We start from the raw sequence: 60,948 nt of genomic DNA on the forward strand, positions 1-60,948 counted from the left end.
CAATGTTAGTTGTGATTTTATGAGACATATAGGCTCATATTTATATATGTAACAGAAGAGTGGGAGAACTTGGATTCAAACATAGAGCAACTACGCGGGAATGAAACTGCGGGGTAGTTTCGGAAAAGGAATTTGAAAAAAAAAAACCGTTCACCGAATTTCCATTTGTAGTTGGAGTACACGCAGCCGTCTGAAATACTCTAATGATGGACGATGATACGAGGAAGTTGTGAAGTCAGACGACAATTTTGACGAGCCGTGTTTTCAAACTTTAGTACCTTTTCTTTCAAGTTAATGTAAAATGACTTAAATGCCCCCATCTTTAAAATATGAAAAACAAACTCATTAAAAAAGAAAAATATATTTAACTTAGTGAGTCGTAATAAGTAAAAGTTGGGGTGCCAGTAGAAGCTCGTTCATTTTTTATTTTTTTCCTTCAATGAAATTATTTGAACAAGTGTTGTTATAAGGTTAAGATTATATAATTTGAGTCAAACTTTTATAATGTTTGAATAATGTGTTTTAATCTTTAATTGTGGTGTGATAGTCTCTTAATCTATTCAATTCACCTTAGATTTCCTGCCCACAATTCAAATGTTATATCCTCGTATGAAAATCCTATGGAAGGTGAGGATCAAAATGGTTTATCGATCCAATAAATTGGAGATGACTGGTTTTGTGGAGAAAAAATCAAGGGTTTTATCGTAAAAATCAAAGGCAATGGAATTTAGATCAGTTTACATTAGATTATTTTAGAATACCAAGTAGATGGTGGCATATGAACACTTGGCTTCAGTTGATTAGACATGTCTCGAACATGGAACATGATAATTGAGGACGTGTGGGGACGTGGAATATCAGACTTAGACTCAAACGAAAGCCCCATAAGCATAGGAAAATAAGAAATTGTATGTATAAGAGAGTTGTTATTGGACACAAATGTTTACTAATGCCACAACAATTCCTATGTAAATCACCAAAAAACTGTACACAGTTGGTGTGAAGTTGGTAAAAGTTGGTGTGGCTATAGTAACTCTCGTATATAATGTGATTTGGCATTGTCGCTGGGACGGTCTATTGCCCACCACTCTCTCTTTGGCGGTTATTGTATTAGTACGATAATAATATTCTTTCTCTGATCTATCTACGTATGAATCGCAAAAATTAGGATTTATATGAGATTACAATTTTTATAAACAATTCAAATAATAACTTTGAAAATTCTAAATAAATAATCTAATTCTATATCAATATCAGCATTTATGATTTAATAAATTATAAAGGTATTTTCATAATTTAAATATTGATTAGGGTGGTTTTGAATTTGCATCAGACCCTTACCATTATGATAATGAAGATTTAAAAAAAATCATTTTTTTGTTATTTTAATAAATTAAGTAATGTGGTTATACATAGTCATGCTTTTGCAATATTATTTGATTATTCGATTTGACCAGAAAGGTTCCAAATCAAAATCCTTATTTTTTAATTTTTTAAATAAAACCACGCTCGAAAAATCTAACATAATCAATCACATCATCAATCAATATAAATATTTTAACTCAATTCAATCACATTAGATAAGGTATTAGAAAATAAAATCTAATGACTAGTAAAATTATTAATTATTAAATTGGGATTGTAATATTTTACTACAATCCAAATCTATAATTTCCTCGAGAAAGGAATTTAAATAATTGATGGTAATATTTTACTACAACTAATATGATTATTTTATTTTTCATTTGTGCTGGTACTAAGATTTCTGTTATAATTATAATTTTGAAATTTTGAGTATTTTTTGAAATCCAAATTATGCCAATCACATTATAGAAAATTTAATGTACAATTTTTATTTATTTTTAATCTTTGCAATACTAAATCTTTTTTTTAAGATTCGTGCTAGGGTGACATAGGATTTACTATGATTCTCATAATTTTGACGTGGAGATGCATACATAATTGTAGATGGTTTTTACTCGTATCACAAAACAATGCATGCACATCCCACGTCAAACTTGTGAGAATTACAGTAAATACCACGTGTCCTTCCAGCATGTTCCTTTTTTATTGGAAGGTAATCAATGGTTAAGGTGGTTACCCTACCAACAAACTTGAAATACTTAATTATGTGAGCTCAACACTACTATTAAACAATCGCAATGAAGGGGATTGCTTCTATTGAGTTTCCTCCTAATAGTCACAATGTTCCAACCCTCCACTAAGTCCACAATCTTTTGCTCGAACAAGTATCACCATTTTTTTTTTTTAAACACTAATTGACGATTCAGAGAAATCTCCAACCAAGAATAGAGTACAAATGTTAAATTCTTACATAGTACCCTTTCACACCAAACTCTCGAGAATTAGATAAGAACCAAACATTAAAATATGGGTTAGGTTCAAATCGAATATGAGAATATCCATATTTGAATTTTTTACCCAGATCTAAATTCGATTAGGATCCTATTAGCTAAAATCATATTCAAACCATTTTGTTTTCACTAAATTTATATTCGGATCCTTCAAACCATTCAAGTTATTTGCTATATTTAAAATCCTTGAAAGTGACCAAAAGGTGGTTTAAACTCAAAACATCTCCCTTTTTTTAAGTAGACTTTGGTCATTATGTCCAACGATCGTTACATAAAGATGTCTTTGAAAAGAATAATAACAAATATAAAATTAAAAACTTATTATATATTGACAAGTAGGATTATTCCATTGAGGATTGGGGGACTAATATTCTATATTTTAAAAAATCAAAGGAAAAATGATGTTATTTTAGAGAAAATTACATTTAATAAAAAATAATTAAAATTAAGAAAAAGTTACAATTTAAAAAAAAATATATAAGGGGAATGAATCTACCAAATAACCCAATTAAATTTAATCATAATATCCAAATTATTTAACTTTAACTTTGGTCTCCATTCTTTGATTATTTAATTTCATATGTTTTATCTATTAAAAACGGACATATAATTAGACCCTCAAAATCCGTGAAAATACATGTACTTTAGTCAATAAAATGTAATTTATGATAAATAAACTATTATACATGATTTTATACATAGAAAACTAGCTCTAGGTTAGAAAATTCGATTAAGTACTTTATAAAACAATGAAAAAATAGACATTTTTATGCACTTAACATCTAATACTTACTAGTTGAAGAAAGATGTCTTCAAAAATAGAAAAATATAATTTTCAAAGTAATATATCATTCGCATATAGGGATGGATCTATATTTGATCTGAACCCGACTCAAGTCAAAGGACATCAACCCATACCCAACCCAATTTTTATTCGAATATACTCGAAAAAATCAAACCCGCTAGATTTAGATTCAGATTTTGGTTATGGTCACACAAGATAAATATTAACCAACAGATTTTCAAGATAATAATGATTGGATATTGGGGTTTTTGGATGAGAATAGATTAAATAGAAAAAATATATATAAAATACTGGAGTGAGATTTAGGGGTGTCAATGGGTCGGTTCCGGTTCAGTTCTTAAGGAACTTAGAACCATAACCATTATATTTAGCTCGATTTTGATTCTTGTTGGTTCCGGGTCTGGTTCCAAAATAAATGGAGCCGGACCCAAAATTGTCAAAAATCATGGATACCCATCAGTTCCGATTTTTAAGAATCAGATGAGAAAAAAGTATTTAAAATCATTATAAATCTTTTTTCCTTTAAAAAAGTAATATATTATCAAGAAAATTATTAACTTAGTTATAATTTTTTATACTAAAAATACAAATTAATGATTATTTTTCAAAAATAAAATTTTATTTTAATTAAAAGTAATAAATATTTAGAAGAGAACTCATTTTAAGTTCCAATCGATAATTTATATGAAAAATTGAAGAATTCTATATAACTTGCATTTATTTTAAAATAGTAAAAAATATCTTAAATCATTTGTAGTATGAAAACAAATGACAAAATAAATCGATTTCGGATACCTGCGGGTACCATTGGATAGAACCTAACGATTTTGGTTCCAATCAGTTTGATTCCTTTTTAGACCCAACTCTAATCGATTCCAATAAAAAGGGAACTAGAACCATGGTTTTCGATTAAAAAGGTACCCATTGACATCTCTAGTGAAATTAAAAGAGAAATAAAAATTGAGGAGAGAATATGAGACTTATGGAATAGATAGAAAGAAATATGGAAGAATAGATAAGAGAGAAAGAAATATGGAAGGATAGATAAGAGAGAAAACCTATAGAAAAAGGAAAGGGAGATCGAATAGGGAATAGAGAGAGAAATTGGTTGGGTTTTGAATTGATATGTACAAATTGAGGAGATAATATTATATATATATATATATATAGTATTGTCTTTGTCCTTCTCAAAAATTATTCTTTTATCCTTTTGACCTTTTAATGCATCCAAAAGCCTATCTTTAATTTGTTTTTTTTTCAATTTAAATCTCTCAAACTTATAACCATAAAATTAATTAATTAATCCATAAATAATTAAATTAATATAAAATTATGACCTTAAACTAAGGGAATTATTACAGACAATTATCAGATAACCATGCCAAAGTTGGTAGTACCATAGCTATCTTTCCAAATTCGAGATATCCAAATAATGGAATAATTATTTGCTAAAGTTGCTATCTTCAACCGAGCTTGAACAAATCTTTAATTGTATTTTTTTTCACAATCATAGCAAACAAGCTAACATACTTTCATTAAAATGGAAAAATAAAATAAGAGAATCTTATAAATACATCACTATTTTTTATGGGTTTTATAACTAAAATCTTGGCTATAACAAAATTTTCAAATTTAAGATAGAAAATCAAATAAACCTAGTCAAATCATCTCTTCAATCATTGAAAAAAAAAAAAAAAAACTAATAAAGATCAACACAATCTCATTAGATAAGATATTCAAATTAGAATCTCGTAAGCAATAAATTATTAATCATTAATTTGGGCTTCTACCACAAGTTGTTCGCACTCTTAAAGGACATGATTCAAAGAGAATCCTAAAATTAGTAGAATTTAAGGTTACATAGATAGATTGATGCGATGTCATACTATTATTTGTATAGTAATTATGAGAATCATCTACTTAAATATTTATTTTTTCATGTATTAAAAAAAAAATTATTATTATCCTTTGTTCTTGTTACAATCAATTAAAAATAGTGTGACTAGTGTCAGTTTGTGTACGAGAAGATCCAAAATCGACTTTTACTTGACCAAAAATCAGTTTTTGAGTTTTTCTTTCTTTCATTTTTATTTTATATACATGATTTTTTTTTACTAATCTAACTTATAACAACAACAACAAAAATAATTGTTTTTTTCAAATTTAAAAAGGTCATATTACAAAAACCAATCAGTACTTTACAAAATGTTTTATTTTTAATATTTATAAAAATGATTATAGAACCAATTTTGTCATTCTTATTTTTTTACCAAAATTGTTACATGATATATGATCACATATGCTATTTACTTATTTAACCTTTTAAGTAACCTACATTCAACTCAAAGTAAAATATTCGATGAAAGGTTACATCAAATAACCTCATATAGCCGTTTTCATAAATAAATAAAAAGATAATTACAAAATCAGATATATGATTATTGTAATCTTTATTATTATAATGAGATAAAGTGGGGTAGAACTGGTTCGACAACAAAATTTGAGTGGCCATAAACACCCCACTTTTATACTAAAATTTAATATAATCATAGTTATTTGGATAAAAAAAAATCAAGAAAATTGCAACCCACGCCTTTTAACCATGTAATATTCAAAAATCATTTAATCAACATTTTAAATTATAAATAAATGCTTTTGATACTTGTGTGTTTTCACATACAATTTCTAGAAAGGGTTAGTCTAGCCTGACTAAAATTTTATTAAGGGTCGTGAACTCATATTTGGCATCCGAAAATATGATTTGAGAAGCCACATGCTCGTAGAGAATAAAATTCTAAGAACTTTGAAAAAATATTATTTTTCATCATTGAATTTTAATTTGAAGTTGGGAGGTCCATAGTCATTCATTTTTTATAATTACATATAATGATGAATGATTCCCTTAGTTTATGATCATAATTTTATATTAATTTGATTATTTAAGAATTAATTGACTAATCTTATGATTTGTAAGTTTGAGAGGTTCAAAAGGAAATAAACAAACTAAAGATGAAAGGTCAAATAAGTAAAATAATAATTTTGGAAAAAGATAAAGACAAAAGAAAGAAGAAAAAATATAAAAAAGATTATCTCTCCAATTTGTACATATCATAAAAAACTCTTACCAATTTATCTCTCATCCTTTCTTTTTCTACAAGTTTTCTCTTTTTGTATCTCCTCTATATATTTCAAACATCTCGTATTTTCTCCCCAATTTTTATCTCTCTTTTAATCTCTTAATCTCACCTAATTTCCTATTCTTTATATATTTTTTTATATTTAATCTCTTCTCAATCAAAAATCCTAATCTCCAACAATTATTATTTTCAAAATCTCTTGGTCAATATTTGTCTTCTGTGGCCATAATGTGCAAAAATTCTTTTTTCACCTATTTCTCTCAAAGCTCTTAAATTTTCTCGGATTTGATAAGACTTTAATAATCAAGAATGAAAAAATGAATGATTGAAAATGAACTCAAAATGAAAAAGAGATCTAGTTGTATTCTCATCCTTCTAACTTTCTTTTTACATTTTTTTTATTTATTTTAGTCGATACAAAATATTATATTTTAAAATGATTAGTTAAAAATTTTGTTAAGGCGAGAAGGAAAGTCACAAATTGTATTTAATTTTTTTTATTGATAAAATAACATTATAATTTTCTTAAATTTATTATTTTATTGTTTGATTGAATTTTTTATCCAAATAATTTACTTATAAATTCTTTGATTTGATATGTATTCTGATTACATTAGATGCTTGGATTCCATGTACTAAATTAAGGTGTAAAAATTTATTAACAATAATAATTGATAAATTCTTTATTTTTATAGAATATCTAATTGGTGTGAATTTCAATTATAGATTTTTCGATTAAATCAAATCTTTTTTTGAATTTAATTGAGTGATAAAAATCAATAAAAATGTCTTTTATAATTTGTGATGGATGTTTAATCCTTAATAGTTTTTCCCAAATTTAATATAAGTTTTTTTAATTTGATTAAATTCACTTTCCAATATTGAAATTTTATATTTACAAATTTAGGATTCGTAGTTCTCCTTTAGATTTTATATCCATAATTTGGGTTACACTTCAATCCATGTGGATTGACTTTGGATTCCCAAATATTTTATTACTTCGCTACAAGCCCTATGCTTGAATTTTGAATTTGTAATATTTATGTTGTTGAAAGTTTTTGAATCTACAATATTTAAGGGAACCATTCATCATTATATGCAATTATCAATTCTCAACACCTTGGATCAAACTCAAAAAATATATTTTTTATTTTGAATTGTTCCATGAAATCTAGAAAGTTGTTGTGTTTGATTGCTAAGATAACCCATGTGGCCCAATGACCCTTGAAATCTTACTAATGGGTGGCATGTGCAAACACAAGCGTATTGAAAGGCTTATTTATAATTTAAAATATTAATTAAATGGTGATTTTGAATAATACATAGTAAAAATGATATTTTTGTAATTTTGAAAATTAACCAATGTGATTTTAGGTTACGATTGAAATTTTCTTGGTTTTTCCAAAATAACATTGATTATATTTAGTTTAAATGTTAAGGTAGGAGGTATTTTAATCCAAATTTTGGTGTCGAACCACTTCTACTCCACTTTCCCATTAATAGTTAAGATAATAAAAAGTATTATTCTAATAAATATTATTAATGAACTAGCCGATTTAGTAAAATACAAAACTCTTTTGGAAATTTTGACATTTTTAATATTTTATTTTATTTTTGTAAAATTGAGGCTGATTGATTTGAACCAATTGTAAGGTTTTAAATAAAGGCTAGTCGATTTGAACTAATGTTTTAAAACCCGAATTGGACTAGACCCAAAGATTTTTGTGGGTCGAGTCAAAAGTAAAATCCCATATTTGAAAAAACCATTTGACCTGATTGGTTTGACCAATAACCCATTTTACCCGGCCAGGTCATTAAAAAGTGCGATCCCAGGAAAAATCCTCAATGGATACACACCTCGCACTTTGGTTAATTTTTTAGATACCCTTGTTTATTGAAACTGGTGACATGCCCTTTTGACTTATGGTAATACTTTTTGTGGACATGGGATTTGCATCATTTTTGAAACATCCCTCCACTTTGGGGTGTTTTGGAGTCGCTACCATTCATTTTCGGAAATGGGTGTGAATGGTCACCCGAAGTTGTATTTTTGAAAAACATGTCATTTTAACATTTTTTGATGACTCTCGTAGGATAAGGTGCATGGTCCAACCTTTGATTCAAGGTAAGGGGGTTCATTTATGGAGTAGGGAAGGTGTTAGGCACCCTACTCCATCCACGTAATGTGATAACCTCGGATTCGATCTTTTTGAATAAAAAAAATGAAATAAAAAAAAACAATTAGATATGTGCCCTCAAGTGTGAGGGACTTTCGATATTGGTTCAAATCATTGAGGGCACCCTTATGAAGAAGGGGCCCTTTGATGATTTAAATCATCGTGGTGTGTGTGCAAATGTGTAGAGAAGGGGAGAATAGGAGATGAGAGTTGGGGGGTGTTCTCTTTCAAACCCACCTTGATATTCTTTTATCTTCAAAGATGTCTCCTTTGATGAGCCTCCTTTTTTTTCTTGACTTGTTTGAGAGAATGTTGAGAGTTGAGAGTTGGGTGTTGAGAGGAGAGTAGAGTAAGAGTAGAGAGTTGTAGTTTTGGAGGATTTTTTATCAAATTTTCATTAGTTATTGTAAGGGGAGAATGGAGGGGTTTTTATAGAAGTTGGGGAGTTATTTTAGGGGTAAAGTTGGGTGAAATGAAGAAAAAAGATGAAATGGTTATGAGTTTAAAAAAGAAGTGGGTGTAATTTAGAGGAGATTGGAGGGTATTTAGGGAAGGGGGGTTAAATGGGTGAGTTTTGACCTAAATGGTTTGGATCCTACCCAACCCATTTGGGTGGAGTGTTTAGTGAAGTGAGTTTAAGATGGTGGTTGTGATTAAATGGTATTTGATTTAAAAGAATGGAGGATTTAATGAGGTGGTTGATGATATTTTAGGAGGGTGAAGGAGATGATGTTATGTGTCAAAGTGGGTGGCAATGAAGGGTTGAGATGAGTTGATGGGAAAGGATGAGTGTTTGATTTGAGAGAAGGGGTGTAGGTTTAGGTTGTAGGGATGAATTTTGTAGGGAATGATGGAGGTAGATTAGGGGAAGGGTGATGGTTGGTTAGTAGGGAGTGATGGTAGTAGGTTAGGGGGAGGTGTAGGTTGTAAGTGTTTGATTTGAGAGAATGGATATGATAGGTTAGGGGAGAGGTGTAGGTTGGGAGTATGGGTAGATGATATTTATAGAGAAGTTAATGGGAAATTTAATTGTTTAGAGAAAGGTGATGGGAGTTGGTGGTTGGATGAGGGAGGTGAGATGGGGTGATGACATGTGTCACACCTTGATGATTGTGGTGATTGGTTGTGATGTTGGATTGGGTTGAGTTGAGTTGGGTTTGGGTAATAAGTTTGGCTTTGGGCTTTGGTAATAGATTGGATTAAAGAATGGTTGGATTTTAGGTTGTAGGTTGGACTTTGGTGTTTTGATGGGTATGGTTAATTTAAATGGACTTAGGTGATGGGTTTAGTTTGGGTTGGGAAGTGTAGAATAAAAATGAATTTGGGTTTGTATTGGGTTGAGAGGGTAGTGAGGAATTTTTGGTCCGTGGGCCACGTGAGAAGCCTTAGGCCGTTTATTGAAATTAAGATGATAAAATGTAATACCCCGAATTTTTAATTCGTATCTCGAGGAAAAAATAAATAGTAGAATTTTAAGAAAATCTTGAAAGTGGGATTTAGGGGTAAAATTTTAGGATATTTCTGATCATTTTTAATGGAATCTGACCTCACCATTAGATTCAAAATGATCGAAAAACATAATTTAGCCTGTAAGCACGCTCAAATGCGAGTCCGAATATAAAAGTTACAAAATCCTCGATTACCGGGTCGGACTAGGCTAAAACAGTGACTTTTTGTTAGAGGAATAATTTTTAAAATTTGATCATACCATTGGGTTCATAACGAAAAATTATTCAACATGGACTATTTATTTGTCATTTTTGGAGATCAGGAAGTCGAATTATCGCTAAAAACGAAAACGACATCAAGTTTAAGGATCACCTCAGGCCAAAAATATAAATTTTTTATGGAGACATAATTTGTAGAAATTGACTATACCATTAGATCCAGAACGAAAAATTAGGCGAAATAGAGTATTCATTTGTTAGTTTTGGAATCCGGATGATCAGGTTATCATCGATCAAAATAATTAACAAAATACCGGATTCGTCCCAAATTTTATATAAATAAAATTTAAAATTTTTTTTTTCTTATTACTTCGTCTCCTCCAACCGTCCGACAGTCGACGTTAAAAAAAAATTATTTTTTTCTTAAAACTTCAACCTCAGATCTCTCGCAAACGGTTCGCCGTTGACGACCGACGCAGAAGGGAGAAATGTCCGCAGCTGCATTCTCTACAAAACCCATCCAACCTCTTTCCATTTCACTTTCTTTTTCATCCAATATCATAAAAAATCAGTCGTATTTGGATACGGAAATTTCGAAATTTTAACCTTGGATTTCGTCCGTTTCCGGGTCAAACCGTCTTCCGACGCAGAATGGAGAAATGTCTGCAGCCTCATTCTCTACATAACCCACCCAAATTCCTTCCGTTTTCTCGTCTTTTTCACCCCGTATAGTCAAAAATCAGCCGTATTTTTATACGGAGATTTCGTAACTTCGACCTCGATTTTCATCGATTTCGGTGTCAAACCGTCTTTCGTCGTAGAAGGGAGAAGAGACGAGCACATCGAGATCTTCAAAACCACCAGGTCGATTTCAAAAATCAGCTGCTTCGAAGTTCTATCCGTCTTGATTTCCGCGTCGATCGCCTCGATTTTCTCACACACGCTTTGATCCTTTTGCTTAGACATTGTAAGGAACTCTCAATTTCTATTAGTAATCGTAGATTGTGAAAATTGCATTTAGGACTTTATTAAAAAAATTTGGATGTATTTCCAAAATATAGAATTCTTTTATTATTTCAAAAATTCACGCCAGAAATTGCATGTTTGATATGTTTAATTGTATTTTTAACAAATTATATGTGGGTAGGGTATTTTAACGGGTTATTTCCATAAATTGGGTCTTGTGCACTCCTCGGATCCCGTTTTGATATAAAATTTATTTTCTTTTTCAATATTATTGATAAAAATAAATTCTTTAGTTGGAAAATGTGATTTAATATTCAATGAACTCATATTGAGTTAATGAATATCAGAAAATTGATGTTTTATTGAAAAGATTGAAAATTGTAAAAATCGAAAAAAAAAAAAAAGGATATGAAACGGTAAAATGTCAGAGTCACACCCGAGGGGTGATGTCTGCATTTTACGTTGTTGTGTTGTGTGTAGGTTGGTGAACAGATATCCAGGGATAATATTATTGGTTGCATGTTTATTTCCTTTCTGTTAGCGCGAGGCGCTATTTATGTTTCCGTTTTGTTATTTATTTTAGGCCGGGTGGCCACACTTACATGGTAGGAAACTGCATATCTATTCTCAACCTTGTATTGTTAATTTCTCTTTGTTTTAAAATGAAAATAATATATATATGTAGCTATTTTGTGAGCTGTTAAAGAGTTTGTGAATGCCTGAAGGGATAGTGCGTCATATCATCCGGAGTGGTGTACTATCCTGGGATGTATGGTAGGGACCACCAAGCTCATACGTGGTATGGGACGCGTATGAGAGTGGAGTCACAACTGGAATCCGGGTTTATTCCTCTTTATCTTTACCAGTGAACTTGTAATGTAAAGGTAGTCGTATACGAATGGTTTGTATATTTGGGAATCACATGCATGCCTGATAGGCATAGACGAAGATGATTAGTCAGTGATCACTAACAATCTATAGTAGTCGAACGTTCTGACACATCAAAAAGAGACCCATTGCTTACGGTCATGTCAAACGGCCAGCCTGAACCGGATAAATGGTCAACCAAGCGTGGTAAACAGCGACCAACCACAAAATCAAGAACTAAAAGTCAGAGAAGAATTGTAACATCATGTCCCGACTGGGAGCGATCCAGTCGTGAATCCCAACTCTCTAATTCCAATACTCCACCATTGTGTATTATGTATCTGTTGCTTATTTTGATATATAAAATGAAATCCATGTTTATTGTTTCCATTTGATCAATTAGATTTGTATAAAAAGAGAATGTTATAGTGAGTACTGCTGATTAATGTAATGTGAGTTTTAAAATGTTTAGTTGTTCATCCTTGACTATATGTACCAGTTAATCGTAGTTTCTTCTGTAAAATTTTGTATATTTTAAAATGATGTAGTATGCTTATTCGTTCATGTTAAAAGAGGTTATTGGCAGAAATTGTGTTATTCCTTACTGGGTAACCATTGTTACTCACCATTTCCTTCTCCATTTTTTAGTTTCAGATCCGAAGCTTAGCGATGCAGGTGTAAAACATGAGTGAAAATCATCTGGTGGGTCAGATAGACAGCCAGAGTCCGTCACTTGGTGAGTATTGGGGTTATACCCCTACTGGTATCGAATTGTCCAAAAGTATTATAGATATTATTCTGAGTGTTAGGACTTTTGTTAGAGTGAGAAATAATTGTATAATCCTGTATTCTGGTTATTCTTCCGCACTCTGATCTTTCGTACGTTAGTAGACGTATATAGGCTTCCGCTGGTATTATGTTTTATTTGTTATATACAGGATTGTATGTCGTTTATCAGGTGTAGGTTGAACGCTTTGGAATGCTAATATAAACAAAGGAGATCATGCCGAAATTTCGAGGTGCCACTTAGTACCTCGAGATCTGACATGGGGGTTTGTGTTAGCGTTCGGCGGGGCGCCACATAAAATTTATTAGATTTTTGTAGGTTTAGGCTTCGTAGCCCATTCCTATTTTTTTATTTTTAGAGTATTTTACATCGAGGGCTCGATCAAATTTGGGTGTCTACACTTTTAGTGGAGACCATTTTTGTCACACAAACACGATAAGGACTGTGCTACGTAAAAATGATAGGGGGACACACTTAAAGTTATGAATTGGTTTTAAATCAAGTCAATTTACATGAAGGTACTTAGCTCTATCCCCTAAGTCAACTACGTTACATCAAGAAGAGATTAACATTTATATCACTGCCATAAAAGGTACGATGCACGATTTTAGCCGAGCACTGGAAGCACAAACATCCTGTCAAAAGTATCAAAAGGCCAAAACTCTTATATCAAGGTGTCAATAATGGAGTCTATTTTAGCCCCTAAACATGGCCATGGAATAATAAGAAAAAAGTTAAATATAAAAATTATGTAAGCAAAGTGTAAGTTTGATACCAATCAAGATCACCCAAAATAGAGTATGACTGGACCTTAGGTTGACAAGTGTATGGCAACAAGTTGCAATCGGCTTGAAAGAAACCAATCAGATCGGTCAAACCTCGGCTTAGACTCAAAGTCCATAGTCAGGTAAGACATACTTAAAAGAGATAAGAGCTTTTCTATCCATCAAGTCCCCTCATTCTTGATAAAAGACAAATAACTTATCAAAACAAGAAAGTGTGATATACTTTGACACATCCGCCCCCAAAGTGCAAAACTAACTTCACAAAAGTATAGAGCCCGATCTTATGGACTCATTAAAAATATGCATTGAAGCAATCCACGTCCGAGCAATATCACATATCAAATTTGAACCAAAGCTCGCACTCAATCCCTAACCCGTTCTTGATCTAAGCTCGATATCGTATTTATCGTAGTTCGCTTTTAATCTAAACCCCTAACTTATACCCGGCCATACCCATAACATTTAAACAATCCTAAGCAAATAGTTGAGATCGAGTACATCCTCTCATATGGATAAATACAAAACAAAATCTTGTTATATTGATAAGACACATCATATCAGAAATCCTACATTTCTTTACTTCGCATTAATGACCTGTAACACGTACACATTAGATTCAAATCTTACTAATAAGTGATGGATCCGTCTTCCAAAGCATTCAAATACGTTCCAACTGAACAACTCATCTAACACTTGGATTAATCGTGTGGTGACACCAACCTACCAAATTGAGAAAATGGCTAGTTAAAACCCTACTAGTCTACTGTTTGTCTTCTCACCCATTCATTTTTCTTTTATCTGAGTACTAACAAAATCTTTGAATGATCGTTGGCAGGCACCACATCGAAGACCCATCCTTCCCACCTTCTACTATCCAATAAGTCATAAAAGAGCAAAAAAAGTCAATCCAACGTTGAATGAAATTTAAGATCGCAGATCAAGATCAAACCAACCATCAGAAGATGTCAATCAAGTCCACACCAACAAATGATGAAACTCTTCATATCAAGCCTACAACCAAAAGTCAATTCTCGTCTTAAGGAATGGGAGGCCTAAAAAACCCTCCACACTTTTAAACTTAAATCCTTATCTTCGATACATTGTTTCTATCCTTTTTTTAATCATTAATAGAAAATACTTGATTTTTGTTGCAAGTTTTTTTATAACTTATAACAAGAAAGAAAAAAAACCTTGATTTTTTCTCCCCCAAGTCAAGGCATTTTCTTGTTTTTTAACCTCTATTGCAAGTTAGTTTTAAACTATTAAACCTTAACTTCATCATTTGCAACCTAACATTAATCCATTATAGAAACCCTAGATTTTTTCATTAAAAAATCCATCATCTTTTATTTCAAAAATCCGATCTTGTTCGTGATATTTGAATGTTGAAGAAGTACATAGAATCTTAAGGTTGGAGAGAATTTTTAAACTTTAGTGAAGAAGTTGAAGATCATGGTTTCAATTCTTGTCCGAGATAGAGATCACTCATCCATGGACAAGACGGATAGACATGACATCTCAAATGTGCATAATCTCACGAGATAATTGAGATATCTCTGACGAGATAACTAAGATATCTTGGCCAAGATTTCAAAAATCTCGAACAATATAAAATAAGATAAGCATGTATGCATTGAAAAAAAAAACATATAAAACATTGGTTCACCCCTTTATTTTTAGTAAATAATAGAAATACCCTTTTGTTTTGAATTTGAAATTGATGCCAAGCCACCCTTGACGCCAATCCAATGAAGAAGACTAAACTGCTATTGTCTTCAATAACCAAAATCCCTTATTTTTTTCTTTCCAAAAACTAGTAAGTTTCAAACTCTAGAAACCTATCCTCGATGATAAACTAACCCCTTATATTCAACCTTATCTTCAGTCCTATGGTTTCTACATTTCCTTAACCCTTTGTAGAAAACCAGATTTCTACCCAAAGTTTCACCATTTAATACCTCTTAAAAAATCATAGGTTTGAAGGTGAAAAACTTTAAGTAGATAAAATCTTGAAGTTGAAGTTAAGGTTTAATTTTTTATTATTCAAAGAGATTGAAGATGACTGGTCTGAAAAGAAAAACAAGGGTTTTTATTTTGAAGTTGAAGATGAGTAACTCATTCTTGATTGAGATGACTCGTCTAAGACAACTCGGTATTGTTCATGAATGAGACTAGACAAAATAACGATATTTGAAATCACGTTGAAGATGCAAGATTTTGGATGCTTAGTTTAGGGAAGAAACCAAGAAATTTACTCAGTATTTCAATTTTGTGTCAAAACTGTTTTACTATCTGATGGGACTGGTTGGAACCATCTCGACCAGTCAACTGATTCATTAACCGGTCTAGACTCAAGGTTTTAAAACATTGGTTTGGCAATGGATTGGGTCAGTATCGGATCAGACCAATCTGCTTCTGATTGAAAATAATTGATATATAATCCAGATACGACTTGATCAAATAATTAAACAAAAAAAAAAACAAAATTTGATCCGACTACACATTCATCCAATCCATAATTGGTCTGATTCGATAAGATTAAATAGGGTTAAAAATAGATATGGTAATGCCTCATGCTCTCAGTATAGTCTACAATGGAACGACAAATTTGAAGATATAGATAACCCTTCAAATCCATGAGAGAGAGAGAGAGAGAGACTAACTTGATCTACCTTCAACCAAAACCAATCTGTCATCGTCACAAGCAACACAGACAAATCTGAGCTCCACCATTATCATAAACTATAGATGTTGTTGCGGCCATTAGAAGTATACGATAGAGAGAGCCATGGAAGAGATTGAGGATGAGGTATTTTGTAGACATGGAGAAGTCATGGACGGTGGGTTCAAAATAAAAACCAAGGTTTTTTTTTTTTTTTTGGGTCAAGGGTCTTCTGGTTTTAATAAGAAAAGAGTAAGACAACTAAGGGTATGTTTGGTAACACTTCTGAAGTCTAAAGTCTGAAGTTTAGTTTTTGTTTTTTGAAATCTAAAATTTGGTTCTGGAAAAGTTGTTTGTTTGTCATTTTTAAAACTTTCTGGTTATGAACATAATTTTAAAACATAATGGTCATTTTGACAATATTACCCTTTTGTAATCCTAATAAATTATTAGCCGAAAAACATAACATGTTATGCATAATGAAACCATCCACACATTTAATTTCAATTTCTAATAAATCAAATACCCTAAAAGTATTGTTTTCAAATTGAATTTATATTTGAGAAATTATATTCCAGCAAGGTAATACTCAAACAATAAACAATTATGCATTTGCTAGTTAACTTGCAATCTGATCACGTAAAGTGATCATATCAACTGGTGCTTGCGGTGAGAATATTTCATTATATCATAGTGGATCTTCTACAGATTCAAAGTCTATTAGATTTTTTTATGAGAAAATTTCATTAAGGCAATAAAGAAAGGAGGTTGAAATGAACAAACAATGGTTCAAACGCCCAAAAATACCCTAATAACTACGCACTTGAAATGTTATGCATCCAACCACCTCCCTCAAAAGTATCAAAAAATAACTTCTAAACTCCTTGAAAAATTTCATTAAAAAAGAGAATCTCTCAGATCCTAATTATCTTACTGCACCATTTGCTTGCCTATGGTAAAAAATATAGACGACATTTAAAAATAATTTTTGATGTGTAAGCATTATCCAATTGGATTGAGATGTGAACTACCCAATCACCTCATCATCATCTATATAATATATAATTCTGAACTATTCTTAGAATAGACACTAGTATCCTATGATTTTAAAAATCGTCTAAGACCAAGATAACTACCCTAATAATCTCAATCGTTTTTTCTTGAAACACTCAAATCAACAAAACCTAAATTCCATACATTCAAAAAACTCTAGAGATTTTTAAATTACATGTATATGATCAAAATTACATATATGAAACATATGATGTTAGAAGAAAAAGAGATGTCCATTAATGGGTGAAAATGGTAGATAAAAGATAGAGAGAGATCTTACTATATTAATTTCGGAGTGAAAAATATAAGGATTTCGAACAGGTAACGAGATAAAGGGGAGAGACCTTGACAACACTATTATAGAAGATGTAGATGTAGAAGAGAAATGAGAGGTAGAAAAAATTAAAAATAAGGGTTTGTACAAAGAAGGGATACGTGATAGAAATTAGTGTTTTGAGAATTGTATTTTAGGAATAAAAAACAAATTTAGAATTCAGAAGTTTCATCTAGCATTCCCACATCACTTCACCAAAACTTCTGAATTTTGATTTTTAATTCTGAAATCTGAATCAAAACAAATGGCAATAGAACTTCTGAAGTTTGAATTTTAAAGGTGGACCACCTCCATTCAGACTTCAGAAGTGTTACCAAACACACACTAAGGCTATGTTTAGATTAAGAGAAGGCGAGAGAAGAGAAACTCATTAACAGAGGAGAGGCGAAGGGAAAATAAGATAAGATAAGAGAAACTCAATTTCTCTCCACCATGTTTGGATTGACGAAGACAACCTGGGACAACTTTAGAATTTTAAAATATCTTAAAAGAGATCTAGAAGCAAAGTTGGAAAGGGTTTCTCTTCATTTCTCTCCACTTTAAGAGATCAAGAAAATCATATTTTTCTCTCTCCTCTTCTCTCCAATTCTTTTCTCTTCTTTCTGCACTTAACAATCCAAACAAAAGAAATGGAGAGAAACTCATTTATATTCTCTTCTCTTCACTTCTCCCAATCAAACAAAACGTAAGGTTTTTTTCCCCCCCCTTCACATCTTGAATTGTTGGATTAAATGGAATATGATTGATTCTATTTGACATCGGATTGGGTTTTACTTGTGGATTGGATTGAGATTGATCTGAATCCAATCTATAATTTTTTCGGATCTACAATATTTAATTCAAACCTGATTTTTTTTTGTTTGAATCGGACTAGATGTAGGTTAAAAGCTGGATCATTGTCAGCCCTAATTCAAACTAGGGTTGGGAATGATCTGCCTTTTATCTGATATCCAATCCAATTTGAAAAATTAGGGTTCGGATCAAGATTTTAATTTTCGAGTTGGTTCAAATTAAAACTTGAAGATCCGATAAAAGTTTGGATCAAATTCGGATTGACCTCGAACCAATCTGTTGAAAATCCTATTAGATTTTACTAATATAAATCAATACGATCGGATATTCTCTTTGTTAACAATATATTTTAGAAAAAAAATTCTCCCTGAAAGTCCGTCGTCTTCAACCTCTCCATGGTGGAGCCTCCACCTTGCCTTCGCTTTCTCTTATTCTAGTCTCTAGGTATGCTCCTCTCTTTCTACTTTTGAAACGAGTCTTCGTTTTAAGAAAAATCGACTTAAAATGGGTGGAGATTTCAATTTATGATAAAGGGACTAGAAATTTGTTAGTGGTGAAAGATGATGTTAAATGCCTTCATCTTTGACCTACGAAAACCCTCGAGCTTTCATCCAAAAACTAGTCATCTTCAAATCTTAGAACCTATTGTAAGGTTTTATTCGGTTCAAAATTTTATGGATCTGATCGGATAAGATTTGGATCAAGGGATAAAAAATTCGGATCGGTAGTGGTTTAGTACTGATCCGATACCGAACCGATCCATTACCAACCCTAGTTTGAACCAATTAGTGAGGACTCAGGACTGACTCAGCCAACTGATTCCCCACGTCAGCCCTAACTTACATTTCTCCAAAGCAGCACAATGTGGAGTATCTGATGCTGCTCTGTAGCAGGAAAGCCCACAGGATCCTTTTCAGCTTACCCATCACTCAACAAGGTACCTGATCTTTCTCTCCTCCTAAAACCCTAAAAAACCATATCCCTGATTTCTTCAATCTCTTAGAATTCCACCATGGATGAGGTATGTGAAGGGAAGGATTTCTCTTTCCCTAAGCAAGAAGAGAAGATTCTTGAATTATGGGATGAGATTAAAGCTTTCGAAAATCAACTCAAACGAACAGAAAATATGCCCGAATTCATCTTCTACGATGGTCCTCCCTTCGCTACTGGATTGCCTCATTATGGTCACATTCTAGCTGGAACGATCAAAGACATCGTTACGCGGTATCAGACGATGATCGGGCATCATGTGACGAGGAGATTCGGGTGGGATTGCCATGGACTTCCAGTCGAACACGAGATCGATAAAAAATTGGGAATTAGAACCAGAAATGATGTGTTGACGATGGGGATTGGTAATTATAATGAGGAGTGTCGAAGTATTGTAACGAGGTACGTCGGGGAATGGGAGAAGACCGTGACGAGGATGGGCAGGTGGATTGATTTCAAGAATGATTATAAGACGATGGATCCGAGCTTCATGGAGAGTGTGTGGTGGGTGTTCTCTCAATTGTGGGAGAAGGGTTTGGTGTATCAAGGATTTAAGGTATATTGTTGCTTAACTTCTTATTAATTTAGGGGGTCTGCCTAAACCCCCGATTACTCTCCAAAAAAAAAAAAAAAAAATTCTTATTAATTTTGTTTGCTTGTTTGTTTTATTTATTTATTTAAATTTTCATGTCGATTGATGATTCTGTGATACAAGCTGAAAACCCTTTATATCTGATGAAATTGTTTTAAAGCTAATACTTGTGTTGCTGAATTATGGTTGCTATGTATTATGCATGAATGCTAGCCATGGATAGTGTTTTAAAGTGTCACTTGATCTCCCTATAAAGGGTTCAATTTATCTCTACCATGGAGCATTTTTGTATGGTTAATTTATTTAAACAAGGCACAATTCATTGATGCTATTGACTTGGTACTCATCAATACGTTGTAATTTTTTTTTTAATTTTCAAATCACTATGGTCCCATCCCATCCTATGTTTCTTGGTTTGTCGGTTTGAATTCGGGTTCGTGGTTCGCCACTCTAGAATGAACCTAGTTTGTAGGGGTTGGTAGAGATAATTCGTTTCTTTGGTTCCCTGGATCAGTTTGCTAGCTCGGTTTACTTGTGCATATATATAATTCAAGTTTACAAGTTACTAAGTACAATTATAATGTTAAAAAATTCTAAGTTAAAGAAACAAATTGATATAATAATCCAAATACTAAATACAAACACTGAAAAAAAATATATATATAACAAATTGGTTTGTTTCACTAAACCAATTAAAAAATTGTTGCGAACCGGTATGCTTTGTGGTTTGCAGAACCCAATCGAAATTCAGTGGGTTCGTGGTTCGCTGGATTTTATGAACCCTGTCTGAACTGTACCGCAAACTAGTTTGGTTCTTGGTTTGGACTTGTACCAACGAATTGGGTAACATACGTCCTGTCTTTGGATTCTTTCACTGAAATCTGAATCATCATGTATCTCTCTTTTATTCATTTATGATCTTTTAGTATCATTTCTTACAGTATCAACTATAATTACCATATCAATGGATCTCAATGCACCCCTCGATATGGATTTTTAGGACCCTGTTACCCATTTTAGATTATGTTTACTACATGCCTTTTGGATGTTATTTTGCAGGTTATGCCATACAGCACCGGTTGTAAAACCCCACTTTCAAATTTTGAAGCCAATTCAAATTATAAGGTATTCTCCTGAGGCTTTTGATGGTTTGGTCTTTTGAGATAGCACAGAAGCTTCTCATATGGTTTACAATCCTATTTTCCTTCTAACCTTTCTCGAGTTATGTAGGATGTATCAGACCCTGAAATCATGGTTTCTTTTCCGATACTTGGTGATCCACATAATGCAGCTCTTGTGGCATGGACAACGACACCATGGACTCTTCCTAGTAATCTTTGTCTTTGTGTCAATGCAAACTTCGTTTATGTAAAGGTCAGTTGACTTCACAATTCAGTTTTAGATGTGGTTTGCATAAGTTTAATATGTCTGCATATAGTACCTTATATTGATTATGAACCAATTAGTATGCTTAATATAAAAAGATCAATGTATTAGTTTCCTCATCCTTTACAATGATTTCTCTTCTTAATTTCGTGTAGTCTGAAACGTAACTTTTTGACTTAATTATTGATCAGAACTTTCAGAAGCAGTTTTGGTTTAGTAGACTAGAGAAAGTCTAGTAAAAATCTTGAATGTAATCATTGTGTTTAAAGTTTAGAGTGATATAGCCACGACAAGATGATTACTCTACCTATAGAGCAATCATGCTAACTTACCACATAAGTACCAACAAAGCATTTTGATCAAGTAATCTATGAATTTAGCTTTCCCGTAATCGCATCTGATGCAGGACGGGAGGGAAGAAGATGAAATAAAATGTAGGGAATCTGGCTAGGTAGGGTTTGGTTAGGTTCTAGGCTTTTTTTTTTGATAAGTGAAAGATCTTTATTAAAGAAGCACGGTCGAGATGATCATGCAAAAAGCTACAAAGAAATAGGAAAAACAAAGCAAAACAGATTACATCTCGATACTACACACCCAACCCCACTTTGTTACAAAATCTTCAAAGAAAGATGGATCTCAAAATTGAGAACAAAATTCCTTGAAACATGGACTCCTTTCCTTCAAAAGTCCTAAGATTTCTTTCCTTCCAAAATTTCGGGCAAATCGCGAAGGGTGCAATAGTCTAAAGTTCCCTTTTGAAGGCAAAAAACCCACACCAAAAGCTAGCCACCCTTTTACTAATTCTTGGAATGTCCTCGGCGCACACCAAGCCACACCAAAAATACCCAAAAAGTGAGACCAAATCTTTGAAGCCAATTTGCAATGAAGAAAGATATCATCCACTGATTCGCCATGTTCTTTACATAAACCCCAAAAATTAACGAGATGATCCCTCTCTTCATTACATTATCCAAGATCAAGATTTTCCCCAACGAAGCTACCCAAGTGAAAAAAGGCAACTTTAGACGGTACCTTAGGACCCCACACCTCCACCAGTAAGAACGACTGATCATGAACTACCGCAAACCTTCCAATGAAAGATTTAATTGTGAACAACCTTGTAGGCATCACAAATTTAAAGTGACCTTGCAACTTTCTAAATTATCAAAAAGTCCCTAAAATCAAAGTTAGGTCTACTCATCTAAATTAGAACCCATTGATTGAGACGAACCTCATATGGTTTGGATTTTCGCAGATAAAGCCCATGATCTAAAAAAAGTCAAGTGATCCACATATTAAGTGTTGTGCCCTATGCCCAAATGAATGAGTTTGGCCCACTAACAATCCAGAGAATCCTTAAAATTGGATTTGGACGAATTTAGCCTTTAGATTAACCAATCAAAGCTCTTTAAGTTGAAGCATAGTTGAAAAACTAAATTATCCTAAGTCTATAAATACCAAGGGCTCCCTCATTTGGAGGGGACCAAGATCACTTTCTCTCAGAAGATAGAAGTTCTTTACCTAGAGAAGAAGAAGCTCTCTCAAGTCCTTTTCTAGAGATAAAGCAAAGTTCTTCAAGAGAGACTCGGACTTCGATTAAAGAGAAGATCAAGTCTAAAGCCCTTCTTCGGAAGTCAAGAAAATCCTCTTAGTCGATCAAGCATGAAGCACGAAGAGAAAAAATCTACAGATGGTCAAGCATAACAAAGCCACCATCAAAGCAACCTTCTTAGTCGATCATGCGCGAAGTCTGAAGAGAAGAAAGATACGCATTCGCCTCCATCTTTATTTTTGTACTTAATTGTTAATCAGAAGATAATATTAAGACTTGTATCTCCATTTTATCGAAATCAATAAATATCATTTGTGATCTTGTTTCACGTATCTTGAGGTAGATCATGGAATTTGTTGTTGACAAACCCATTTTTACTTGGGTCCCAAATGCGAGTCCTATGCTAGGGAAGAAATCACCATTGAGTCTAAAGCTGAGATGAAACTAGCCAACGTTTGTACCTCCCAATCGTTGAAGCCTCTTCTAAACCCGGAGTCCCACGTCACCCATGCGGTTGAAGTAGTCAAGAATGAGGAAATAAGTGCCCCTTTTTTTACAAACAACTCAAAAAGGTCCAAAAATTGCTCCTTAAGAACATTCTACCCGCACCACCTGTCTTCCCAAAATCTCACTCTTGATCCATTACCAAGCTTAAAGCTGATGCAATCTTGAAACAAAGGACAGATCTTTTCGATGCCTTTCCACACTCCGTAGCCATAAGGAATACGAGTGACGTCGCTTACCCACCCAGAAGTGTCCTCGTCGAACTTTGCATCAATGACTGATCTCCAAAGGTTATTCCTATCAGTAGCAAACCTCCACAGCTACTTGCCTAAGAGAGCTTGATTCATCTTCTTCAAATTCCTTACCCCAAGGCCACCAACCTTCTTTGGAAGACAAACATACTTCTAGTTAACCAAATGAAACTTTCTACTTCCATCTTTATCATGTCAAAGGAAATCTCTAAATAACTTACTCAACTTTTGCTCCACAAAACATAGCATAGAGAAAAGAGAACGGAAATACATCAGAATACTAGTCAAAGTGCTTTTCAAGAGAGTTAACTTGCCTCCCATTGACAAGTACTGTCACTTCAACAAGGATAGCCTTCTACCCACTCTTTCCAACACAGAGTCCCAAATGACCTTATTGGAATAAGCTGCACCCAATGGAAGACCTAGATAAAATGGAGGTAAGCATCCCATTTGACACCCCCAAAGAAGCACCAAGAAACTCATTATCCACCCTTCCAACTGCAAAAACTTTACTTTTCCTTAAGTTCAAGGGAATCTCAAAAAAAGCCTCAAAACAAATAAGTAAACCACTCAAAAAAGCGCATTTGCTGGATTGAGGCATCCAAAAATAACAGTGTCATTTGCAAATTGAAGATGGGGAAACCATCGGCCCTTGATGACCCACACCAAAGCTTGTCAGCTCCTTGTTTGCCACTACCTTGAGTACCATCCTTCCAAGGGTCTCTGCTACGATAATAAAGAGAAATGTGGACAAGGGATCCCCTTGCTTTAGACCTCTCGAGCTTCTAAACCACCTCGTCGGAGCCCCATTGACTAGAATAAAAAATGACGCGGAGGAGACACATTTCATGACCCAATGGATCCATTTTTGCCCAAAACCGATACACACCAACAAATATCACAAACTGTTCTAACTTACATGGTCGTAAACCAAGCTGGACAACCCTGCTTTCAATCTTGAATCTAAACACTCGTTGGCAACAATGACTCCATCCAATATTTGCCTCCCTTTAACAAGAACCCAATGATCCCTCCCAAGACCAATTTCAATCTACCTACCAAGAATTTAGAGGGGCGGCAACAACAAAGAAGTTGTTTGGGTGATGGTAGGTTTAGCTGGGCAATGTGATTATGTTTTGGGCGGTAAACAAATTTTGTCTAGGATGTTGAACGGTAATATTAGGTCTGATTGGTAATAGACAGAAAATATAAGGTTCAATTGAGGTATTGGGCATCAAAACAAGGTAAGAGTTTGCTTGCTTGTATCATTATCCATTTTTTTTTTCTCTTTTCATTATGCCCAAAAGTGTGAAAGAGAGGCTGGAGAAGTTATTTCACAATTTCTTGTGGCATGATAGGTTGGGGAAGAGGAAGTTCCACTTGATGAGCTGGAAAAAAGTTTGTCGGGCTAAAGTGCAAGGGGGTTTGGGTATTAGAAGTTGAAGGTAACGAACCAAGCCTTGCTAGGGAAGTGGTTGTGGCGTGTGGAAAGGGAAACTTAACATTCTTCCGGAATTCCGTAAGAGAATAAAATTTTTTGTTGGTTCGGGGGGAAGACTGCGTTTTTGGGAAGACATTTGGTGTGGTGAGCCTTCTCTTATGTTGGGGTTTCCTCAATTGGCCTTATTATCAACGAGGGGATTGCCGGTAAGCTCATTTCTAAGTCAAGACGGTGGTGTTGGAGCTTGGGATCTTGGTTTTAGAAGAAACATCAACGATTGGGAGCTAGAAGGGGTGTCTTTATTGTTACATTGTCTTGATGGTGCGAGGCTTGTTTCGGACATGGGCGATGGTTGATGTTGGGACTGTAGTCAATCGGGGGCTTTCTCAGTTACTTCTTTTTATGAGTCTTTGTTGGCTTTGGATTTGTATTTCCCGACTAAGGAGGGTGGGGGTCAAAAAGTTTCAACTAAGGTGGCCTTTTTTATTTGTTGGGTTGTGCTAAGGAAGAATTTGACTATGGACTAGCTTATGATAAAAGGAGTCTTTCGGCCAAATGTTTGCTTGCTATGCCTAGGTGCTGAGGAGTCTATCGATTACATGCTCCTTCGCTGTGCTTTCCCAAGACAGGTTTGGAGTTCCTTTCTTATTAGATTTGGCATGGTTGGTTGTCTTCCTTCTTCTATGTTGGCCTTATTCCAATCCTGACAAGAGTGGGGGAGCTCTGTGTTTTTTTTTTTGTGTTGAGGAGGGGGGGAGAGTGTGTGTGTGTGTTGTGGAGGTTGTTTCCATTTGCCCTTTCTTGGGTAATTTGAAAGGAGCGGAACAGTAGGTGCTTTGAAGATATAGGTGTGCAAGCTTCAGAGGTGGTCTTTTTGGTTCTCTCTTGTCTCTTCTTTTGGTGCAAGGCTTTGATGGAGTTCAGGGGCGTATTCTTTGCGGATTTTGTTGCTAGATGGGACTGGGTTTATTGTATTGCTTGTTCTTAATTTCTCTCTGTGCTCTTTCTTGTTGGTCTTCTCGACCACTTTATTAGTGAATTTTGTTATCTATCAAAATAAAACAAGATCCTATAGAATTTCTGACCAGCAATACTGATATGTGCTAGGATATTTGGGCTGCACATGCGTATTAAAATAGAAAACAAAGAGAAGAAGCATATTAAAAGAGAAAGAGGAGGGATAGAATGATAGAATCTTGGAATCACACCAAGAACAATGAAGAGCTCACACCAAACAACTGAATATAGATAATTCAACTAGAAAACTCTTAAAGAAAATCATCCTTATTCATAAAAATCTCTTTAAATAAATACTAATACAGTCTATTTATAAAAAAATTAAGAGTTCCTATAAAACCCTAACTCTTAAAATAGAAACCAATTAAAAAGAAACTTCCTAAACCAAACTAGAACTCTTTACAAGTTCCGTAATTTAAAACACTCCCTAGCTCGAAAGGGACTTAATAATTTTTTTTCTTCTAATTCTACCCTTTATGTTGTCAGTCTACTCACTTACGTGATCTAAAATTCTAATTGAATAGGAAATGTCTAATCTACTGTGCATTAATAAAACAATTAAAAAAGAAATAAAAAAGAAAAAAAAAACTCCTAACCACTAAGCTAGATGGGTCTTGATGTCCTCATCAACATCCATATATGCTTGCCATAAAAAAACATCCATATATGCTTATGCTCATTTTCTTTATATGTTGTTTTATATTACATGAATATCTCATTGGAAGTGAAAGAACAAACAGGTTCGCGACAAGTTGTCTGGGTCAATCTATATCGTTGCAGAATGTCGGTTGTCCCAGCTACCTAGCAACAGCAAGAAATTAAAGCCCAATGCTTCAAATGGACCTGCTCAAGATTCAAAACAACCTAAAAGTAAGACTAAAGGCTCCTCCAATGGAAAAGTTGAAAGTGAAGCAGACACTAGATATGAGTTGTTGGAAAAATTCACTGGTGCTTCCTTGGTGGGAATGAAGTGAGCACTCTCCTTAATTCTATGAACTTCATAGATTATTTATCATATATGTGTCATTGATAAAGAAGTTAGTTTCAAGTGAAATTCTCATATACCATTTCATTATGAATTTTATAAATTTGTAGTGCTTTGTCTATCCTCTTCATGTAAAGGTCACCATCTTTAAAAAAAAAAATAATTCATTGTCCGTTTTTTATTTTTCTTTTATCATAATAGATGTAATGAACCTACTTATCCAAAAAAAAAAAAAATTGTAATGAAACTTCTTTCTTTATTTTTCTTTTCTTTTTGGATAAGGTGCTTATTAAATGAAAATCAGCAGAAGAGTACAAGAAAAAAAGGTGAGAGAAAGTGAGATAGGCTTTAATTCCATATCCAACTATGATATGTTCAAACCAAGTGCCTTTACATTATGTGTTGGCAATGGCCTAGTTAAGCAGAAGATCTGTTGTAGCTATAAGCACCCCCTCTCAACTTCTTTTTCCTTATCTTCAAATATGCTCCTATTTCATTCCTTCCTATAACCAGAGGTGCGTCCTTCCCGGTCCTCTCGTACTAGGGAAAGGTCCTCTCAATGCTCTAACGCCCACACCGGATATGGACCGAACTGTCTCACGACGTTCTGAACCCAGCTCACGTACCGCTTTAATGGGCGAACAGCCCAACCCTTGGAACATACTACAGCCCCAGGTGGCGAAGAGCCGACATCGAGGTGCCAAACCTTCCCGTCGATGTGAACTCTTGGGGAAGATCAGCCTGTTATCCCTAGAGTAACTTTTATCCGTTGAGCGACGGCCCTTCCACTCAGCATAGTGCAAATGAATTCCATATCCAAAGGGGTTGTTATGAAACTTCTAATATTGCAAACTTTTTACAGTAACACATTGTTATGGTACCCTAGTACGTTTTGTATGCCAATATAAACTAGAAGATTGTTATGAGTTAAGAATAGTAAAATTGAAAATGAGAAACATGTAATGTAGAAGTATTCATGCAGTATCTGTTATTGGTATCAGTATCTTGTCGTGTCCATACAGGTTTGCTGGGCCTATTGAAGTATCTGGGTATCATAGGGTGATACTATTCTTAGTCATCCCTTTACTATTTTTTTTCTTCACTTTTTATAACTAGGAGAGTGTTGATGTTATGAGGGAAATTGTATTCTGCAGGTACGTACCAGTGTTTGATTACTTCACAGAATTCTCAGATGCAGCATTCAGAGTTGTTGCGGATAATTTTGTTACCGATGATAGTGGGACTGGTGTTGTTCATTGCGCTCCTGCATTTGGTGAAGAGGATTATCGTGTCTGCATTGAAAATCACATAATCAATAAGGTTTTGCTCATAGATACTACTAGCTAGTTTGCTTTCTTTGTGATCATGTGAAATTTAAATGAACCAACGTTCAATTGATCTGATTTTCTCTTCCTTGGAAATTTATAGCTTGGCCTTGTTGCATGAGTTACTGAATCAGGATTTAAGCTGTTTCTATGTGTGAATCCTTAATCCATTGTTTTTTTTCTGTTTATCAATTTCTTTGTGTTTGAGTATCTTTAATGATTGCTTGCATTTTGTTTATTACACTGCTCCTTTGTGTGGCTTTCATTATTCTATTTTTATGTGCCATTGGTTATATGCACATGTCCTTCACTTTATATTGATCAGTTATGTTTCTTCTCAATAATTTGTTGTTTAGTCTTGTTAATGTAGCATGCTTTTATCGTCTTTTTCCCCCCATTCTCTATATTGTAGTCCATTTTTCATTTATCATCATCTGTAGTCATTAAATCACTACTTGATTGAATTTTTATTCAAGGGAAGGAAACCATGGAGCAGCTGAAATGTTGTGGAATAATCAGAATCAATATGAATTGGCCGATTCAATATCATTCAATTTATAAGATGCATTATTCCCATTACCTATCATTTTGAACTAATCAATATGAGAATGAGAGGGAATCAGCTCTCTAAAAGACATCCTAAGCTTGTCAAAAACAAACAGAGGAAGTTCTTCAAGAGAAGAAGGGAAGAAAAGCCTTCCACTTCAAGAAAGAATAACAACGCTTGCAAATGCTGGCTTTGTGAAGAAGTTGGACATTATGCCAACGAATGCCCCAAGAAGAAAAATTCCAAAGCATTAGAAGAATTATGGGAAGAATGCCACGAGACCATTGAAATAGCCAATTCAAAAGGATTGGAAATAGCTTATGAAGATGATTCAGAAAACAAAGCCATTTCCTCTGTTGAAACCTCAACAGAATCTTCAGAAGCAGAAACATCAGACACAGAGTCTGAATATGAAGAATTCAAAGTATTACGATGTGTAGAATGGAGAGAACATGACGAAATATACGAAAAAGCTAACTTCATAGTAGTAGACGAGGTACCAAGCAGTAAATGCGAACTTTGTGAAGTTCATACTACTGGTCCTACTTATGCTAGTTCTTATGCTAGTTATGAAGAAAATTTAGCCTATCATCCTTGCTGTATGAAGGCTCTAATACTGATGAATTCAGGAGAAGAAAGACACCTCGCAGCAGTAGACACTGAGAGGGACCTCTACCTAAGTCAGAAGAAAATGGTAGAAAAAGGGAAAGCCCCTTTAATTGAACCAGTAAAGGAAAAAGAGAAAATAGACACAATTGGTTCAAAATTAAAAGGAATTTCTATCAAAGAACCAGAAGAGTTCGAAGTCATTAGGGAAGATAGCAAAGCTATCTACACTAGCCCTAATGGTACTTACATTTCCACAGAATGGAAATTTAAAGGATATAAGAAATATCATCTACATGCATATATTGATTGCGGAGCTGGAATGTCATTAGCAGTACCAGGAGCAATTCCAAAAGAATTGTGGAAAAAAGGAGGAAAAGTGATTTATGACACTACTGCCAATGGACAAACCCTAAGGTTTGACACTTGTGCCGAAAACATTACTATAAAAATAGGTGGTGGAGAATACACCCTTCATATGTTATGGCAAGGTGAAAACCACGGTTGTGATGTCGTACTAGGAAATAAGTTCCTTAAGGATCAAGCCCCCTTCACACAACATCAGAACATGATTAGCTTCATGGCTAAAGATGGAAACCTATATTATACTGCCATTGTAGCACAGGATATAGTATAGTAAACGATGGGTTTTTAGCAACAAAGCTAAAAAAGAATCAGAGTTCGCTCGCCCAGAGTGGTGAGATTATACAGGGAAAAATACCATTAAGAAAAATCAGTCCATTAGAACAATGTGCTGAATTTCTAGAAATCTCTGAACTCGAAGAAGAGTTGTCCCAACAGATCAATGACAACGAAAATCTCAAAAGAAAAGTGAATAGAGTAAAAAATGACTCCACCAAACTTGAAGAAATCAAGAAGAAGTTAGTTCAGAATATTTCTACAGAACCACTCAAACTATGGGAAATAGAAAAGGCAAGATGCCACATTCAGCCCAAAGATCCATATTTGACTATAAGGGTAAAACCTATTATAACCAACAAAGAGGATAAAAAGGAAATTGCCAAACAGATGGACGAGCAATTATCCATGTGCTTCATAAGAAAATCCAATAGCCACATTCAAGCCCAGCCTTCTGTGTAAGAAACCGTGCAGAAATAACAAGAGGAAAGGCTAGAATTGTCATCAATTATAAAAAATTAAATGACAATAGAGTAGCAGATGGCAACATCCTACCACGAGAAGAACACTTGATCAATAAGATCAAAGGTTCAAAATGGTTCTCCAAATTTGATTGCAATTCAGGATATTGGCAAATCAAGTTGGACAACGAGTCAATCCCTTGGACAATGTTCAGTACACCAAGCGGACATTACGAATGGCTAGTTATGCCATTTGGATTGAAGAATGCACAATTTATGAATGGACGAGATCTTCAAAGATTATGATTCATTTTGCTCAGTTTACATAGATGACATTCTCATCTTCAGTAAATCAAAAGAAGAGCATATAGAGCATCTGAGCATAATAACTGACAAGATAGTTCAACATGGAATTATCGTAGGAGAGAAAAAAATAGTTATGGCTCAAAAGGAAATAGAATTTTTAGGAGTCAAAATACAGAATGGGGAAATCGAGTTGCAACCACACGTTCTTGAAAAAATAAACAAATTCCCAAAAAAATTGAAGACGTTAAACAACTGCAACGTTTTCTTGGTTGTGTAAATTATATATGGGAAAATATAGCAGAAATCTCGTGTTGTATACTCTAAAGTTAAAAAAGGGAAAATGGTCTTTAATCCAAGAGGACGAAAAGAAAATTCAAGATGTAAAAGATCTCTGTCAAAACCTACCAAAATTAACTATTCCTAAAGATGAAGACTAGATCATCATCCAAACCAATGCTTCAAATGAACATTGGGTAGGAATATTACTATAATACCTCGAGGAAAATCAAATTGTGGAATTTTGAGAAAATTCTGAAAGTGAGACTTAAGGTAAAACCTTTGGATTTTGTTATGTTCACTTTTAATGAAATCTGACCTCACCGTTGGATTCACAATGGCTGAAAAACATACTTTAGTTTGTAAGCACGCTCAAATTCGAACGAAAAAGTTGCAAATCCTTGATTTTCGGGTCGGACGGGGTTAAAAAGTGAATTTTTGTTAGAGCGAGAAGTGTAAAACTTTAAGATTTTATTATGTTTACTTCTAATGAAATTTAACCTCACCGTTGGATTCAAAATAGCCGAAAAATATATTTTGGCATGGAAGCACGCTCAAATTCAAGTTCGAACGAAAAAGTTGCAAATCCTTGATTTTCGGGTCGGACGGGACTAAATGCGGCCCATTCTTTGTTGTTCCACTAATATATTGGTTATTTTCCTATATGCGGGTATGTGCGGGGGAAATTTTACCATGTTATGCAACAAGATGAATGGTAGGGCAAATGAGATATACAAATCTGATCACACCATTTGCTCATTGATTTCTTAAAAGAATTTTGGGACAAACCTCTTCGAAGGGGCTAGTCCAAGCAGCCTAAAAGCTCTTAATTGAACTAAAACTCTGAAGGAAAATCTTTATTCCATAAACCAATTCCTTTTAAAATTATTATTATTATTATTTTGATAGATAAAACTAAATTCTCTTCACAATCATCTCTAATAATTATGTATAAAGAATAAATGATAAAAGTTAACTTAAAACTTAAGACACCTCCTTGTAAATCATGTTACTACGTTCACATGCAAACAACTGACAGTTTTGAAAACATTTGATCTTGAGATGCAACTATTTTTGTCTTGAAAAAAGCTTTCTAGTGCATTTGACGGCTTCTTAGATAGGTACTGGAGAAAAAGTTCTCTCAAAAAATATTATTTAGAAGTGTGAACTAGAGTCCATGGACTGTTGGAATCTGAGTTGTCTCCTTCAAGGTTTACCACCCTATTGGAAGAGTCCATGCAACATAAATCAACTCTTTGAGTAATTCCTTACTCAATTCATCTCTATCTAAAATTGGTAACTCAACATCCGAGTTTTCAACCACAATCAAGTTTTCATTCTTTTGGTATTGCTCATCGGTTTTTTTCTTCTTCTTTGTTGCTTTAAGTAAAATAAAAGGATTTTGAGTTAATGTTACCTCCCATTTTAGGTATTTCTAGACTGATGCCTTGAATTGAATATAAATATTTTATAGCTATTGCGAAGCTACACACCTGGATCTTATTGAAAAAAAAAAAATCCCAATAGCTTTAGAAACTAATTTGAGCCATTTATTGGAAGTAAGATATGCATCATCTTCATCATCGAAAGCTTTAAACATGTAACCCTAAACCTGCTGGTTCCAGCTAGCTTGGTTGGTTAAGTCTTTGTGTGATGATATCAGAGACCTGGGTTCAAATCCCACCAGCACCAAGTTACCAAATTCATTAAAAACACGTTTACCAATAAAAAACATGTATACCCTAAATCATGCAACTATTATAGCAATACTTCTTAGTTTAAGGCCCAAAACATTAGAATCTTGGGATAGCTATAATAGATCTCGAAATTAGAATCTTAGTACATTTGATGGTTTCTTAGTTGGATACTTGAGTGAAAACTATGCCATTGAGAGGGCATCTCTCTGGATTCAGTGGGATTTAAGAGTCCTAGGGCTCTTTTCTCGTTATATATTCATTGCAAATTCGATAAACTCCTGATCTCAGATGACTTGATTTAGAAGGCTTTCTACTTTTGGTTGCATTAGGGTTCTGCAATTGTACCTTTTACTAGATGTACGGACAAAAATAATTTTTTTAATCTTAATTATTTTTCATTTTCTTCATTTGTTTAAGAATATCCTTTCTATATTTTAATGTGCCATGCTTGACGTGGGGGAATTGTTCACTTGCTGTAAAGTTTGAAGCAGTTGCAGAAAACACTGATATGTGTTGGTTATTGTTTTTTTCTTTGATTATAATTTTTTTATGGGTAAGCTGGACTTTTGAACCCACGACCTCAAAGTTGCTTTGCAATGTGTCAAACCAACTGAGCTATGGGTCTAAAAGCCCATATGTTTTGGTTATTATCATTTTCTGATCTTTTGTTGTCTTGTATTGACCAGTACTTTGTTTGGTTTGACTTATATAGGGAGAGAGCCTAATAGTAGCAGTTGATGATGATGGATGCTTCACGGAGAAAATTTTGGATTTTAGCGGGCGTTATGTCAAGGATGCAGATAGGGATATCATCAATTTTGTGCAGGTAAGAATGACAATTGCCAATATATGGCCATTGAAATTTTGAGTTATTTTTTGAGAAGTGACAATAATATGTTGTATTGATATGGAATAGAATATGCAAACGGAAAAACATTCCCTGAAGTATATATTTTGTGCAGTGATTTACTCACAAGACAATTGGATGGCTACAATCTTCAAAAATTCTTGAGAGCTGCTATTGGCACCCCAACTTTTACTTATTACACCCCAATTAGAAATAAAGAAAATGAGTGAATGGTTGAGAATAAGTAAAAGTTGGGGTGCCAGTAGAAACTTTTACTTTTGCTAGATTTTTATTTTTTGGGTTTAAGATTTTATGTGAGCCTGATCATAATTGTGAACTACTATTGAAATTGTTTGAACGATTGTTATAATGTTTTGTAATGTTGAGTTATAATTTGTGCCAGATCTTTGTAGTGTTTTATGTTTAGTGTTGCGTTATCCACCTCTACTCTTGTCACGTGCTTACGTATCGTGCCCTAGTTCGACCTACGACCCTCTTATAGTCATAGTTGCATCGGTCTTTTGGGGTAAATGGTTGTCTGTTTTAAATCTTTAAGTGGGTTGTGATAAATAATTTAAGAAATGGGGGTGTGACAAGTAAAAACTGGGGTGCCTATAGCCGCTCTCAAATTCTTCTATTATGTTCTTTCCATGCTCCAACAAGAGCAGAGAGAGCATCCTCTAAAAAATGCCTCTAAACCAAAAGAATCCTTTTTGTAATAGTGGATATTCTAGAGAGTGGACTGTTAAGTTTTCCCATTTGTTAGTGAACGGAAATTATGTGTTAAAGTCTTCTAGCAAAAATGTTTTAAAAAATCTCTGTATTTATTGAAAGCTCTGCACAAACCGGTCTATTCTGCTTGATAGTAATACCCAATTAATAATAAATAAAAATATACATACAGTTACTTTTTTTTTTTGTTAAGTATAAAATGAAAAAAAAAAAAAAAAATGGAGGGGAGGGGAGGGGAAGGCATTTTGTACATTTTCTATTTAATTTGGACAACCATATCGGCATTTTGTACATTTTCTATTTAATTTGGACAACCATATCATGCTGTAAATCTTGAGTTATTTTCATTCTTAGAAATCTCTTACATATTGAAGGACCTTAAATTTCTGAACAGGCAAAAGGCAGGCTTGTGAAATTTCAAACCTCTGTGCATTCTTATCCTTTTTGTTGGAGGTCCGAAACTCCTCTCATTTATAGAGCAGTTCCAAGCTGGTAAGTATCAAGTGGCTCTTTTATTCTGCCTTGCACATGTATTCTAGTTGGCTATGACTTGTTGATATCATTTTCTTTTCTAGTTATAATTTGGATTGAACTAATTTCAAAATTTGATGGATTTGTATCGTTATATCTTTTTTCAAAGTGTAACTCCACTCTCAGTTTTGTTCTTACTTATTCTGTAACCCTTCAAGTATGTTATTTGATATATGCTTGTGTGAATTCATGTTCCAATTGAATTTTTGTTTCATAATGATAGCGTGAACTTTTAAGGTTGTTTAATTTACAAAGTTGACATTGCTTAATATCATTTTAATTGAGTGCAATATTTTAGCCCAATTCTTTTTCATTCTTTGTCTTTTAAAAAAAAAAAAAAAAAACACGTCTGCCTCCTTTAACGCATTAATTCTTTTTCTTTTCCCTTCTAATGATAGCCTTTGCTAGTGAACTTTAGAAGTTCAGTTTTCACTTCGTCGACTAGGGGTTCTAAGGAAGTGGTTGTGGAGGTTTGGGGAGGATTTTGAAGCATTATGGAGATCTGTCATTGTTGCTATTATTGGTGTATTAGTTCCAGATGGGAAAGTCGCGAGTCCTAGGATGTCTTTAGGGAGGAGTCATTGGAGCGGTATTATGAATGTGTGTCACGATTTTGAGGGGGAGGCAAGGTTGACGATGTTAACTTTTGTCAGGATATTTAGTGCAGGGAATGATCTCTTAAGGATGTTATCACTCGATTGTTGTCTTATTTAGGAGTGCTTAGTTTTGAAAGGGGAGGGCTTGAGTTGGGATATGCAATTTATGACTATTAGGTCGTTTGCCATTGCATAGCTTCCCAATGGTCAAAATTGTGACCATTGGGCTAAAACTTAATTTTTTTTTTTAAAACCCACTTTCTCTGTAAATGTCCCATCCCTCCCCCACCCCCCAAAAATCCACATTCCTTCAACGCTCTAACCTACTTCAACTCTCATTTAAGCTCATTTAAGCTCTAATTTTTGTTTTCCCCCCATTATTTTTTATTTTATTTTTTATCATCATCATGTTAATGGAAGAAAAAGAAAATACTCCACATCCTTGGATCCCACAGTGGAGGTTTGGAAATTAAATTGATTGGCCTTGCAAAGAAACCTAGCTTATCCTAGGTGGGTGGGTGACTTAATTTATTGTAATCTATCCATCCTCCTTACCTGTGCCATGCCAATTGGCATAATTGACCACTCTAGGCTGAAATTAGTGCTCACATAATTTTACTTGTTGTGATTCAGCTAAGGATAAATTAAGATTTGGATGGAGCAAGAAAACAAAGATCATATGAGGGTAGGTTTTATGGATAGTTGAGCATTATTTATCTTATATCACAAAAAACTCGACAAAAAATAGTGGAAAACCACTTGTGGAGCTTTCAATTAGTGTTTTTTCCTGGACATAGAAGTCATCTATACTTATCCTCTTTTACCTTTTTTTTTTGCCCTTTTCTTCTCTTTTTTACTGATTGCTTATTTTTTCTTTATGCATTTGATGATGATCTATTTCTAGTGTATGCTTTTATAAGGATGCTTAATGTGTGATTCATGCTTAACATTGGTGGTTTTCTCTATACATGGATTTATATTATTTGGTCTTACTCATTAGGCTGTACTTTTAACTATTTTTGTAGGTTTGTTGCAGTGGAAAAGTTGAAAGAACAATTGCTAGAAAATAACAAGCAGACATATTGGGTTCCTGATTTTGTTAAGGTTTGGTATCCTTTTTTCATTAACCATCTTTACTTGGCTTTTTAAACATTTTTTTAATGGTCATAAAATTTATCCAAGTTCTCAACTGATTTGATTAACTTCTAATTGTGTTTATGATTATATTTATGTCATGGACTTATGATGAGTGATACATTCTTCTGTCTGGAGATCAGCCTAGCACTTATTTAAGTAAACTGAAATTTTTATGTTCGTGTTAATTCATATATAAAGGTAATTATGAAGATTACATAATATGTACCTACTCCAAATCTTTGGAGTTAGGCATCAAAGCTGATGACGTAATATGTACCTATAAAACAAAAATCGTCATTGACATGTGGAAAGATTAACCTAGCACAAGTGAACTTTCATAATTATCTGTTAAGATTATAATCAAAAGCTGTTTGTAAGAATATAAAATCTGAATGTTGAACATTTAGACTTATAGTATATTCTCTCCCTAGAAATCTCATCTTATTAACCTTCAGAATAACAGGTTCAAACACTAGTGAATATCAATCACAAACTTGTGACATAAAAAAAGAAGTAAAGATGATAATGTCAGACATTGTTAAATTCCAACAGGGCTATGTCTACACTTGGAATATTGACTGGGGAAGTGAGGGTATGTATTTGACCAAACCGGTGCTCGTACCAATTTTTTTTTACGACCTTTATCAATTCTAGCAATATTTTCTAGGCCAATCCCTTATTGCCATTATCATCCCCATAATTCTTTCTAAGCTGGTTCATTTCTGTGTGTCTCATCTCAAAGTCCCTTCCTACATTGTTTCTTGTTTTCATTATCAATGGTGGGAATACTTAAAATGTGAAGGAAACCGGTAATATATTTATATTTGATACTGAGATGGTTCCTATCAAGGGATTGCCATCTTATAACTGTGACATTATTCATTTGGAGTCTTTATATGTTCATGTATGGTAAATTCGTCTTCATATTTGTGTAGATGCATGTGAAATTGTTTGTGTGTGTGTGCACATGTCTACGTCCATGTGATTCTAGTTGTGTTTATGCATCACAACGTATCTCCCCTTTTAAGTTCTTTACATTGGCCTCACTTTGTTTTTCTCAAATTACAGGAAAAACGTTTTCACAATTGGCTGGAAAATGCTAGAGACTGGGCTGTTAGTCGAAGTAGATTTTGGGGTACTCCTCTTCCTGTATGGATTAGTGAGGATGGTGAGGAAAAAATTGTCATGGATTCCATTGCAAAACTTGAAAAACTTTCTGGTGTTAAGGTATGTTGTTAGCTCTGTTTACCATTCATGCCTAACTATCCTTGTTTTTTTAATTTATTTATAATAATGGAAAGGATTATTTTCATCTAAAGAGCTAGTATGCTTAGATGGTATTATGCAACCTATTTAATTTTTTCCCCTCATTGATTGGACTTAAAATAGTGAATGTAGGCTAGTAGTTTTGTACTTGAGCATGGTGTGATTTGGTATTGCTGGGGAGTTTAGCATGCTACAATTAACCATGAGAAGTTCATAGTCCTAGTAATTTCAAAAAAAAAATAAAAAATTGTTGTGTTTAGAAAAGAATGACTTTACTTATATTAAAATTGGAATGGAATTTATAAAAGGTCCCTCCTGTCCCTCCCGCAATACCGGCTCACCTGGGATTAGATGGACCTTAGGAAATGAGTGTGCCACAACTCTTTTTCTGCTCTGCAGTTGTTCTGTCTCAAAGGACTTCCTTGAAATGGAAGATTGGGCACTCTTGAGATCTACTCTTCTTATTTTAATGCCCTATGATTGTGGAGGTGCGGGAGGGTGAATCCAAAGCTCCTAACGATTGTAGAGACATGCAAATGTTGTTGGTTGGATTAGCAATGTTGTACTACAACAATGATGTTTAAAGCAATGAAATGACGTCTACAGCCATATGTATAAAAAAAAAATCACTTTTTCTCTAATATGTGGTGAATTTTCTCATGACACACTAACATAAGTTGCACTAGACTTAATTGCTTAAATATGATAAATATAAGGCAAGTACACCCATTATAAAGCATTGGGCACATATTGCCCAAATTTGCAAAAATAATTTGTAATTGTTTCCGTCTGTTTCCTCTCCCATATCTCAGCACTTGAATGACCTTTTTCTTATTTTATGTCCTTGACATTCTCTCTCATAGCCAAGGCAATCTTTGGAGGACACTTCAGGCATTTATGCATGTCACCATACGCTCTTGTTTCCATGCTGTCACTGATATTGGATGTTGGCAGCATGCCTTGCTAATTGGAAAGCCCAGGATGCAAAAAATGATTGAGAAGCCCCATCTATTAATAAAATGGCATATATTGTGCTAATTGGAAACTATTCTTAGTGCTCCTTCTCTTGTTTTGATAGAATTCCTTACAGTTAGCTATAAAAGAAACACCTCTGTTGCAACCATATACAATCAAACTTTTGTGGGCTAATAATCTGAGGGTGGTAATTTGTAAGAAAACAGTTCACATCTGTGATCTTTTTTTTCTTTTCAGCACATCACGCCTCATAGACCTCCTGCAGGTTAGGTCCTATCAAATAAAAAGATTTATTTGATCAAAACAAGGTTAGGGAATATGTTCAACGTAATATGAAGTGTGCATCATTTTATTGCTAAGTCAAAATTGCTTAATAGATCATCTGTTAGGATCCAACTAAAACTTAATGTTGGTTCATACAATAAGTAAGCAAATCATGAACCAATATCTGTATTTAGCACGACTAAACTTGGTACCTGTTCTTTGAAAATTGAAAGTCATTTTTATGGAATCTCCTTGTTTTTTTTTTTTTTTTTTTTTTTCTTTCTTTCTACAAGAAATGATTTGTCAAATTGCTTCTGCACTATTGAAGCATAGTTTAAGGCTTTCATTCATGTGTTTGTACTTAGCATTAGCGACTGTTCTTTTTGTATAGGTGACCGATTTGCATCGTCACAAGATTGATCATATAACCATTCCATCCAGCCGCGGTCCTGAGTTTGGAGTTCTTCGAAGAGTTGATGATGTAAGTTCAACAAAAATCTGGATTAGTTGGTGCTGTATTGAAAGTCAAAACTCAAAACATCATTTGTTTGTTAGATTTTTTTTATTATTGGCATTTCTTTTAGATTGAAATTTGAATGTGCTGAAAGCCTGAAACATAGTTTTTGTGGAAAAATTAAGTCCTTTTTCATTCTGTAGAAGTGAGCTGCCAGGGAGAAGTGTGGCATTGTTAAACATGGGGCTGGTGCTCCAAATCTGTTTCCATGATTGCTAACTTTCAGTCTGGCGTCCTCAGTTGACCATGAAATTGTAGTACCAGCCTTGTAACTACAAGTTTGAACATAGGACATAAAACAATTAGCTCGTTTATGGATGTTTAGTAGTTGTCCCATGTGGTTATGTTTATTTGATTTAAGGTAGGGCCTCTGTTTGGATGAATCACAAAGTGGCTATAGGCTTAAAGATATTGGCTACTAGAAACATGCCTGTAAACTCCAATGGCAACAAGCATGATAGCATTCTTCTGTGAAATATCTTTTATTTATATTTAAAAAAAAATGCATAGATGACATAGCTGGCCTGACTTATTATTTCTCAGAGTGGCCTTGCTGCCATGATCCACTGAGATTCACCCCAATGTCACACAGATTCATCATTAAATAATATAGTGGATGCTTGTCAAACTTTGAAATTACTTTCTTGAGCAATTATTTATAAAAGAGATACTTATCAAAAATAAAAATAAAAATCTATAAAAGAGATTTTGTATGCTTGTTTCTTATATCTTAAGCTTGGAAGAGTGGCACTTGGCATCTTCATAATGAACGCCTGTGTCAGTGTCCATCCCGGGTTTCAACAAGCATGGACAATTATTTTGAGAAGCTATGGAGATATACATCTTTATTTGCTGAAATCTGCATGGAAAAAGCTCATACAGTATTTCATCATGGTGAGAGGAATAAACAAATTTCATTTTTTTTTTTTTTTTGAGTTTTCCTTTTGTTTGGAATCATTAACATTCTAAATCATACACCAATCCAGAAATGAAATATCATTCCTAGCATAATGTGTCCGAGATTTGAAATAACGTTCTAGTGTAATGTAAATCAAGGGCTGAAAATCATGACAATGATGCGGCATTACGTAACATGATAACGGTGGGTTCCTCCATAGTCACTATTAGAAAATGTTATGTGAAAACATGTTTTTAAAAAAAAAAAAAAAAAAAGAACGTTTTCAAAAATTTGAATTTTGAACTTAAATAATGATCATTATTTTTCAAAAATAACGTATTTTAGTTTGAAACTGTTGTTGTTTTTTTTTTTTTTTTTTTGGACAAAAATTAAAATGCTAAAAGAACTGCATTTTGTAATGTCACAGCAATCGTTATTTGCGAAAATAATCGATTATGAACTGTAACATGGCCCAACAAAGCATCACTGTTATATTCCGAGACAACGGAATGGATCTTGGGTGTTGCTGTTAGTTACTGTTCAGAATGTTATTTAAACCATGTTTGTATTTGCAAAAGTAGCAAGAGCTTACTTTGTTGGAATAAAAAAAACTTTTAGGGGTAACGTTCCTGATATCTTGGTTATCAATGTTCTCATCATCATAACCATCATAGCGTACTGCCAACATTGTTGGGTTACATGGATCTTTTCCACGTTTCCATCCCATCTAGGCAATTTTTCAGTTAAAGAATGGTCCTATAGTTCTTTCCTCTTTATTCTTTTAATGAGTGTTTAAATCCTTTCTTGTCCTATATGCCAGATAGCTCCTTGTGCCATCAATGACCATTATGCATGATGAAAAAAATCACCTTAAGCAATTATTCATTCTTTCGTCACCTAATGGGGTCATTCCTAGGTTCCCTTAGATGATCTTATTTCTGATTTTGAGCTATACACTAATTTTGTGTACATATTGATCCCTTGATTTTCCAACATTTTGCACCATAAAGAAAAGTTAATCACATTTCCATCGAATGAAAGTTTCACAATTCATTGCTTTCTTAGTGGAAGAAAAGGAGCTTGATTGACCATCAAATTTGGGTTTTGTATCCAGCCTATTCTCTCTCTTGGCATGCTTTTTATAATAATGGAGGGGATGTTCTGTGGCTCTGTAAACCGGCTTACTGCCTATGGTTAAATAGGTTTTAAGTTACTGGGAATAGTTTACTCGGTAATAGATATGTAATATGATAAAGTGCTTTGTTTTGCTGAGCCAAATTGCGGTATTAGATTCAGCTATTTATATGATGCCATATATTTTGACTTTCTGTGGAAAGTCTCTTTGTTCCTTTATGAAAATTCTATTTTTCCTCATTTGTATTTATCTCATTTCTTTTTCTGCATGGTTTAAAATGATTGATGCTTGGTTTCCTCCTTTCAGGTATTTGATTGTTGGTTTGAGAGTGGATCTATGCCTTATGCATATATTCATTATCCTTTTGAGAATGCTGAACTCTTTGAGAATAATTTTCCCGGGCACTTTGTGGCTGAAGGTCTAGATCAAACACGTGGATGGTGGGTTTCTCATGTGCTGAAAGATTCTATCATATCAATATTTGCCATAATGGAAACCTGATTTTTATATAGCTTCCCGAAATACTTTGTTTTCTTCTTCTTTGTATACTATAGATTTCTCTAAGTGACGTTTATTTTTTATTTTTTTGTATTGGTTTCTCACTTGTAAATATATCTTTGGTGTTATTTTGAAAACCATTTTCCTTACTAACTTAGAAAGATTTGAAGCCTCACTAAGGGCCGTTTTGCTAAAATGGATTACCACATTAGCAATCCAACACCACAGCTCTCTTGATTTCATGGAAAAACTCTGATCCAAAAAAGCCAAAAATTCATAAGGTTTTTTCTTTTGGGCTTCATCCAAGGTTTTGAAAATGGATGGCTACCAAACTTCCACGAAAGTCCCAAATTTAAAATTAAAATTCAACGGTGTAAAATAACATTTTTTTTTCAAAGTTGATAGAATTTTTTCCTCTAAAACCCTGTGGCATCGGATCATGTTTTTGGATGCCACAAAGTGAGGTCAACGACCCTTAGTAAGAGTTGAAATTTTACTAAGTTAGAAGGCTAGCTGGACTCGTAATTTTTTTATATTGAGAAAAACTGGATGGTGATGATTAGTTTCTCTAGGGTGGCCAAGAAGTTTTCAGTTTGCAGATGCTTTGAGGACCAGGATTCTATGTGACTGATATGTTTGTTTTTTCATTTTATCTAAGTTACATTTAATGCTTGAATTTATGTTATAATCTGTTCCTACTCGCATATTAAGGACCACCAATCCTCCTGAAATCCCTAGCAAGCATGGTTGTGGATGTTTATGCATTTGAATGTTGCTGCAGGTTCTATACTCTTATGGTTTTGTCTACTGCATTATTTGGAAAGCCTGCATTTAGGAATCTCATTTGCAATGGTCTTATCCTTGCTGAGAATGGGAAAAAGATGAGTAAAAGCTTGAGGAATTATCCTCCACCTTCAGAAATCATAGATGACTATGGAGCTGTAAGTTCTCAGTTTTAATGCATATGCATTTGGACTATTCTCCTCATTTCATCACTCAGGAAACCTGCTTTTTCTTGTTTTTGGCTTCAAGGATTTTAAGTTCGCTTTTTTTTTCCATATTGTACTTGAATACTTTTTCCGCTTGTACAGGATGCACTGAGGTTATATGTTATTAACTCCCCAGTTGTACGTGCGGAGCCTTTAAGATTCAAAGGGGATGGAGTCTATGGTGTTGTGAGTAGTATTTGTATTTGCTATGGGTTTTTGCATGATTTTGACACGATCGCATTCTTTTCACTGGTTTGCTAATCTCAATTTTAATATACTAGAGTCCTCTTTGGGGTTAAAGGGGTAAAAGAGGAAAGATAGTAAAGTTAAAGGGGTATTAAGGGAAAAGGGGTGCAAGAGAGGAAAGACAATAAAGTTGAAGGGGGGAGAAGAGGAAATACAATAAAGTGGGTTGTGTGGACCCCATTCTGCTTCAATCTTTATACCCTACAAAATTGTAGCTGAGTGAGGTCCACCGTTGTGTTTTATTATATAGATTTATCTTTTTCAAGCAAGTCATCTTCGATATCCTGGTTCAAAGTTTCATGTCATTTCAAAATGTTTGGGCCAAGACCAGAAAGAAGTGGTGACCCTGAAACATTGAATGTTTTGGAATGTCTCAGTCAAGACCATTTTTGTTTTTCTCCTGACCAAAACATTGGATCGAAATGAGATCGTAAGCCTTTTTTAAGTTTCCATTGTTGCAATTCATTCTTATCCATATTCTCCAATGTCTATGCAGGTGAAAGATGTCTTTCTTCCATGGTATAATGCATATAGGTTCCTCGTTCAGAATGCCAAGCGACTTGAGGTTGAGGGGTTTGCACCATTTTTTCCTTTAGATCAGATAACTCTTCAGAAGTCATCGAATGTGCTCGACCAATGGATCAACTCAGCGACTGAGAGTCTGGTTCATTTTGTCCGCCAAGAAATGGATGCATATCGGCTGTACACGGTTGTCTCTTACCTTAGATTCATTTGAAAGTTTTGAGCAGTAACATTTCTAGTTTACCGGGCTACTTCCAATTCCCCAGGGTTCCTGTGTCCATGCAACAATTGGTACAAGTATTCCAATGTGTTATATATGGCTCACCCTTACCCAAGAATTTCATAGTAAGAAATTTCACAACATTTTAACAAATTGCAAAGAACGAAAAATGTTTTAATATCAGAAGGATACTACACCATTATCTATATAAACCTTGTATGGGGCTTCCAATGGGCTGGTCTAGCTTAGCAGGTTTCTAAAGCTTAGCCCTTTGGTCCTAGTCATTAAAGTTTGTTTTAATAAACCCACCTGGCTTAGTATGTGGGACACTGTCCTTTTGCATGTAGCGTACAGGCATGCCTGAGGTCCCAATAAGCTGGCTGACTCTCATTAAGTTTCATGAGAAAACACGTTAAGTCGCATTAAGGAGGGGGGACTGGGAGTGGGGATCCCTACTAAGGGGGAATCCTACTAAAAAACTTCACATGAACCCACTCGAGACACGTAGTCTTAGACTAAACATAAATCAGTGTCTAGCTTAAAATGGGATTTAGATGGACAGTTTTAGGGCTTCAGTCATGGGCCAGGCTTGGGCTGACCTCAGCTTACCCACAAGCCTGGACAATGGACAAGCATTGCTGTTATCCTGTACTCTAGGAGTTTGAGGTCCTACCAAGTCTAATATCTAAATACATACTCATATCCAGTTGCCATGTCTGTATTCAGGTAACATAGTTTAGTGTTATTGCGTCATAATGGTGTTAATATATATATTTTTTATTTTTCATTTTAGGTGGTACCATATCTCTTGAAGTTCATCGACAATCTAACAAATATATATGTACGGTTCAACCGTAAGAGGCTAAAAGGCCGTACAGGAGAAGAAGACTGCAGGAGGGCACTGTCAACTCTTTACCATGTATGTAGGTTTTTTCTTCTGTTTTATTCCTAATTTCTGGATTCTTGTTTGTATGACATTCCACATGACTTCATAACAAGTTCTATTCAGGCGTAATATAATTTCATTTTCCATCCAGTTCTAGTGTTTGGTCAGGCCAATTAGCTTGCAAACTCTTAATTGAAGTACCATATGTGTGGAATTATAGATATAATACTTAGAAGTTTAAACAATGTACAAGTATTAAAAAGATAGAATTATAGAAATATATTGAATTCTAGAAAATGTGAAGGAAGATAATGGAAGGGATTTAGATGGTGTTGGGGCCAAAAGAGCATCTTGCCAAATCTATATAATGAGGCAGGACGGTCCCCTCCCCCTCTCCTTCCCTCTCTTTTGTCTAGATCTTTATCTTTCTACGAAGAGTGGTTGGGATTTAATCTCATAACACCGATCAAGGATAGCTTTCAACTTTATCGCCTTGCTCTTCTACCCATTTTCAAGAATACCCCTTCAACTTTATATGTTGCCTTTCCTCTTCTCCCCCTTTTCCAATAATACTCCTCTAACTTTATTGCCTTTCTTCCCCCTTAACTCCCCGGCACAGGAAAACTCTAGGTCAATACAAGCGAGTATAAGAGCTCTTTTTAGTGAGAGAAAATCAAGAAAATGACAAAAACATGAAAGCAAGATAGGAGAAAACTTATTTAAGTTTTGAAAACATAAAATTACCTGCATGGCTAGACTAAAGTCCATATCATACTCTCCAAAATAAAAAGTACATATCATGATCAATTAACGTCGCTGAGCCCTTCTGATGTGAGTCACCTGATCTCTTCTTTTAGTAGATACTTTGGTTCTGTAAGCCTTTAACTACTGTGAGATTGTTTATAGGTAATTAGACTTACTAGTTGAACTTATAGTTATTCTGGGATTGAGATACAATAACATAAGTTACTGTAGGAAGATTCAAATTTGTTGCTTGGAGTCTTCAGACACATTAAACATTAAAAGAATGAACATTCCACATGCAATATGAAAAATTTGCAGTTTACCCATACACATCTTCAACATGGGGCAAGTGCAGGTGCTGTTGGAGGGTTTCGATCCGTGAATGGATCTCTTGAGAAATTCCTTTTAGGGGTTGTTCATGAGGAACGATCTTTCTATTAAAAGTCAGCAAGAGAAGTACTTGGTAAATGTACCAGGTAAGATATACTTCATAAATGAGTATCTCCAAGGGAATTAAGGTACAGTCCAATATGAGATAAAAATAAAGAAAGTCGTTGAGATGGTCAGGCTTGTAACAGCACAACTGTTTGATGTAATTCAAAGGATCGAAAAGGCGAGAGGAAGGCCGAAATGACATTGATAGAAATAGCAAGAAAGGATGTGAAGACATTCCTTGACTGAAGATATATGACTCTAGACAGAGTAAAATGGAAATAGAAGATTCGTGATGTTGACCCCAGCATTTGGCATAGGACATTAGATGGGGATGATGATAATGTTGAGAAAATTGGTTGTCCTTTCTCACTGAATTTAATCTTTAGTCCATGAGAACCCATGACCTTGACTTCCTGGACACTAGAACATTAGCCTGGTAGCTGTTATTCTTAGCCTGGTAGCTGTTACTCTCTTTGAAATACTTCTTGTATATATATGATATATGCTAATAGAAACATAAACAGTTCTTCATATTTCTTTATAGTTTCTACTACACTGGTCAAGTAGCATTATTTGGGTTTTGAGCCCGGTTCATATTGCTTTATAAGTGCAGTTATCTAGTAAATTATTACTTTGTAGTTCCTTCATTATACATTTTCAATATATCAGTTATTCCAAAATCTGTTTATGTTTCGGATGAAAACTTCTCATCTTTTAGCTCTCATTTGGGTTATGGACCATAGGTGCTGCTAACTACTTGCAAGGTGATGTCTCCGTTCACACCATTCTTCACTGAAGGTCTTTTTCAAAACATGCGCAAGGTTGCCAATGGATCAGAGGAAAGTATTCACTATTGCAGTTTCCCTCAAGCAGGAGGAAAGGTATTTTTGTTTTGGTTTATCCAATAATGCTAGTAATTATCTCAAAATGAGATGTGATCTTTGAATTTTTTTTTTTTTTTTTTTGCTATTTTCTCACATACCGTGCACTGAATTCATATCTAAACTATATACTTAGAGAGATGAACGCATTGAAGAAAGTGTCACAAGGATGATGACAGTCATTGATCTTGCAAGAAACATTCGAGAGCGTCACAACAAGCCTCTGAAAACACCTCTTAGGTGTGCTTGTAACTTGTTTCTTACAGCTCCATTGTCTTCGAGTTTCTTATTTCATTAATTTACTCTCCTTTCCTTTTTTTCTCAACTGCAGGGAGATGGTGGTAGTTCATCCAGACACAGAATTTCTTGAAGATATCGCTGGAAAACTAAGAGAGGTTTGTGATTAGTATTCTAAAGATTTGTAGCTATTGCCAAGTCTGTCCTTTTTGGGTATATGAACCTTACGGATGCAACAATTAGTTGTATTGGAGTTATGATGTTTTTATTAGAACTTTTCTATGGTTTGTTTAATCTGGTGAGAACAACTATTAGTTACTAGTCTAATGGCTACACTCTTCTCCTTGATTACCTTTAATGGACTCTATTTGTATCGTTCACGTTATTTGAGTAGGGCATGGTTGGTATTTAATCTGGACCAGCACCTTTTTACTAGTTTTTCTATAAACCTTGCTTTCTCATAATTTTTCCACGGATGAAACTTTATTGTGGTTTTCATTTGAAAAAAAGAAATGTAATTATGTCCACTTCTAAAGCCTGGTTTTTGTGCAACTTGGTCTTTCTTCCGCATCCAATATAGTAGTGGATGGACAATTTTTTATTGTATCCGTCTGTTATTATTATTATTTGAATCTTTATCCTTTCTCACAAGTCTTATCTCTTTTAGGGTTTTTTTTAGAGTCTTTTGTGGTTTCGTTAACCTATAGCCCCAAAAGGCCTGACCATCCATTCTGTTTTTGTATCCAAGGTTTTATATGGTGTATGTTTTGGTCAGATTTGAGATGGAAATACTTGTTGGGAATATCCCCCTCATTGTGGAAGCATTGAATTTTTTTGAAAATGATGGAAAATTTTAGGAAACACTATTTTATATTTTAGGAAATAATACTGTATGCAACTTTGAGGTCATGGGTTCAATTCCAGCTTACCCACCAGGAAAAAAAATATAGTTCAGGAACTGATGATGAATATGTACTCTTTAACTGATTTTAATAGCCAAAAAAAAATAAAAAATTAAAGGTTTAAAAAAAGAGGCAAGATCTGCTGTGACATACGCCTTTTCCCCCTAATTATTTTTTAATGAAAAATATTTATATTGTTTTTTTTATTGCACAAATTGAATTGGACACATGATTAACCTGTTGATTTCATATATTATATTGATTGAAAACTGCAAGTAATAGTTTCCCAAAATTACATGTATTATTTACTGGAAATCTAGCCATGATAGTTATCAATTATTTTTGTAAAATTTAGAAAAGAAAAGCTATTCTATGGAATTGAAAATACTCTGGTAATGTTCCCTTCCATAACTCTCTTGTGATTTTTGGGGTTCAATCTAAAATTCCTTTGATGTCATTTGTACATTTTCCATCTCTCACTGCCTCTAAACTGACCCTTTATTGTAATAATTATTATTGCAAAGTTTCAAGAGTACCATGTTTTCTTGAGTTCTAATTGGACTATACAATATGCTTATTGTTAACATTTGTTGCTTTCTGTTCGATGGTTTCAATATCATTCAAATTTGTTTTGGTCATGTTTGCATGTTAGATTTGGTCGTCATCTCAAGAATTCACCCATTACTCATTATTACTGAGTTTTTTCACAAATTTTCTTCCTGTTGGCATCTAATGTTTTAATCTTCTCCCCTTGTCTAACAAATCTCCATTTATGATGTAGTATGTGTTAGAAGAGCTCAATATACGATCACTTGTACCGTGCAACAATCCTTTGAAGTATTCTTCTTTACGTGCAGAACCTGATTTCAGGTATATGTTTGACATTTTATTTTCTTGAAGGTGTTTTGCATGAATTCCTACTTAAACTTATTTTTCTTGGATTATCTTCTAGTGTGTTAGGCAAAAGGCTTGGAAAAGCTATGGGAATTGTTGCTAAGGAGGTCAAGGCAATGTCTCAGGCAGACATCTTAACATTTGAGAGAGTTGGAGAGGTTACTGTTGCTGGACACTGTTTGAAGTTGACTGATATTAAGGTTCTTCATCATTTCCCACTGTTTAATGATTCATGATTGCATTACGTTATATCTGAATGTGCTTTGTAAACATGTATGTTTATGATAAAGAGGCATCTGCAGCAGCAGAACATTGGAATTCTTTTTTAAATATAAAGATTTAATGGTGATGATGATGATTGTGGTGGACACAAATTTCAATGGTAGCAGAAAGGAATTTATAATTCTTTTCAGGCAAACCGTAAGGACTGCGGCCTTTCAGCAAGTACTGCATATCAGGGCTGGGGTCTACTTTAGATGGCTAATTAATGGCATATCTCTTGACAAAATTGAATTACGTTGGATTATAATAGCTGATCTAGCTCATTTTTTGGCTTTTGGAGGAAATATGGTAAAGCGTTCAGAGAAAACGGTTGAGAGCTTATAATACACCAATCTATATGAAACAGTCGTGCAATTTCAGAAGCATTGGTGTGTTGTAAGTAAAAATTGATGTGCAAATAGAATCTATAAAAAATGTTAATTAATCAGATGGCTGGAATGAGCCTCACCCTGAGGTGCACCTTGAGTGATAAGCTTCACATGCCTTGAAAAAACTCTGGTAATGCTTTTGGTTGTTATGGCCTCTATCCTTCCTAGTGCTTTTACATGCAATCTTCTGAAATTGCACTGCAACATGTTACTTGTAAATTTTAATAGAGAAAACTATTACAAGTAGTTAATGGAACAAATTCTTTGGATTTCCAGGTTGTTCGGGAGTTCAGGCGTCCTGATGATATTGCAGAAAAACAAATAGATGCAGCCGGGGACGGTAGAGGATTATCAAGGATCTCTTCCTTTATAGCATATATGATAACTAATATTTTAACTTATTGTTTGTTTATCAATCCATTATAGGTGATGTTTTGGTGATTTTGGATTTGCGTACGGATGAGTCATTGTTTGAGGCAGGAGTTGCTCGGGAGGTAATTATGGCGTTCTTTCCATAAATAGTTCTTTATTCTACTTATTACATGAATATTCTTTACATCAAGTTCGAATGGTTCATAGTCCCCCCCTCCAAGAGAAAAAAAAAAACTCTCTTCTTTCACCTTATATTTTTATTGCTCATTTAGTTTTCAATGTTCAGTTAATAATTAAAGTTTAATGTATTGTGTAGACTCTGGTAACAACATAATATAAATGTATTTGATAGAGATGATTTTCATTGTTTAAAATTTTCCTTTTTAATGAATTTGAAGTTCATCCAGAAAATGAAGTTACTTATTCCTGATGCAAGGACTGCTCTTAAACTTTACCGTATAGGTTGTTAATAGGATTCAGAAATTAAGGAAGAAAGCTGGTCTAGAGCCTACAGATATGGTGGAGGTGTACTTTGAATCGTTAGATGATGATAAATCTGTCTTGCAGCATGTTGTGGATTCACAGGTAAGAGTGTGATCGTAGCTTTTGCCATTGTAACAATTATCGGCAATAATTTTAATTAATTTAAGGAAATAGAATGGTCCCTGATGTTATCCACTAAATATCATTATTACTGAGCATAGCACAGAAACTTTGGCTTCTCCTGTTATTTCCATCTTCTAGTCTCTAAATCTTGAGTTGGTAAAATGGAGTTGTACAGAAAGGAGCACAAATCATATTTAATTGTGTTAAATTATCTTTTGCGAAAAAAAAAAAAAGAACCTGCCATCCAATAAAGAAGCTTATATTTCAAGTGGCAGCTGATATGGTTCACATATTTTTCCAACCCATTAATCCTCTCCTACTTGGCAAAAAGTGGCTGGTTTTGTTGACTTCTTTTCTATTTAAACAGTAAAAAAATTGAACGGCTATCATTCATGTATGGTGAAGTGCAATGGGTGTGATGTGGACAAGGAATTAGTCAGCACTTGATTTGCAAGAGAATGGAAGCCTGTTCAAAGAAGAAATCTAGATGGACAATCAAGGACACGTTCTGTATTTCTTTTCTTATTCTCTTATCTTGCAATCAAAAGAAAGATCTAGGGAATGATTATAAATCTATAATAGTTTGTAAGTTTTATTATGGTTTTCTTAAGAAACAATTTCCCAATACAGATGATCTTATGATAATTTGTCACTAAGATAGTGAATCAGGTTGAGCTTTTCTGTTCTTACTAAGTTGGTTATATGTGCAGGAGCATTATATCAGGGAGGCATTGGGATCTCCGTTGCTTCCTTCTGCTATGGCTCCACCGCATACGGTAAGTATTAAGCGCAGTATGTTTTAGTTACTAGAACCTCAATTTCTCTCTTAATTGCCACATATTCTGTCACTGATAAATTTACTAGGACCTCAATTTCTCTCTTAATTGCCACATATTCTGTCGCTGATAAATTTACTAGAACCTCAATTTCTCTCTTAATTGGCACATATTCTGCCATTGATACATCACTTTTATGGCCTTCTTGTGCCTCATTAAAGAAATTTTTTCTATTTTTTTTTGGGTTGGCTCATGATTGGAAGGCATAATTGTCCACAAAATCCAAGTAGAAATGTGGTAAATGTACCCATTATTTATTCTTCCTAGGTTGTTATACATTCATATGTTTGATCCTCAAACGTAGGTATTTACTTAATCTTATATCCATAGGCTTTCATGTGTAGCCCTTCATTGATAATCGATGTGCACTATTTTTCTTAACTGCAGGTCATACTTTGTGAAGAGAGTTTCCATGGTATTTCTGGATTGGCATTTGTTATTAGTTTGGCAAAGCCAACACTAAAATTCAACTTGGATGCTACTTTAACATTATATACAGGTTGAATCTCAAAGCTTTTTATTTCACTGGTTAATAAGGTTGCCTTGGTACAAAGCAATCAGCTTTGCTATTTTATTTCCTCTCATCTGATAGGATAATTTTTTTTTTTTTTTAATAATGTCAGGAAATTCAAAATATGCAGAAGGCTTACAAACCTATTTGCTGTCAAGGGATCATTCGAATTTGAAGTCAGAGTTTCAGCTTGGAAATGGCAAGGTTTGTTTGGCCTTGACTTGACGAAGTTTCTTTCAGAAACTAGGAAAATATTGCTCACTTTTCTCTTTTTATGGTTTTTAATAATGGGGTTTTATGAAATTCACATGCTATTTGTGCAGATCAAGGTAGACTGTATTGTAGATCAGCCTGCAGTGGATTTGATCTTGGGTCAACACGTTTTCTTAACCGTTGGAGATTTCTATTTGAGCACAAGAACAAAGTGATTTCCCTTGAACTAAGATTTATAATTTTTATCGAAAAAACAAAGTAAAGAGATATACCATGCTGTCAAAATTACAGTTATCTTGGCCTTTTTTTTATTTTTTATATATAAATTCAAACTTACGAATTTGAATATTTATTCATAACTAGGAAATTACATCCAGCTTTTATTTGTGTCTTGCAATAGATTACCAGTTGATAGGATACTTATTTTAGTTTGATGCTTGCAATCAAACTAGTCTATGAATTATCCATAAAGCCAATTTGGAAGAATCTTTTTATACTTCTTCATGTGGCTTCACTTTCGATTGGAAATAGATCAAGTTCGAAATTTTGTTAATAGTTTCCATGCTCGACGCAGAGCCACTCCTTGGCACTTCCAATAGCTAAGGTCACGATTCCTGCAATAAAAAAAAAAAAAAAAGACATTCGATGATATATTGGGATTCAGTGTATTGTGAACTCAACTATCATCCATCGGTCAGAAGTATGATATAGATGGTCCACTGGCTTCTTGCAGTCTAACCAGAGCCGATCTCTTAAAATTGGAGAAAGATGGTACATATTTTATTCTAAGGATCACTACCCCCTAAAGTAAAAGTAGTCTTTGGCTTGGATTCCAGAATCTCATTCTTCTTCTTTAAACAAAATAAAAAATAAAAAGTAAAATAAAATTTCTGGTATCGATATCCGTAGACTTTACCAACTAGCTGGCACCTACAAATCTCATTCTTATAATCCAAGTCCTGATTTGGATGTCCCGTTTGGTTCAGGTTATAAAAGTGGTTATTCCATAATTAAAATAAAAAAAAAAACAGAAATGGACTCCTCATTTGTTGCAATTCTAGAAACCTAGTTCTTACATTTTGAAATTCTGCTCTTATGCATCAAATATTCTGTATCACAACTGTTCAAAATTGGAATGTTCAGAACACTCTGGGTCTGGTATAGTTAATGCCATTGGGGTAAAAATACTAAAGGTACTGCTGATACTTAAAATCATCAATCATAAAAATTCACCCCAAAAATGGAGAAACCACATCAAAATCATGAAGCACCAACAATGCCCCTCTTCGACAACCCGTCGATGGAAACAATGTAATTTTTTACATCCCAACCCTATCAAGATTTTCGGAAACAGTCTTCATTCTCGGCCTCACCTCAGGATCTGCATCAGTGCATGCCAAGGCCACATGAAATACTGCCAAAACCTCCTTCTTCGCATGTACTTCCTGAAGTAACACTGGGTCTACCATTCCTGACAATGGGTTCTCCTCTTCAAATCCCTTCCTCACCCACCTCACTAGATCTGGCACTTCAACCGATGTTGATGTAGTTGGAGACAAGAACTCGGGTGCTTTCCCTGTTAGCAATTCAAGTAATACAACCCCAAATGAGAATACATCCCAAGTTTGTGTGGGCCGGCCACCAGATGCCCGAGCTTCAGGTGCTCGGTAATTGTTGGCACGCTCGGCTTGCATGGGCTTGACATAAGGGAGTGCCGCACCGAGGTAACCACCAGAGGAAGAAGGGTCACTGTCAGTGATATTAATCAGTTTGTTGAGGCCGAAGTCTGAAATGTATGGATTGAAATCACTGTCAAGGAGGATGTTAGATGGTTTGACATCTCCATGGACAAACTTCCGTGGGCTGCATTCGTGGAGGTATGCCAGACCACGAGCTGTTCCCTTGGCAATTCTTAGGCGAATCGACCAGGGCAGAGTCTCTGTTGGTTGGCCAATACGTCCTGCAAAAGTGATTTTATATAGAAAATTATACACACTAATAGGAAGTAAATATTAGAAAGAACCAAACCAAAAAAAAAAAAAAGTAGAATTCTTCTTCCATTTGTATGTTGTTTGGTGATTCATTTTTCAGCAATTTCCATGTTTACCAGTTTTAGGTGGGAATGTGGGACCAACACAATGCTGGCCAAAACTGTCTGCGTCCAAATAACAGGAATAGAGAAAAGTCTAATGAAGGGTAAAACAGGAATTCGGCCTCTTGTGCTAGAAAAAGAAAGAACATCTACTTTACTGCAAAATGACCTTTTTCAGAAAAGAATTGAAATAAATAAATAAAAAGATACCTTGGCAAAGTGACTTTAATCAATGTTTCAAATTTCAAAAGCAAATTCCAAAACAAGGGGAACATTCGTTAGTAAATCTTGTTGCAACTTATCGTTCAATCTTGACTTTAAAGTTAAAATAAAAAAATAAAAAAAATAGTTGGGACCTTTTTTTCTCTAAGCAAAGTTGATTTGATTAAAACATCCCAGCTTTGGTGAATATTGGAGTTAAACCTGATGTTTTCAAACTGATGGTATGCCAACTCGGTCTTCTCTAATAGATAAATTGAAAATGACGTAAATACCTTGCCTTCAACCCAAAACTAAAAATCCTAGATTTTTCTTTACAAAAACAAGTCATCTCAGTATGCAAAAAATTTTCCCCTACCCTTCAACCATAGGACTCTCTCTACTTCAACATTGACATTTACTTCAACCATAAGATTCTATTTACCTCAACCTTCAAACCTCAAGAATAAAATAGGCTTTTTTGAAGTAGAAAACGATGAAATTTTATATGCAAAATCAATAAATAGAATATGAGATTCAATAAATTAAAATAACTTACCATAGAAGATTGACTGGTTTTGATAAGAAAAATCAAGGCTTTTTTTGTTATACATTGAAAATGAGGTATTTATTTTATTCAAAATTAGTCTATTAGTAAAGACTAAAGTCCAAGAGACATGTCATCAGTATGAAAACATAAGAGTATCTCAAATATTCACCAAAACGATGAGGGGTATTTCTAAATTTCCTCCCCACGCCAGCACAACATTGGAAATGGTCCCGCAGGTTTCATGGTTGAAATTCAACTCAAATTATATTATCAAAAGCAGGGTTCACTCACCATAAGAAAACATATACATGTAAGACTAAAAAACAAAAAAAATTCATGCATGTGGACCTCGAGGTCCACATTTCAAAATCAGAAATCTTAGGTCCCGGATTCCCCTATTTAGTAGTGATCACCAACTCCCTATTTTACCCATTTACATGGGTCCCACCAGTGAGATCCAACATGATTTTGATGGCCAAAAGTAAACCAAGTAACAAAAAGTTCAGGTTTTTGAGTTTTTCCCAGAAACGTAACATTGACTGATAAGTCTAACAACAACAACAAACAGACAAAAAAAAAAAAAAAATAGAAAAAATTATATAGATCTAATGGTTACAGTTATCCTATCAGGTCCATCTAAGGGTAGATGTAATTACGTAGATTAATTAAATAAACATAGTAATCCAAAATTAAAAGAGAGAAAAAAAAAAACAGCAATTGTAATTGGAAGACTAGAGGAGGAGAAGTTGTTGGACTCACCACGAAGAGCAGATCCCAAGTTTCCATTAGAGATGAAATCAGTGATGAGAAGCTTTTCATCAGGAGCCCAATAATAAGCCCTCAATCTCACAACATTTGGATGCTTAACTCTTCCAATCGCTTGTATCTCTGCCACAAATTCCTTATACCTCTGCCCTCCCCCTTCTCCCAATCTCCTCACCGCTACTGGAATTCCATTACCCAACACAACCTTATACACAATTCCCAATCCACTCTTCCCCAAAACATAAGCCGAAGCTCTCAATAACTCGTCGAGTTCGAACGTAAACCCCTTATCGATCGCAACCAAATCCCCCTCTCCCCCTCTTCTCTCTCCATTTTCCGAATCAATTTCTGACTCATTGCTTGGAAAACCACTCAAATACGTACAAGAACATAAAGAACAGATTTTTAGGCCTCCGTGGCCGCCCAATTTACTTTTTCCGGTACAACTACAAGTATTCGAATCCTTCTTCTTCCAGTAGATATAAACGATTATTAAACCAATAAGTGCGACTCCAACAGCATCAGCTACTGAAATTAAGATGATTAAACCTGGTTTCAAACCTTTTTTCGAGTTTGAATTGGATTCTCGAGCCGAATTTTGATTTCTTGGAGTGTTCTGAGGACTTTGACAAAGTTTCTGAAGAGGAAAACCACAAAGTGACGGATTGTTAAGGAATGCGGTTGGACCTTGGTTTGCAAACGATCCGGATTGAGGGATTTCTCCGGTGAGATTGTTGTTTCGGAGATCAAAACTCACCGTCACCGGCACTTTGCCGAGAGATTTTGGTATTTCACCGGAGAACTGATTGAAGGAGAGGTTTAGAGTTCCGGATAGAGATTTCAGCTCTCCAAGTTCCGCCGGAACCGATCCGTTGAATTGATTTGATGATAGATCGAGTTGAACCAAATTCTCCAGATTCGGCCAAATTTCGGCCGGAAGCTCTCCGGAAAACTTGTTTTCAGCTATAACCAACCGCTGCAACTGATGACAGTTACCCAATTCTCTCGGAATCGAACCGGAAAGCGAATTCTTTGATAGATCAAGGTTTTGAAGTCTAGGGATATTGCAGATCGAAGGCGGGAGTGAACCAGAAAGATTATTACCGTTCAGAAATATACTGTGAAGAGCCGAAGCATTGAAGAGCTGAACAGGGATCGATCCGTAGAAATTGTTTCCATGGAGATTCAATCGCCGAAGGTAAATCAAAGTTCCTAGCTCGGACGGTATGTAGCCGTGGAGATTCCTGCCGGAAATGGCGAGTCCGACCACGCGTGGATCGGAGAATCCGGTGATGTTCATGCACGAAATTCCAGACCAGTGGCATGGATTGGCATCGTTTTCGTTCCAATCGGAGAATGCAGAGCTGTTGGATGGCTGATCGACTGCAGATTTGAGAGCAAGGAGGGAGAGACCATCGGGGGAGAGAGAGAAACTAGGGTTAGGGTTTTGGATTTGCAGAAAGAGAAAAAAGAGGAGAAAGAGGTTCATATTTAGAAGAAAGTTTCGATTTTTATTTTTTATTTTTGTTCTGAGAGGAGTTAACTAAATGAGTTGTTTTGGAGTCTGGAGAAGACGAACGAAGGTTTTAGAAGTATTTATGAGAGAGTGAGAGAGAGAGATTTGATTGTGGGGCCACCTCCCGCCAAAAGACTTCAACGGAAAGGGAGTAGAAGAAAAGCAAAGTTTAGTTATAAGTTTGAAATGATGGTGATGATGTTGGTTGAATTTTATTTTTAATTTTTAAGTGATTTTTCTTTTGATATGGACAACATGAAATTATGGTTTAAAGTCTGGGGTCACCCATTAATACAAGGTTGGAGGAAAATTATATTTTACATATAAAATCATATGATAGATTAGGGTCCAAACCATGGTCTTAAAACTTGGTTTTGCGCATCTCGTCTCGTCTCGTCCAGTTCAGGCTCGATATTGAGTAATCTCGAACGAGTTTTTCAACATGTTTGAGATCTCTTGTTCAAAAAATGTAAAAATTAAACGTGAGATATTAAATCTCGATCAAAAAAGTGACTTGTTTGAAGAATGATAGTTCTTGGTGTAATACCTGCCAAAAGTCCTATGAAGATTAACTCAGAAATCAGGAAGAAAGATAAACATGCATATGTTTGAATGAGATTGAGGAAGATGATGAATGGTAAATTACATAGTGAATTCAAATTTATGTCTATGCTCTTGGGGATTTTTCTCAACCCTTCCTCTCGTTTTGAGTGGGAGGGTTTTACAGCTCTGAGTCCGGGACATGTGTCATCTCATGGTCGGTCCAGGTGTATTGTCGAGTAGGGTAAAGTTGACTATAATAATCGATTGCATTTTTGGATCTTGCACCCATGTCTCATCAATGTTAGCACTCGAGTTTGACTCAAAGTATTTCAATGTATTAATTGTTGAATTGATTTGATTTTACTATTTGAAGATTGGTGAATCAAAAAGCATATTCAATTTTGATGAGTACTGTGAATTCTGTATTAATATGAGGATTTGATGTATAATCAGGCTCTGACTGATTTGAGGCTTTTATATCATTATACTAAGTTAAACAACCCTTATCTTGAAATACTTCTTCTCGTCCAACTAGATTTATCAATTATCAAGGCTCATCTTATTGTTCCGACTCGAGTGATCTAACTTCTTCACCAACTATGTGATCTCTTGCACTGAAGTGTCTGAAGTTAGGATCGGATCCTTGGGGATGTGAAGGGCGTGAATGGGCTCCACAATATGTATATTATCATTGCTCACTATAGTTATGATGATCGAGAGTCGAGATATTTGCATCATTCAATAGTGTACGATTAATATAAAGATCCACGTGGCAAAAGATAACAGATTTATTAACGGCAGTTGGGGTGAGAGAGAGAGAAGATAAAGAAATTAATGGAGATTTCCCTTTCACACACCCAACTCCACGACTCAACCGTCTTACACTAATTATGCCTCCACTCAAACTTCTCAATCAACATTATTCTATATCTCTGCAATTTATCACTTAACGAGAAATTGATTTTTATTTATAGAAAAAGTGGGATTTTATTGTGAGTAGAGATGATGATGTAAGCATGATGGGTCTATCTGTCTCTCCAATCATGAAAAATTATGCTTAGAAGCTACAACTAATGTATCATATTGTAAGGTTGGTAATGTTTTCTTCCAACTTTCACTAGAGTAGTTGAGTTGAAGGTATTTATTATTTATTATAGTTAATAACTATAGTATATAAATATATATCATACAAATATGTGGTTTAAGACATATTTTTATTATATATTAAGCTGATATTATCATAGAATAAGATTATTATTTAATAATTATTGAAGGGGCATGCATGTTTCTTCAATATTCAAAATTTTAAATATTATGTAATTGGTCGGATTTTGTGAGGGAAGAACTATAGTTTCCCTCTTGAGGTTCTAAAAATTGAATTTTTCTATCACTTTAAATTTCATGTAAATTAGAATGTTTGTTAAAGATACTAGGATGTTCAAGTTACTGCACATTTTTCATGATATTTGATATTCAAGTTGGCTTTGGGTTTTTATGATTTTTATTTTTTATTTTTTATGATGGATTACTCAAAATAATATATGTTCGTTGGAGAAAAAAATCATTTATTTGTTCCCATATACAATTAAGATAAAACTAATTAAATTGATTTTGCAGAACTTTTCAGCAGAGGTTTATTGGATGATAGGTCATTCAAACTTGAAGTTCCCCACTTCGGTATTTAGAGCAAGCCATGGCTTTAAATTTGTTAGGAACCTTAGCACTTGAGAAAAGGCATAACCATAGTTAGTAATTCTCTGAATAATTCGTAGATTGTACTTGAATTTTTCGAATGATATAAGAAACAATTAGAACTTCCATCCAATTCAATTCCTTGTAATAAATTCATAACTTTTTAACCTTTTTCATATGAATAATTATAAAAACACCCCATGAATTAATAAGGGCAATCCACATCATAGCCGAATTATTTTGTCTTATATGGGTCAAAAGTTTCGGAATTAATTGATTTTTGGTGAGGATGATCTCTATGATCATCCTCACCAAAAATCAACCTATTCCAAAGCTTCTAATCCCATCAAAACAAGTTCAAAGTTCGTAAATTGTCATTTTTTTTTTTTGTAAACCAATTTTGATGGGATTAGAAATTTCAGAATTAGCTGATTTTTGATGAGGATGATCTCTTCATCATAAAGATCATCATCACCAAAAATCAAGTTATTCCAAAACTTTTAACCCTTATAAGACAAAACAGTTCAACTCTGGTGTAGGTTACCCTTTATTAATTCGTGGGGTACTTTTATAATTATCCTGTTCATATTATTCACGATTTATTCTTTTTCCAAATTAAATCAATCTAAAATACCTTATCTGACTAGGGGTAAAAACATAAATTAATCCTTATTTTTATAGAAAAAATGTTTATATCTCAATATCGCATGATAATATATATTTATTATTTTCTCCTTGCACTTAATTTTTCACTCGTTTTATGTCTCTCTTCTCTTCTCTCCCCAAAGTCAATGAAGTAAGAGAGTATGAGCTGTCATGAGTTAATATTATAATTTATTATAAAAAATTATTATGTTCTTTTTATTTAAATTTGTTGTATTTGGTGTTAGAACATGAATTAAAATGTCAAATAAATATGTGTAGAAGTATCCATATTTTAATAATATGAGTTGAAGTATCCAAGTGTTCTTGATTTGTAATAAGACTTGAATGTTTGATCAATATGTATAAAATTGTTAAATTTTCTTGATTTTCAAAAAGACGAGTTAAAAGATGATGGCTTATGATGGTGA

At 34.2% G+C, this 60,948-nt stretch overlaps 3 protein-coding genes across 3 annotated transcripts in view; 1 reads left to right on the forward strand and 2 right to left on the reverse strand.

Moving 5' to 3' along the window:
• LOC147398549 (uncharacterized) overlaps positions 1 to 26 on the reverse strand; it is an 888-nt gene extending 862 nt beyond the window's left edge. The window contains exon 1 of the mRNA XM_086447771.1: positions 1 to 26. This exon is cut by the window's left edge and continues 862 nt beyond it. The gene's annotated coding sequence lies outside the window, so the exon portion shown is untranslated.
• A 19,245-nt stretch (positions 27 to 19,271) lies between these two features.
• LOC147398550 (tRNA synthetase class I (I, L, M and V) family protein) lies at positions 19,272 to 52,911 on the forward strand. Its single transcript, XM_086447772.1, has 27 exons — positions 19,272 to 19,953; positions 21,049 to 21,114; positions 21,220 to 21,363; positions 26,881 to 27,110; positions 28,280 to 28,445; positions 33,695 to 33,808; positions 34,956 to 35,053; positions 36,714 to 36,792; positions 37,894 to 38,052; positions 39,722 to 39,811; positions 42,184 to 42,317; positions 43,157 to 43,316; positions 43,467 to 43,550; positions 44,107 to 44,319; positions 45,146 to 45,271; positions 47,161 to 47,298; positions 47,435 to 47,538; positions 47,630 to 47,693; positions 49,219 to 49,307; positions 49,390 to 49,531; positions 50,258 to 50,321; positions 50,408 to 50,475; positions 50,816 to 50,938; positions 51,670 to 51,735; positions 52,183 to 52,294; positions 52,419 to 52,510; positions 52,630 to 52,911. The coding sequence occupies exons 1-27, from the start codon at positions 19,420 to 19,422 to the stop codon at positions 52,732 to 52,734; spliced, it is 3,564 nt and encodes a 1,187-aa protein (XP_086303898.1). The 5' UTR covers positions 19,272 to 19,419; the 3' UTR covers positions 52,735 to 52,911.
• A 616-nt stretch (positions 52,912 to 53,527) lies between these two features.
• On the reverse strand, positions 53,528 to 57,755 carry LOC147398551 (Leucine-rich repeat protein kinase family protein). The gene is made up of 2 exons (XM_086447773.1): positions 56,119 to 57,755; positions 53,528 to 54,479 (listed from the first exon to the last, which is right to left on the reverse strand). The coding sequence occupies exons 1-2, from the start codon at positions 57,611 to 57,613 to the stop codon at positions 53,839 to 53,841; spliced, it is 2,136 nt and encodes a 711-aa protein (XP_086303899.1). The 5' UTR covers positions 57,614 to 57,755; the 3' UTR covers positions 53,528 to 53,838.
• Between the last annotated feature and the right edge of the window lie 3,193 nt (positions 57,756 to 60,948).

Source organism: Akebia trifoliata, chromosome 7 (genome assembly GCF_017979445.1).
Source record: "Akebia trifoliata isolate Shusen 1 chromosome 7, ASM1797944v1, whole genome shotgun sequence".
NCBI classification, from domain to species: Eukaryota; Viridiplantae; Streptophyta; class Magnoliopsida; order Ranunculales; family Lardizabalaceae; genus Akebia; species Akebia trifoliata.

Coding starts and splice junctions, on each gene's coding strand:
- LOC147398550 (XM_086447772.1), top strand. CDS start 19,420: ATGGATGAGGTATGTGAAGGGAAGGATTTCTCTTTCCCTAAGCAAGAA. Junction 50,322..50,407: donor AATAGATGCAGCCGGGGACG/GTAGAGGATTAT, acceptor AATCCATTATAG/GTGATGTTTTGGTGATTTTG. Junction 52,511..52,629: donor TTCAGCTTGGAAATGGCAAG/GTTTGTTTGGCC, acceptor CTATTTGTGCAG/ATCAAGGTAGACTGTATTGT.
- LOC147398551 (XM_086447773.1), bottom strand. CDS start 57,613: ATGAACCTCTTTCTCCTCTTTTTTCTCTTTCTGCAAATCCAAAACCCT. Junction 54,480..56,118: donor CTTGGGATCTGCTCTTCGTG/GTGAGTCCAACA, acceptor TCACTTTTGCAG/GACGTATTGGCCAACCAACA.